The sequence below is a fragment of the Nipponia nippon genome, unplaced genomic scaffold (genome assembly GCF_047370975.1).
Source record: "Nipponia nippon isolate SJK-2023a ecotype South Korea unplaced genomic scaffold, ASM4737097v1 scaffold_5, whole genome shotgun sequence".
Lineage (NCBI taxonomy): Eukaryota > Metazoa > Chordata > Aves > Pelecaniformes > Threskiornithidae > Nipponia > Nipponia nippon.
This window is the reverse complement of record NW_028262369.1, coordinates 9,690,993-9,754,346: the sequence shown is the minus strand read 5'-3', so window position 1 is coordinate 9,754,346 and position 63,354 is coordinate 9,690,993. Positions and strand designations below refer to the sequence as shown.

At 44.8% G+C, this 63,354-nt stretch overlaps 1 protein-coding gene across 1 annotated transcript; it reads left to right on the top strand.

Moving 5' to 3' along the window:
- The first annotated feature begins 27,301 nt into the window (after positions 1 to 27,301).
- GPR139 (G protein-coupled receptor 139) lies at positions 27,302 to 45,705 on the top strand. The gene is made up of 2 exons (XM_087732734.1): positions 27,302 to 27,422; positions 41,440 to 45,705. The coding sequence occupies exons 1-2, from the start codon at positions 27,302 to 27,304 to the stop codon at positions 42,372 to 42,374; spliced, it is 1,056 nt and encodes a 351-aa protein (XP_087588860.1). The 3' UTR covers positions 42,375 to 45,705.
- The last annotated feature ends 17,649 nt before the right edge of the window (positions 45,706 to 63,354 follow it).

Below are 63,354 nucleotides of genomic sequence, written 5' to 3'. Positions count from 1 at the left end.
GATCATTATTATCACTTACCAAATGCTGGTTGTAAGCGTGAAGTACAAATTAGTGCAAATGTTATATCAGAGAAACTGAGGTGCGGGATCCTTCCCATCTGCAGGTCACGGCCACCCCAACGCTCTGAACTGACGATGGTTTGGGACCTGGGTAGCAGAGAGATGGCCCTTCCTCCAGAGCAGCTCAGCTGTGACCCAGCAAAGTCAGTAGAAGGATTCAGCTTTCGGGAGCCACCAGAGCACACCTCCATCGCTGCAGTCGAGATCCATACGGGAGTTGCTTTGATGTAACCGAGAATATTCAGTGATAAGGAATTACCAGTGAAAACACTTCATCTATGGAGAATGTTTTCCTCGTTTTTCTGCCAGATTTTCTTGGCACGCTGTAACTCCCGTCTTTTCTCTCAGGCATTTTGGAGAGTTGGTCATTTAAGGACAAGGAGGAAAAATCAGTAATGTGCTACTTTGGCAAGGCTCTGACGCTCACCTTCATTTAAAACCTGCCAATAGTCCAACCAAATACAAGAAAGTTTTCATTAAAATATTGCCAAAACACAATTCATTCTTTTAAAAGATCATATCCGTGTTAAAAAAAAAAAATCGATGCAGAATTGTTAGTGAAATCTCTACATCTCAAATGTAAAACTAACATGCCTTTTCAAATTTTCGAGAAATCTGGAGGAGGTTGAATTAAAATTCCTGGACCAAAATCCCTCTTTAAATCTGTTAGTCTGTGTGGCATTCAAACCACAGGCTCTCATGACCAGCTATGATTAGATGCAGCCCAGGCAACAAATATTATTTGCATAGTTGACATCAACAAAACCTAAACCGTTTTTTCCTTTAGCTCACAGTTAGTGCCATCGAAACCTAGTGCAGAGCATAAGGCTATGTCCTCTACACATCTGGTTTGTTTTGGTTAAGTTTCATCCTATTATTTCCTGCAGTCACATGGTATAATTTTCTGATCTATAATTTACGTTGTTATTCAGAGCAGTATAAATAGTTTACTTTATTGCTGCAGGAGCACAGCATGTCCAGATAATATCAATATGTTATTTATGTCTGTTTATGTATGCATTCGGTTATCTAGGTGCTTATTAAGTATGGAATTATTATAATAGCTGAGAATAAATAGTAAATGAAAAGAAGCAAAAATAAGACTGGAAACAAAATGTGTCTGAAATGGTGTCTGCTCTTTCTCTCCCTCTCCTGCCTGCTGAGTATCTTAAAAAGAGAGTTTTCAGGGCATTTCCAAAGAGCTAAACCCAGCCCCGTGGTATCAGAGAGCCGATGCGTTATTCTCATTAGTGGTGTCTCTCACATTTCCAGAAACTGTAACGACTTTGTCTTAACTGGCAGGTCTGAATTGAACCACTTGTATTTTCAGGGTTCTTAAAAGCAAATCAGATCCTTAAGGGTGTTGTTTTTAATCACCAATTTAAATCCCATCATCTTGACAGTGATAAAAAGTGACACCCAAAATTCAAGCAAGAAAGATGGTTGGACAGGTTTCCTTGAGTTAAAAGGAGCTCCATGCAAATAGACATGTTTACAAGAAACGAAACAGCTTCCTAATTTATTAAAAAGTGACTCGGGTAATTAAACAAAAATTGGAAAATTCTGTGTTGGCTCAATTTTATCTTAATACAGCAAGAACATTAACAACTCCAGTCTTCTGACACATTACATAGCGATGGTAGCTTCTGGAGCATTTAGCTTTTAATGTGGATTCCAAGTTAAGTGGGCTAAATTCATGCAAAAAGTAGCAGAAAATTTCAGAAAGTTTATGAGCCTGATCCTGCATTGCTTGTGCATCATGAGCTTGAGCAGATTCTATTCTGTGTGCAAATATATTATATGAATTGTTCAATCATATTTACTTTAGACCATACAGAAGTAAAAAGAAAGATTATTCTCTGATAGATGGGAGAAGGAAGACATAATCAGCACTGATAACTTGCGATTCAGTTGTTCAGTTGTTGTCTCATCAACATCAAAAAACTGAAATATGTGAATTATAATGCAGGTACGGAACATAAACATAATCATAAACATATGATTATGTTACAATCATATACCCTCACTCAAAAATCACGTAACTTTTCCCTTTTTTATATAGAAATAGGTTCTGAGACCTAATGATACTCATATAGAAATAACAATGGGCGATTTCAACAAAACTCTTTCCCTGCAGCTGCTCAAATTTTGTCAAGTTTTAAGAGAGAATCTACAGGGTTTTTTCACTTTTATAGCTAATGGAGAAGTAAGGGAGGAAAAGGTTGTAATGGCACATTGTAATGGCACATTGTACTGAACATTTTGGAGTTGCTTGCTCAGCTATAGAGTTGGTTGAAATTTTGAGTGGTCAACTTATTTTAAAAAAATCTAACTAGCCAGTAAAGAAATGCAAAAAATCCACTTCTTTTAAAATAATTTTTCCCTCGGTCTTCTCCCTTCCACACCATTTTCGTAAGCTTCCCAAAACCCAATTCACTTCCCTAGCTCTCCAGGTACTATAATACATTGTCACAGCTCTCCTGTAGCGGTACATCATCTTTCATGCCACTATACAACCACCATAAAGACAGCATCCCTTAGTGGGACTGCTGTCATGATGTGATATAAATAATTATAAGGATTGCTCGGAAAGGAAATTTCAACTCTCACAGCCCCTCATCTTCTCTTCAAGAAATAAAGGTGGTTCTGAAAAATGGAGTAATATGATTTATGTGCGATTTTATGCATTTGATTTTTTTTTTTTTTGCATTTCTCCCTAATTTTTCAAATATTAAATTGTGGTATTATTATAGCCTACGTAATATAAGGTGCTTAAAGAACAAATGAGTACCAAAGGGAGCAGTTTTCTGGGACATATATATAGGCTTGTGCAGGTAGCCCATCATTACTACAGTTAGCATTACACAGTTCCCATCCCACTAGAATATTCAAGTACAAAGTACTGTAGGCAGCAAAATAGCTGCCCTACCAGCAGGCCATTAGTTAGCTCATGCCAGACACTACATACATTATTTGTGGCAGGCTTCTACTTTAAGAATAATGATAAAAAAGCTTGTGATAAGAATAAGCCCCAAATGGTCCACCACTAGGAACTGCATGGCTTTTGCAAATACTCCAGTCAGCCATCCTGATGTGCTGGATTAAACCTGACACCAGCTGGACAAAACACTGAAGTCTCAGGCAAAATAATGTAATTTATTTAAAGAAAGATAATGTTCAACTTCTCTAATATCAGAAAGCTTCAGAGCAGAGGACCTCTTTGAACCCAAGGCTGAGACTTCACAACTATGGGCTACACCTTGGTCTGTGAGCGGATTAATTCAAATTGTTCTTACCTGTAGCCTGGGCACACTCAGGAGCCCCAGCCATGAATAAATCCTTCGTGCAGTAGGTCCTACAGAAATACACAGAGAGCAGATAGACCTGAATCCGTTCTGCCTGGATTCACCCCAAAACCAGAAATGCTAGTGCAAAACCATCCCAGTAGAAACTAATCATTTAGCTTGGGAAGTTGTCTGATTGCATCCATAACGTGCCTCGCACATACATGCACTGTGCACATAGATACACAAGCACGTGTTGAAAACCAAAATCTAAAATTGTCAATACTGAAGATGGGGCAGGGAAGCGAATGACAGGCTCTTAAAATGATTACGGGAACATGTTCTACTATAGAAAACTGAGAATGTGTAGAAAAGCAAAACCCAGGCCTCACACTTAAAGGATTTTTTCAGTTACCCAAGCAGAGCTCAGCCTCTGCACAAAACAATGGTGTTCAGACCGCAGCAACAACTGCCACACAATTGATGGGCTCAAGAATAACAAGCTGACGAGTGGATTTGGCATCCCCACAGCCAGAGCCCGAAGATTTATTGCGCTGGAGTGGTGCACATCAGTTTTCTTTATCACTGGAGTCCCACAGCAGATTTATACATGATGACGTTAATTGAAAAGGAATAAAGCTGCACATTCTCCTAACAACTGGGGCTCGCTCAGCATCTCGCCATCCAGCCCGGCCGGCAACCCAGCAGTCACTGCTCTCTCATTGGGGGCAGGCACCTGGCAATGAGAATAGCCCTACAGAGAAACGGGGTCACAGCTGAGGTCTTTGTTGAAGGATGCTCTAACCCAAATGCCAGCTATTTCCAAGGAATCCATTAATCTTCTACAGCTCTAATGCAGAGCCATTGAATGCATCCCTTTCCTTGCTTCTTGTGACCCAAATGGTTAATGATGTCTTCTTTATAAGCCTAAGAGAAGATGGGGTTCCTCCTTGTAATTCAGACTCATGTTTACTCTGCAGAGAAATAAGAGAGCCCTTCCCCTGCTTTACAGGAGTCCTTGTTTCTGTAACATAACCTGGCTCCAGTCTGGTTGTTTGAGCCTTCCCTCTGCCATTTCCATTACTACCAGAGAGAGACTCCATGTGTTTTGTTTTCTGGGTCACTGGTGAAGTTTGTGGTAGGTACTGACTGCTGGAAAGAAAACCCTAAAACCAAGCAGCGTAGAGTAAATAACCAGCAAACCGTTTCTTCTACTGCGGTTCAAAAGTAAGTGCGAATTGTACTTGATAATCTTTCCTGAAGGCCAGTGCTTCAGCAGGATCATAGAATCTGCTTGCATAAAATACAATTTCAGTCTTGGAAATGGGCTAAAACTTTGGTTTGCGCTCCGTCATTGGGTTAATCCCATCCTTAGCTAGGGACTCCAGCGAAGGTGACACTCGGAAGCATCTCTGCAGCGGTCACCCCACAGGAGGGGGTCTGGGTCCCTGCTCCCACCGCTCCCTCACTGCCTGGCCAGGGAAGCAGGTCCCCGGGGTGGGGACCCTCCGTTCCCTTTGAAGCTGCAGAGACTTATCTGGGAGCAGAGTCAAGGCAGCTCCGTCACTGCTGAAAATCCCACTGGAAAGCTCAGGTTCAGGACCTGTCTGGCTAAGAGGTGGGCTTATGTGCCCCTCTGGAAGAGGCTGCTTTCCCGAGCTCCTCTGCAAATTCCTGACTTCGAGGGCGAGCAGCTGTTCACGGCTTCTGGGAGGTTTTTCAGGGTTATTCTGTCCTGATGGATACCTGCGAGCCCTGCCACTGACTCAGCCTTGCTCCCCCCGGTGCCAGGGACTGGCCGGCTCCCTGCAGAGAGGAACAGAAAATGCCATCCCAGGCAAAGGTAGTTTTATTAAGGAGAGAAACCTTGTTATTTCTCCCCCAGATCTTATTGGCTTTTTGTTGTTTCCATTAACTTTTATGAGTTTAATAAACATGCCCAGTTTTAAAAAATAAAGTATTTTCCCGGCCTTGGAAATTGGATTTTCCATCTAGTCCAAATGCAACAGCCGTTTTAAACTGCTCACCAAGAGAAATCACTGAAACAACGCTTTGGAGTGTTTTGTATTATTTCACTGAGAGTAACACGTAGATGATCTGGAATATAGCCACTAAATTAATTGTGTTCGTTGTTGTACAAACCAGGTGAAAGAGCAAAAATAGCAGAGTAAAAACATCTTTACCTATGTGATGACTTTACTTAAAGTCTTTTCTGCCCAGCTGCTCATTGGCCAAATCTTAAGCATAGTGACTCCATATGTTAGTGCATTAAATCTCTTTTGTGATGGTAAAAGTCAGACTTAAAAATAGCAAGACTAATGCAGCGACTTGATAAGTCTTTACATAAAATCAGCTGGAAGCGTTAATGGTGCCCCTGTCTTAGATACATGTAAATGATGGCAAAGAAAAGATATCATGCCCAGATATAATCTAGTTTCCCTTCCAGTTTTCCTTCAGAGCTCACCAATCTCACAATTACTGGAGCACAGTGGTAGTTCAAAGTCACCTTTGTTAAACCAGCCAAGCTTCAATATACGTGTGTCCCTGCAGCCCCGGTTCTGCACCAACGTCTGGCTGAATTAAAATAGGTGTGAACCCTTCCAAAAACTTGAAAGGTCTTTGCAAGGACTAAAAGTGTTACTTGATTACAAGAAAGATGGCAGTTAGAAAAAAAATCAAGCTAATTTAAGGGCTGCAGGACCTGAAAGGCAGTCCAGTTGTCCAGAGGGCTCTAGAAAATGAGGTCAGATGCAGCACAGTGCATAATTGCGCACACTGGGCTAAATGCAGACACGAACGCTGGGTCGCTATTAAAAGGCAACTCCACTGACTTTTAATAGTTACAGAAGTGGAATAGGGAATTACTAAAAACCTGCATCCCTTTCTGAAAATGCAGTACATATTTAAATGCCCTTCCAGTAATCCCAGAATTATCATTTAGGAATACCTTGATTTTTATTTAGCCTCTCTGGAATCCTATTTTATCCAGCCTATTCCAAAACAAACCTAATCAGTTTACAGCTACTGCAAGCCTCAAGAAAAATAACACCCAGTCTTTGATAAAAATTGAGCTGCCTTTCCCAATGATTCCCATATTACTGCACTGGGGTAAGTTGTAATGAGATATGGGCAGTGAGATGAAGGCCTTCCCCTCTCCTCAGCTCATGTTCAAATTATTATTATAAAACCATTTTCCAGCAAAACCATATTTATTTGGCCCAGGCCCTAGGGCAAAAATTCTCTATCTGATGTTTAAATAATGACAACCAATTTGCAGGATACTGGTAGTCTTAGATCAATTGCCCACAAGCTGTTTAAAAATATATTAAAACCCTTCTCTGCACACTACTCAGCAGAATGTGAGCGGGCTGCAAAGCAGCGGGAAAACTGCAGAGCAGGGAGAAAATGGAGAATCAGACCAACAGGCTTTATGACATTGTGCAATCAGCAGCTGCAATCCAGAAGAAAAAGCTATTTCAAAGTCTGCTTCCAATGAACACATTTGTCTTTACACCTGTAAGTTATACACAGTAACTAGCTTTCTCCCCCTATATTCTTCCTTTGGTTTTTCTCTTCTGGCTGAAATGTTCAGGTTTCGGTTCAGCAGGATCATATCTCCCTTCAATCCACTTCTACCAAAGTAAAACAGGACAGTGTGGGAAAGGTGGCCCTGAAGTGGTCTCAGCCGAGCCTCCCTTTGAGGCAACGGGACCAGCAATAACCGTACCTGCAGTGAGTAGGTCAAGACAGCACCCGTCGGTCCATAAGGTCGGACGCTATTGATTGCATAGGAGACAATCCTTGCACAAGACAAAAAGCCCCAGGAGGTCAAGAGAGACTGCTCCACGTCTCAGCTGTGCCCACACAGCGTGGCCAGCCTCCACCTCCCCTCGGGGTGCTGCCTCCCGCGGGCAGGGCTCTCAGCTCTGCCCTATGCACGCACCGCCGCAGGCAGCACCAGCAGGACCCAGGTGTTTACATGAAGTTCTTGAAGAAATAACAATAATCTTTCCCCAGAACTGTAAAACCGTCCAACAGCGTTCCACCACAGAGACAAAATTCTCCATAAAAATCTATATGGCATCCGAGTCACCTCTACTGAGCCCTCTTCTCTTCAAGCTCGTTCCAGTTTAGAGGCTGGGTACTTATAGATAAAAAAAAAGAGCACAGCAATTTGGTTTTGCCTCATAAGCAAGAGTTAGTTACAAAAATACTTGGTATTTTTAGTACAATCTGGGATATTGTAACTGGGCTACACAAAATATCTCATTTTGTAACTTCCATTTCTCAGCATTAAGATTAACTCTGTCGCTCACTCTTGCGGTACATTTCTGTGACCAGTGAGCCATTTCTGAATCGACTGGAAACTGGACACTTTGGGGTTTTTTCTTTCTGATCACACCTGATCAACTTACAGTTCTGAATTTCAAAATACTCCGGTAACAAACATATCACTCCTTATTCTCAATAGGTGAAGATAGTGGCATTATACAACTACTACTGCTGTCATCTACCTACACACCTGGCTAACAAGAGCCTTCTATCATAAAACCACATTTAAGGGACTTGATTGGACCTCAGCTGCAAGGAAGAAAATTCAAAACAAACCTGCTGATTTCAGTGACATTTCAGTGACTGAGTGTAAACAAGACGCGAGCGTGGAGCTGTCTCCTTTTGATGGCCCACAGCTTTTTTCCATCACTAGCGCATAAGACATGGAGCTACATCAAGCAAGGTGGCCTCTGCAAAGGCTTTTTTCTTCTTGCCGCACGTCCCAGCCAAAGTCGGACCTTTTACTTGGGGAATATAAAAGCCCCAAGCACAGAGCTGTAGTGCCCCTCCAGCAATAATTCAGCGTCGCTGGAGACAGCCAACTTAATGCAATCTTAATGTGATAAACTGCTAACTTGATTGGATTCAATGAGATGTAAATTATTAGATTCAATAAGTACACAGAGACCATTTCACCTTATGCTCTGCTCAGGAGGGTTCTGCCTCCAGTCTCTTCATCATTCCTGTTAATTATATGCAATGCATCACAGAGATGAGAAAGGTTTGGGACTTAAGTTGTCCTCTGACTCCTCACAAGCCACCACAGCGTTCCCTTCTGTAGTAACATGTCTTTTATTGATAAAGAACTTTTTTCAGTAGAGCTGCAATCACTTATGGACACAGGTTGATCTTCAGCATGGTCAAAATTGAACTAAAAAAAAAATCTATTCATTCAGATATGTGCAAAATTCCCATGTGCTTAAGCCAGAGAATGTCTTCTCATGCGGATTCATTTTTAGTAGCTAAAAACTTTGTGGCAACAAGTAGACGCTTATAGCTTCTCATTCACTAAAAGATTCTTTAAAATCTGTTCTGCTGAGCACAGAAATCAGTGCTACCATTCCAAAAAAGGGGAAAAAAAACATGGGACACTATGAAAATATGTACAAGGATACTCACAAAAATATGAGTCAAAACCAGTGTCTCTGAGCTTGTAAAACTCAAGAGGGATTTACATTCCCCTGTGGTTTGTAAACATTTTGAAAAGATTTCTTCTTATAACCTTTTTCAGATTCTGACTCAGACGAGTGATGTTTCTTAATTTTATTTAGCTGGTGTATTTCTAATCAGAAAAAAGTGCCGGTTTACACTTTGTGCACTCTGCGATGCTCGCCTTTCTCTTCACCTTAAATTTTCCCTGTCTGCCATTTGGCAGGTTTTTTACCACCCACCCTCCTCACACAGTATTTTCAGACGTTTCCAATTTACCATGATGTAATGCATAACTACCACCCTTTTTGACAATTAATCTTTGCTGTGATGAAGGCACACTTTGACTTTACAGATGTTGCTTTTTTTATTGAACAAGTTCCACAGACTTTTCTTCTTTAATACATAGTCCTTCATTTTGAAAGCCTTTGAGAAAATAACTTTAAATATATAACACATAATCTCTTAGTCCTATCATGAACATCATACTGTCCCGCTTAGCAGAGGCTGTAGGTATTCCTCCACTTCAGGCATCTCTGAAAGGAATTCTTCAAACAAAACACTCCTACTTGAATTTGTTCAACAGTTTTACACTGACTAATGCTCTGTCAAAATCAAGGTTCTGATTGATGTTTTCAAAGGATTTGTTTAAGAGTTCAAAACCAAATCCGAATAGTTAATTTCAGACTCCACATCTCATGATGAATTTTTCATTTTGCCTGAGAGGAGTGTTTCAGTTCCTTGCGGGATCAGATCCCAAGTGATGTTAAGAAATGTTCCCCTATTATTCCCCAAACACAGCTACTCAGTATGACATTCTTCATGTCCTCTATGATGTTATTACATTACCATGAGAAATGGAAACCAAAGATTTACCTATGCAGAACAGATCTCTTGGGACAACATCTAGCAAACAGAGCAAGGGATTTCCAGTTCACCTATAAACAGCCCTCAGAGGAGCAGCACAAAGCCTAAGCAACCCCTCCTGCAGGCCTGCAGCAGCCAGCCCCCTTGCACTGACTTTCTAGCTCCTCATTTTCCTCGGTTATTTTTTTCCTGGCTTGGCATGGATCAGAGCTGGTCAGGGTCTGCCTTCATTGAATCCAGTTTTTCAGAGCCCCAGCTGACACCACACCAGGGACTACAACAGCATCACAGCTACCACGGACTAGCCCTGCAAATGTTTTCCAGCCTGATGAGAAGGTGGATTTGTTTCTTCCATCTGCTAAGAATCCAGTTTAGGTGTGAGAGGTGGCTGCTGGGTTGATCACCTGGCCCTAGATGACTGGAGTATCACACATGGTCCTTCTCCTGGGGTTTTCAAACTGATGCCTAAGGCACTGGTGCCTCCCACTTTGAAGTTACCATCTCTGTTTCTCCTCTTTCAACTTAACACTGAGTTTTTGGGCATTTTAATGTGCAGTTGCTAAGCAGTAGCATGGCTAAGACACCAGTAATATGAGCGGTACCTTTAAAGCAACACTTCTGGGCATGTAAGAGCTTCTCATACTGCTCTTTCTGCTCAAATAGAGCTGAGTTTCACACTCCCTGCAATTCTCAAAAATGCAACCTACTGGTTGGCTTCGTCCGCATTCTTCATCTCATTTATTTTCCTACACTTGCTCAGACAGGTGAGTTATTTTTAGCTTATTACCAGTAAATAATGAGCAATTGCATCCCAGATTAGAAAACCCCTTTGGGATCCAAAGCCACAAATGCTGCAGTATGGACATACATATAATTAGAGACTGGTTCAACACAAAATCCACTGAAATCAAGAGACAAGAGAGGAGGAGGTATAATGAGTAATTTCTGCCCAGGAATACAGGTGCAACTTCTGCAGGGAACTTGTTGAAGTGCCTCTAAAATATTTGTGGTATTGGATTTGGGAAAAGAAAGCACAAAACCAAGGAAGAGATTGGGAAATCTCTTCAGCCCTCAACCAGGACCTCTATAATCGTCATCTCATCTGATGGTGCAGGAAAATGGTGAACCTCTTGAAGACAACCTGTTTTGAGGAAGCAGTGCGGAGCATTTTGGGGTGTGAGGTAGCTTCAGAGAGAAGTAAAGCCCGAGCGGGCCTTTAGCAGGCAGTATCTTTACAGGCTTTGCATCCAGAAAATTAAATTCTCACCCAGAACTGTGTAATTCCTTCCTGACACCATACTGCCATGTGCTACTCTGAAAGGTCAGGTAGAAGCATTAGAGCATCGTTTTCCCACAAATTGTTAATAGTCAGTCTTAGAAACCCAAAAGGAAGGCATAAAGCTCATTCTGCTATATTAATACGAATAGGGACTTTTATTTCCCATTGACTTACGTGTACTTAGCCGTATTATCACCAGGTGTCAATGCGTAGCCCAAAGGATAAGATTTGAGTCTGACTTTAATTAGTTTACTGTAATGAGGTAAACCACATTTCACCTTTCCAAGGAAGTCATTATTTGCACTCTTCCTGCTTTTCAGTACTTGCACCACCTTGTTCATTTGCAATGGGGGTGAAGCTACTGCCTGGTTTATTCAGAAACGCAGCAGAACCAGTATATACAGTATATACAGAAACAACGAGGAAATGCTCCTGAAAATGACACAATGGACCAGAGGTAAGCAAAGGGTCAAATCCAGTGACAAGACAAACTGCTTTTAAGAGATGTCACCTCATTAGTGTCCAGCTTTGGCAGTGAAGAGGCCAGCCGGTTGCCCTCTGATCCTCCGGCCGTAGCCTCCTGTGTCCCTGATGCACTTTGCATACTGAACTTGACGTAACCATTTCCAGCACACGCCACGCAAGCCGGGGCAGAGCGAGCTCTGCACCACGCAGAGAGGCTGGTGGGAGATGTTCCTAGGGCAGAGCTCATCCAGCACCTCGATGCAAGGCTGCAGTGCTCCAGGGACAACTCGGGAGGACGGGACCTGCTTAACACCACAGCTTTGCCAGCCTGGGAGGAACGCAGCTGGGCTGGAAGGAAGAGTGAAATGGGTCTACAGTAGAGATGGTGAAAATTAAATTAACAAAAATGTGGACTTTGAAGTTGTTTCCACTTCACAGGGGAACGAAACAGGGCAGTTTCCCACACCTGGGAGTTCTTCACCAAGCTGTTTTTATACTAGGATCCAGAGTACAGAAATACGTTCCCTCTTCCCTCTTCTGAACGCAAGAACACGAAGGATCCTCAGGCTGGGGCTTCTCCCCATCACTTTCCCTTAACTCAGAAAGCTTACAGAGTTTAAAAACAAAATAAAATAATAAACTGAGACCTAAAAAAAAATCTGGGTATCAATTAATATAGGACATTCGAGGGAGTTAGGGATGAAGTCTGCTAAGGGGGAAGTTTTCAGTTTTTACAAAAGAATAGGTAAATAAAATATTTATTTTTAAAAAGGAAGCATTTCTCTTTCAAAGTGGTTTAGATCCTGCTTTCACACAATGCTAGTCCCTGCAGGTGCTAAGCTGGAGCAGCTCCTGCCCTCAGGGGAGCAAAGAGACCGTGGCTGCTTTATTAATAGGGATTTTTCTCTCCATATGAAATAAGGGCCCATTTTCAAAAAGTATTCAGGGGGGACTATTGCCTAAGTGATTCTGAAAATCCCACTTGTCAGTCTCCTCTATAGGCATCTAAATATCTTTTAAAATTTTGCTCTAAGTAAAAATTGAGTAAGACCCCCTCTGGCTCAGTATACTCTAAATAAGCTGTTCCTGGAGATTTGCATTTTTTTTTCAGAAAATGTATTGCTGCTTCAAAAATTTATCTCAGGTTTTAAAACCGCCTCAGCTATAAAAAAGGATAATATTAAGCAAGAGAGAGTAATGAAATAAGAATGATCAAAAACTTCCAAGCCTTATCATCAATAAACCTGTAAAGTTAGCCACACCAGTTCACTTCAGGGCATCTGCTCACATTTAATTGAATGATTGTTTTAATTTTTCATTGTTTAAAACCACTCAACCACTTATCAAAAGCCAGTGCTGCTCTTAGAGCCAAGGATAAAAAACTTCTCACTCGGCTCCACTGAAAAGTCCATAGTTTCTCAGGAATCCTGGACCCTGTGAGAGCTGCAGAAATACAACGGACCCTGAGGTTTCCCAGGCAGAATTCCTTAGTGGGATCAGATCCTCAGATGTCTCCTTGGGACCACTGCTTGCTTTTATCAGAGGAAAGCGGGCTGTTATTTCCTCCCCAAAACTTTAAGAGCTGTTTTCCTCTCCAGCATTTTGCTCCTTTAATGAATCTCAGAGGCTGAACTTCGCATGAAATAATGCAGATAAAGAATGGGTGTCTTTCTCCAAACAGGTTTAGTATAGGGATCATTTTCTCTGGGGTCAGATGTTTCCAGAAAGCCTGGGATAACAGTTAAAGCAACATGTACCAGTATTGGTACTGGAAACATTCCCATTATCTCGTTAATACAAATGATGCCACCACTCAACACCTACGAGGTCTGAACTCCTCAGCTCATACTGGGCACTGTACAAAAAGAAAAATTACCATCCCTGCCCCTTCCACTCTACAAAATTGTGGCAAAAAAAGAGAAGAAAAGCTTTTCTCATGCACACAGCAAATACCATAGATGTCCCCTCTTCTACCAGCTGGCCGGATTAGGCAAGGTGGATGCCATCACGGTGGTGCCGGCAGAGCCGCACAGTGCCATGCTCTCTTCCCTGCCACACACGGAGGAGCGCCGGCTGCGCTGCAGGAAGGGGGGGCACAGTCCTTGCTCCCTGCTCCAGTCCCCCCGCTCGACATATAACCCTGGGGAAAGCCTGCAGGGGCTGACAGCCCACGGGAAAGCACATGAGAGGCAGCAAGAAGCAGCAGTCGAAAGAGGAGCTGGATTCCAAGTCAGTGTCGCCGGGCTTGACAAAGTGCTTCAAGATAACCTCAATACTTCTTTTGAACCAAGGCTTAGATGTGTATTTTAACACCCTGCTGATTACGTCCAGGAATGTGAGGTGTTGAGGTGAACTCCGTTTGTGGCAAGATGAGAAAGCCAAAGGAAAGGAGGTCCATAATACTTGTACACATGCCAAAAAAGCTTCTGCTGTCTTTAGGAAAGAGGAGGCCAGATTCTGAGGAACACTGGATTTTTCTCCATTGGTACTAAGGGCACAAACCAGTGGAGCATGTATAAGGTCCAGTCTCAATTTATTTTTCCAGGGCAGCTTTCCCTGCAGCATTCATCCCCAGCAGACCAAAAGCTTGCCAGCCAGGTCTCCAAATTAAGAGTTGTGCATATAATGGGTGGATAATTTGTCAAATCAAAATGTCTGCACCTTCCAAATTTTTTGAATCATCCCCTATTGTTTCGTTTATCTTCTTTGTTTAATTTACATTTCTAATAACAGCTCAATTCCGGAATGTAAACACCATGTCAAAGCAAAAGCTAGAATGCTTGAGAAGAATAATTCCAAAGCAAATGTCTCCAGTTTCCCTCCCAAAGTATTTGCTGAATATCATCTGAATTCACAGAAAGCTTCAGATTTGCTGAGACTGCTGTTATTGGGTTTGGGGCTTTTTTAAAAAATAAAACTTAGCATTCACTGAAAGCAACTTCCCATTATGAGATTGGCTCTATTGTGAGAAGGATTCCAAAATCACACGAGATGTTAATGACAAGCGTTGGACTCTTCAGTGCCCTGGACCGTGAGCTATTCCTAGTTCCTCAGCTCATCCGTGCAAGCTAATCTTTGCTGCTGTGCAGTACAGAAACTTATTTTTTCTTTCAAATGAAACTGAGAATCTTATGTAATTGAATGACTCTAGCATCAAATATTGTGATACAATCTCAATTTGGAAGCCTTGCAATTGCAGATGTCTTAGGGCTAAAACCCATCATTTCCCTGAGTTTAGACTGAATGGGCAGAATTATGATGGGTTTTCCTCAGTACAGCAGACGGGGGAGGCTCCAGGGAATCAATTCCAGGTCCCTTATTCTCCTTCCTATCCATGCCCTGTACTACATTTAATAGCCCACTATTTTGTCACTGGCAAGGAAACTACCAAGGAAATATAGAGAGGAAACATTCATGCCATGTTCCTGTGCACGAAATTCACCTTATACTCAGTGAAGACATAGCAGGAATGCAAAGGCCACATTCTCATGCAGACGCTCACCACGGCCTTCCTTACATCGCGGAAACTTGCTGGGGTCAACCTGCAAACAAAAATTAGACGCTTGCCCTTCCCCATCCCTGTGTGGCGCAGACAGGTTGGAATTACAGGCAACAGCCCACCTGAGATGACAGCAGGGGCTGAGAGGCCCCCAGATTACACTAGACGGATGGCAAAATTGAGGCGAGCTGTAAATTCATAAAATTATGAAATCCCTAGGACCCAGTGCAAGGCTAATTGTCTACATTAAATCTCTGAGTGCAATTACCAGCGCTAATGGTCGCAGGGACAGATTCCAAAAGAACGCTATTTAAAACTTTCAGAACTGGAGGGTTTGGTATAATGCTAAGGCCAAGCAGATAATCTCTAGAAAAGAAAAAAAAAAAATTGTGATTACAACTGGGCCATGCTCACTTGGTATTTTAAATTAAGTGAATGTTATACCAGGACACACAACCTTGAGAAGGAACAATCTGGATTTTTTTTTTGCAAATGCTGTTGGTGGTTGATATCCAGACATTGGTCATTAGATCTAGTTTTATTACACCCATAAAAAGAAGTGAGTCAACAGCTTAGTCACATCAGGCAGGATATGGTTCAAGCACAGCCTGAATGAAAGAATGAAGTTAAACACTGAGAAATACAAGGTAATTAAAAAAAAAAAACCAACCTAATAGTTTCTTCCCTAAAACAGCAAGAGGTAACATACAGGATAGTCTTCGAGTAAGACTGCACGGCATACTGGGAGGGAGCAGGGTATGGATTCAAAGGAAAGAAGCTGGACATACCAGCATGTATATCAGGATGGGAGTTTGTAAGCTATCACTACCAACAAGCCTTCTGGGTTTCAAGAGTATCAGTTATCTTTGTCTTAAAGAAATGCAAAGAAAGATATGGAAGCTGGTTCTTGTCCTACATCAGCATAAAACCTGCTGCCTGTTGACTCCATTTGTGCAGATTATCTAATTACTAAAGGCAGCCACTGCCGGTGTAGGATAAATAAGACAAACAGGTCAGCAGGCTCTGGTAACTTCAACATGCCATGTGAGTATGGAGTGACCTTTCAAGAGTGGTTCAGAAGAGAGTCTGATGGATACCTTGGAGCATTATTTATTTATTTTAAATGAAACCAGTAGCCAAGCACTGTGCCCGCAGGAAGAGAAAAGAAAGATACAGTGAGCAGGATGGGAAGAGAGCAAGGAAGGAAATCTTTGCAGATAAGTCAAAAAGATTGTGTCACTGCAGGACTAGAAATAAGTCTCTCACAGAGAGCATGGCAGATTTATGCCACTCTAGGCTTGACTCCAGGAGGCTGGAAAGTTGGAGTGAGCTTTTTAGAATGTAATTTTATTTCAATGTGGGTACACAGCTAAAACTCAACACTGAAGGAGTTTAATGACACTACGTTCTCAAGGGAAACATTAAATATACAGACACAGTCACATATGCTCTCCTATCTGATGGCAAGAACTAGCATTTTCTGTTGCAACAGAAAATGTGAATGGGATTAGTGTTTTGTGAGTAACAGACTGAAGAGCACCTCTCACGGTAGGCGGGGTGGGAGACAGGGGTCTGCAGATCTGCTCCTGAATCCCTGGGGCCACCGAATGTCTGGATGTTGCGGATTATATATTTGTTATATTTGTTGCAGATTATATATTTGCACACGAGAAGGATTAATATGAGGAGAAGTGAATATGTCACCAGAGGGCAGTGAATGAAATGGTTGGGTTTTGTTTTTAAGAGACAAGTTGCAAGGATGAAACAAGAAAACCAGCTAAACTCTACACATGTGTGCTTACAGACACACCTCATGGCCTGATTCACTGATGGTTTCTACCAGTTTGGTGCTGGATTGGCTTGGTTAGAGTCAGTGGAGCTGCACCGATATAAAATCACTTTAAGGAAGTGCCTAGTCAGTGCCATTGGGTTGGGAACTGAACACGTGTGAGGCAGTGAAACAACGACCTAGGGAAGAAACCTTCATCTAAATACACACAAAGCCAAAAGCTTCCAGCAGAGGGAAAGCCCCCTCAGATACCCACCACACGTTATCTCAGTCCTGTAGCCAAGGACCCATGTGAAGCTGTCTTAATTCTCACAGATCCTTGGCCAAACTCAGAGGAAATGGTCTCCCCCCAGGGCCAGAGGCATTCCCCTGCCCTGCCCTGCCGGGACAGACCATTGCCAAGCTTGCCCTTGCAAGGGAGGAGCGGGCAGGGCCGTGGGACACACCACCGGTGACCCCAAGGGCTGTTCTGCATCTGGATTCTACTTGTGCCCGTGGACACGATGACTACAATCACTGCTCCACCTCTCCAGTCCTCCCTTGCTGTCAAAGCATCCTCCACCCAAGGGAATATCCTTCCTATGGACTGGGAGAAGGTGGGGGCTGCTGCTGCAGCTCTGCTGCGTTACTCTGCTGCGTTACTCTGCTTTGTCCTCAGAGTGCAATTACCCGAAACACAGAGTCATAAGACACAATTTACAATCCCTGCAGCTTTTTCACATCCCAGTGTATTGGCTTACAGACAGAATTTGTAGTAGGATGCAGCAGATAGACAGACCACTCTAATTACAGATTTACATTAAGAGGAAGGTTTAAAAGCTAACAGGACGTTATTAGAATAATGATCCCTAGATGTTCTTCCAGCTGAACATCTGCCATTACTAATTAAAAACAAGTTAAAGTCAACCTGTTTAAAAAGAAATCAATATTTACAGAAACTAGATACCACCCTAATGTTAGAAGTGGTGCCGACCTACAAGAACCTTCCCACATACCATACCAAATCAAGGATTTCAAAAAGCACATTGGTTATAAATCGGTGCCTGCACAAAACCTGGCTTTGTAAAACTGAGTCAGAAATTTGACTCATGTACAGCTTGTTTGTCTCTTTCATTAGTCAGCTGCCCAGCAGTTTTAAATGATTGCCACATAAAATGATACGTTACCCACTTTCTGAGATTAGGGTGTCATTTTTTCCAAAAGCAGGTTAGAAATTACATTTCGAGTGGCAGATGAAAATAATCTTCTTGCAGCCTCTGTCTCCTCTGTCTGCATCCCTGATTGCTATTGAACAGAGTGTCATTTTGTGGAAGTGCACAGAATCTGCATCAATCTAGCTACATGGGAATGTAAGAGTAAATCCTGGAAGTGAAGGCATACAGTTACAGAGAGAAAACAATTAGGCAAAAAATTACAATAGCAAATAGCTTTGAAATCCATTAGCTACCTCAAACGGAAAAACAAATGCTTATTTCATCAGTCATTGTACAACTGTCACAAAACAGAACAAACCCCTGAAAATGAGGAAACACTCGGCTGTCTGATCCAAGGCGTATTTTAATTTCTACCATCAGTATCGTGCAGGAGAAGTAAAGTTCAGAAATATGCAGGTTCATTCAAAGACTAAAAGGAGAGTATCCAACCCACAGCTGCAGGCAACTCGTTGCTAGCACAGTACTCCATCAATGCTTGCATGCATCCACAGGAACTTAACAAAATTAGCAGGGAGTCACCTGCATCATCTGGCCCAGGAGCACTGGCCAGTACAAAGAGAGGAAAAGGAAAGGGATGAAGTCCTCCTGGTGTCTTGCCTTTCCCCTCTCACATAAACCCAAATCTACTGAAAAAAATTAAAGCCAAGTCTGACTCTGGAATTTAATTCTGCCATTGATCCGACAAAGCCCTTGCATATCAACCATCAGGAGCAGGCGCACGGCTATTAACTTCAGGCCTCATACTGGAAATGTTGACCACTGACAGCTTCCCCTGACTCCAGGTGAAGATCAGTGGCCCCTTTGGAAAATACCGTTCTGTTCGTGATGTATCTGGAAGAAAAGCTCTGTAGTCTAGTAAGTGCTCTAGTGTTCCCAGGCCAACGGCAGTGGAAGAGAAGAGTCAATGGCCGAAGAGTCTCAGCTTTTATAGCAGTGCCCAAGTTGGACTTCAGGGGCCAATAGCAAGCACTGTGTGACCTTGCGTTCGTGATTTCCATAGACCGTATTATTAGAGTCTTCAGTTTGGTGTATGTTTTTGCAGTGTGGGAGCAATAAAGAGCAAAGGCAAGAAATAAAAAGCCTCCGGGTGCTGACATAAAATTAAATCCTAACTTCTCTTTCAAGTTCAAGGTAGGAAAATCACAGCCGTATGTCTTTGTCAAAAGTGTGCCCAAGCACTAATATCATCAAGGACAGCCACTTTTGCCATGTAATCTTACCACACTCTGTACATCATCCAGAGCCTTTGTGGACTTAGGTGTAAAATAAACTACTAACCCTCTTTAAAACATGCTGGCAAGTAGGATTTGGCCCCATGTAAGTAACTTTAGATTACCGCTGCCTGATCCACAGGGAGACCAAAGCTCCCTTCAGGGCAATATCTGATTAGAGGAGAAACAGTTGTCAGCCTCTAGGAAACTGCAAATAATTTTTTGTTTAAACCCACAGGGATTTTTGCAAGGCCTGCTGAGCCAATTTAAACAGGGGAAAAAAATCTGAGAACACTGCAATAATATTCTCTGCAGTTTTCTAAAAGCCAAATCCTGCTCGTCCTACTCCGTGAAGCAATCTTACTGAAGTTAACGGAACGGGTCCCCACCTAGAAGACAGGCTTACTGCAGCTCTGCCGCCGCACAGAGAATTGCTCGATTGTCTCTCCTGAGTTGAACTGCATCAGTCCGTTTGCAGTTACATCCCTCTCCCTGCTAATACTGACAAGTTCAATTTTCGGTTTGTTGTCTTTCTTCTTTGGTTTGTGTTTTTTTTTCCTTCCTTCAGTGACGTGTTCCAACATCTTTTCCTCCTGCCGTACACAGAGCCAGGTGAGCTGCGGAATAAACATAAGGATATCAGAGCGCTGCACCTGCCTGTAAAATGACATGAATTTAATCAAAACCATTTCTAGTCTCGGGGCTCAGACACACGACTGGTCTTGTTGCTCTTCCCCTGGCAACTGCTTGTTGTGCCTCTAGTGTAGGCTTGGACGTATGTTTGATATCACCAGCAAGCGACTTACCGAAGATGTAGGGAGACTGCATTATTTGATTTCTGATTATGTAGAGCTTCCTTCTTTTTGTGCTCTCGTTGGCCTTATGGATTACAGTAAAGCTGTGGCTAACCTGAGCCAGATCCTGCTTATGCCTCGCTTATGCCAAGGTAAATCAAGAGAAATTGTGGCACAGTCAGTGGAAATACATGAGAGTAAGACTGGGTACAAAGCTCATTAACATTTTTAATGGCACTACTTTTTGAATAAGTACTAACTCTTTTTATCTAGAACAATAAAAACAAAAAAGGCAAGCTCAAAGCAGGAAAATACGTGTCCACTGACAGACAAATTACTCTTACTGAAAATTCAAGGTAAGAATATTTACATCAAGGAAATACAGCCAGAGGGACAGTGGGTTTTATGGCACTTAAAACATCCACCTGCAGGAAGGTATTTTTGCTGTACCTGCTAAGTGTGGTACCTAAAAATACTCACAAAACTTAGAAAGTGAGAAAAAATTAGCCTTTTGCTTCTGATACGTTTTATAACGGTTACATCTAATTCAAAGCCTATCAGACAAGAAAAGAGGAGTTCAAGGAAGCCAGAACCTTTAATCTAGTTAATTAATAGGGGGGATAGCATGTGAAAGCCTTATGTAAAATAAGAAAGTAATCTTATTCTGCTCGGGCTGGCTGCTCATTTGGTAGAGAGGCAGAAGTTAACAAGGGGCCTTGCAACCTATTTAATTGGCCACAAGATCGAAGTCTGCATCAGCCTTTTGTCCATGGAGCCCCACTCTTTCATGCCTCCTGTCCCTCCTCACGGAAAATGAAGGTGATGCTGCAAGGCCTTCCTTCAGTTCTAGCAGGCTGTCACAAGTAAGCCGCATACAAGTCGGTGGAAAAGCTGCCTTCAGCGCTCAGGCTCGCGCAGGTGCAGGGATTGCGGCTGTGCATGCCCGTGACAACCACGCCAATGGCAGAGCCACGACTTCTGACAAGACGCTCTCTGTAGGCGCCTCGTTACCAGCCAGTGACGACTGCTCCATACAGAAACATCCCAGCTCCCATGAAGAGGCGCATTGATTTTGCTGGCACTCGTTACGTTCCAGTAACACAAAAGCATCAACAAGTAAGTATGGGGAAGGATTATATTTCTTAAAGTGAAGAAAACCTCCAAATCTAAATGAAAATCACATAGCTTTATCTGGAGATATGCAGGGAGAATTTAACCAAACCAGCTAAACATGGCTTTTGCATCAGAAACCCTAAACTACAGAACAAAATATGCAACTTTGTGACTTGATCCTCAGATGAGGTCTAACGAGGTTTAGCATGATGAATATGAATGTGTTGTTATGTTGCAATAATAATAATCTTTGCAATAATTAGTACAAATAATTGGTACAACGATTTTAAAATAAGAGATAATCTAACCTGTTTTCAACCTTTTTCTTGGCATTCATAGGCTGGACTTGATTTCTGCTCAATAATGGAGTAAGAAAGTTTCACCTCCATTTGTCAGCGTTCCACTGCGAGGTCTGTGCACACCCTACCTTTTCTACAGTTAAACCATGTGGAATTTCCAGCCCAAGTGAAGACTTAAATATTTAAGTAATTTATTATTCAACTTTTCAAAATCCCAGTAGAGGAAACACAGAGAATCTCTGTGACATGAATCTCGTGTGCTTTCTTTTCACCTTGGGGAGAGGATAAATTAGCCTCCGTCTTTAGAAGTATTTGTCAAGTAGTTACATTTTAATCCTAATCTATTTATGCCTGAATCCAGCAAAGCACTTAAGCATACGCTTGTGCTAAACATATGAATTAGCCCATTAACTCTACAGTTAAGCATCATACAAGTACATCATACAAGCTCTGATGGATTGTCTTCCACTTCCTTGTCTGGCAGAAAGAGTTTAATCTCTATCGTGAGTAGTGGATTAATTTTATCTGAAACACCACCTATACGCTGACTCTTGCAAAAATGGTACAAAATTGTCATAACTGCAAACTGGACAGGTCAAATGAGTTTATCTCAACGCACATTTCTGCCACATGTTTTCAATGCAACCTGAAAAGCGTGCTATGGAAAATCAGGTGTATCACCTACCAGTTAAACGCAAACAAAACACGGCTACCCTCCTTTGTTTTGTAACACTTCTTTAAAACAGCAGATGTTAGGTTAAATCTCATGTTCAGGCATTTATGACATCTGTTTTCTGTTCCCTTGGAAAGTATACTCACAATAGTGCTCAGATGAATTACAATGAGATATGTCAGTTGAAACATAAAAGGAATATGTTCAGGGAATAAACATTTAATTTTAGGAGGAAAAAAATAGGTGTTTAAAATCTTAAAACATGTTTTCAGATGGTTCAAATAGGCAAAGCTCCATTACAGCTACCGGTTGAGACCTATTGCAGCCTTCATGAGGTCCCCAAGGAGGTATGAGGCCAAAGGAAGAAGAGATGAAGAGAAGTCTACAGGGGGTGTGGAGCCTGAGGGTGAAGGCTATGGACCTGCAGCACACGCTGGAGGAGCCATGACGCATCAGCATCCTGGCCCTGCAGCCTTCCCCAGCAATCACCACCAGCACAAGAAAAACTTCTCACCCTAAAAATTAATAAATCTTCGCTGTTCTGTTGTAAAACTGGAGCCTGCCTATTCAGAGGCACTGAGGAGGCTCCAGTAAAGAACCTTCATAATCACATTTTTTTCCTAACAGCTTTTACGAGAATGAAGGAAAGTCTCCCTCCTCTTGCAAACCTGGAGAGACCTGCAAAATGGTATTGACAAAGACAATTCTTTAACTCCAAAGGAGTAAAATTTGTCTTAATTATTCTGCAGGCTAACAGTAGGGAAAGATAAAAATATTGCTTTGAAGAGATTGCAGCAAAATTATATACAAGCATCTAATAAAGTATAATCTAAGACTTGTCATTCTTACAGGTATCATTTTCTCTGCAGCAGCTCTGAGACGCATACCTCCAGCTCTGCTACACAGGTAAGACAACCTTGATCAGGTCATAAACCAGTTCTCTTGCCCATGTCCCTTACCTCTTAGAACTATTAATCCCCCTTTTTTGGCCAAACCATCTCTCTTCCTTTGAAAGACTTCTCCACCTTTCACGCTGCCTCTCCTAATCCCTCATACACACTCCACACGTTAGTCTTCCAGTTTCATTGCAGCTCAGACTGGGATCCACCTGGCTGGAGAGCAGCTCCATGGAAAGGGACCTGGGGGTCCTGGTGGGCGGGAAGCTCAACATGAGTGAACAGTGTGCTGCTGCGGCCAAGAAGGCCAATAGGATGCTGGGTTACATCAAAAAGGGCATCACCAGCAGAGATAAAGAAGCCATTATCCCACTCCACTCGGCGCTTGTCAGGCCACACCTGGAATACTGTGTACAGTTCTGGTCCCCATTATACAAAACAGATATGGACAGGCTGGAGGGGGTCCAGAGAAGGGCCACCAAGATGATCAAGGGTCTGGGAAGCCTGCTGTATGAGGACAGGCTGAGAGAGCTGGGTTTGTTCAGCCTTGAGAAAAGGAGGCTTAGAGGTGATCTCATCACCATGTCCCAGTACTCAAAGGGGAGCTACACAGAAGATGGAGACTCCCTTTTTACAAGGAGTCCCATGGTGAGGACAAGAGGTAACGGGTACAAGTTACTCCCAGGGAGATTCCAATTGGATACAAGAGGTAAATTTTTCACCATGAGAACAGTCAGTCATTGGAATAATCTCCCCAGGGAAGTGGTTGACTCTGCTACACTGAACATGTTTAAGACTCAGCTGGACATGGTGCTGGGCCATCTTGTCTAGATAGTGCTAGAAAGGTTGGACCAGATGATCCTTGGGGTCCCTTCCAACCTGGTATTCTATGACTCAATGATTCTAGCTAGCTTCTGATTGCTAGCTTCCAGGCATGTTACTCATGCCAGTGTCTTGCAACAAGACAACATCTAGTTCTTCCAGACTCCTTCAGTCAATAACTCTTTTCTCTTGAAGTCACCATTGCTTTGCTCCACAGTCTGAGTGGATGGGGGGTGTATGTGACTACCATGTCACTTGATCTTCTTTCCCCCAAGATCACTGCCTAACAGTTTATAGGAAGGCTTGGTTCCTCTGAAAAACAGAAAGCTAACCAATTTCAAGTAGCTCTGGAATTTTAAAAGCAAAGTACATCCACCTCTTATGCAGCACATCACACAAAGAATAAACTGCTTTTCAGAAAAGAATAAATGTCGCTCATTGTCTGAGCATGTGGCTCTTTATGAGATGAGATTCAGAAACCATCCTCCTCAACACTCCAGAGGCATTCTGCCTTCACTGTTAATTCAGGAGCAGACCAGTACTCTTCTCACTGCGGGCCTGATGTTACGCATAAATGTCATGCCTTTAGAAAATAGTGAGAAGTTTAAAAATAAACAGCTTTAAGCAGAAGCAAGCATTGTGGTTAGTTCTGAATTGGCTTTATTAAAATTTCTTTACGTCTAAAGTTCTGTTACTGCACGATTCAGAGAGCAGAATAACCCAATTCATTTCATTTAGGCCAAAAACTCGTTTGAAGTTGTTTGAAGGACAAAATTCCCTCAAAACATCTTTTACACACTGAATGCAAAAGCAACCTTCACATTTACTTTGAGCCTTTAATTCTGATATATTACCAAGTATTTCATTAATTTGACTTCAGCAAAGCAAAAGCAAATCAGACCTGGAAACCTGGTCCATTCTGCGTTAGAAGCTCTTGGCGCACCATGAAATGCATCTGTTTCTGTGCAGAGTTGCATCCAGCGAGGCAGAAAAGTTCCTCAACAAGCTTTAAACAAGCTAACTGAGGTAACCAGGAGCAGATTCGTTTTCTCTGGCCTCTCCATTTGCAGGGCAGGCCAGAGGAAGTGTTCGTGAACGTGGCCAAATTTTCCGTTTTTTCCCCTTGTACAAAGGGAACACGCCAGATGCAGCAGAGCCTCTCGAAGCTGTGAGGCTCTAGTGAGAGCTCCAGGTGGGAAGATGGGAAAAGATTCTTTCTCTTACGACCAAAAGCTCTTCTCAGCACACAAGCAGCTACCGAACTGCGCCCTGGAGACAACGCTAACTCCAAGGAAACGAATGCTACTATTACAGACACCTCTCCAGGGAAGTTCTATTGCTCAGGGTGTTTAAAACTAGGCCAGACAGAACAGTGGCAGCAGCACAACAGAAAATGGATGGCAGAGGCGCTTCCTTAGCCTCCAGCTTCTGCGGGATTTCGCTGTTGTTAATCGGGAAGTTGAGACGCCCACTGCGCTGCAAACTGGATGTGAGGCTTTTTAACCATCGCTTGCCAAGCCACTGCTCCGCTGCCGTCTCCTTCTTTTGTGTGTTGCTTTGCTGATAAACTTCACATCGCTTCAAAACAGCGAGCCATGCTTTCAGCCCCGCTGATGCATTCACTCCGCCCAAGAAAAGGTTCCAGGAATCACCGCTTCTCTTTTGGGAGGCAATAAAAGATCTCTTTCCTCATCAGCTCTGTTACAGGAACATGAGACGAAATGACACTTTTTAAAATAAGAAGAAAACCCTGTAGGTTAAATATTTGGAAAAAACCAGGCAGAGTCAAATTCACAGGGCTTTGTACTGTATAATTGCACACATGCCACTACTTTATGCCATTCTGTTGGTTCTTTGAATGAATGGTTTCAAAAGATTTCTTTTTAAAAGGAACACATCCACTTAAAGGTTGTACTAGCAGACTCTAACCATCTTTAACGCTACATTCACAAGGACATCAGCTGAAAAAGCAAAGGAAAAACTTATGTTTTTTCCAGCACGTTTAACCCGGGAAGCTTGACAGCATTTCAGTACGGTTCAAAAAGACCTCTTCTATTAAACGTTTAAGCGTGTGAATAACCTGAGTCTCCCAGCAAAGCAACCTAGTCAAGTCCTTGCAGGACCAGAGCCTTGCTTGCTCCTGGTTGTGTTTCCAAACAGAAGCTAAACTATTTTTCAAATAAGATCATGAAAACCCAAAGATATGGACGTCCTTGCTTAGTAACCTGATAGTCTGTTACAGCACTTACCCTAATAGTGCCTTCCCACCTGTAACGCACCTTTTTATGCTGTATTATTATCCATGCTAAATAGTTGGGTGTTTTCAGAGAGCGAGGACCACATCTTTATTTAGTTTTGTAACCCACCCGCTATATTCTTGTGCATATCCCAACAGACGCGTCTCATTGACCAACGTCACGCACATTGCATGCGTATTGCACGCGTACGTCCCCCTTGGCCTGCTCCGGCAGCCACAGAAACCCAGGGGATTCTTCCCACCAGGCTGTGGGCTCAACCCTACATGCTTCTGGTGAAACAAAGTCTTGTTTTCTGCTCAGTAGAAGTGCGCTGTAATCAATCACCTGTTTTACCACTAAACTGTGACCCTCCCGAACCTATCAATGCGCTGTCATCTCTCCAGCACAGAGCACAGGGCTCTACCACCTTAACGGAACAAGCGCGACTCCAAATCGGTTATTAGTTACACCTGAGGCTACGTACTGAAACACGCAGACGTTAAGGAACGGGTTGAGGAGGGGTCTGAAGCCGTGATTTCCCTGCCGCTTTGCCCCGCGGGAGCTGCCGGCGCCCCGTCCTTCGCGGGGAGCGCGGCGCCGCCGGCCGCCCGCGCCCTCCCCCGCGGCGCTGGGAGAAGAGCGGCGCTGCCGGTAACCCCGCGTTCGCGTTTCAGTTTCGTCCGTGCGGCCCCTCACTCCCCGATTTACTGCTTCCTTCCCAGCCCGTTTCAAAGCATAATCCAGGGCTGACAGGCAGGTACGCCGCTAATAAACCCTGCCTGCGCTCTTTTGTTATCCTGTCGACTTGTGTGCCAACTTGGAGAAAAATTCCCTTTCCCTTCCCGCTGGGGAGGCGGCGGTTCCCCCGCGGGGCTCACCCCGGCTCGGCCCGGCGACGGTGGGGGTAGGAGCCGGGCTCCGCCGCGCTGCCCCGGGGCCGGGCAGAGGGTCCTGACGGCGCCGCGGAGCAGCCCCGAGGCAGGGTCTCCTCAGGCGCTTCTCCGCCGGGCCTCCCCTCCTCCTCGGGGCCCGACCTCGCCTCGGCTGCCCCCGACCGGGGGTCCCAGGGCAGAGCGCCGTCGCGCCCACGGCGGCGGAGGGGCGGCCTGAGGCGGGGGCCGCCCCGCCCCGCCGGCGGGAGCCGGGCTGGTCCCGCCCCGCACCGCCGGGGGCCGCGCCGTGCGCCGCTGCCCGCCGCGGGGGCCGCGCCGCGCTCGCCGCCGCCGCTGAGCGTGCGAGGGGCGGGCGGGCGGCGCGGCCGGGGCGGCCCGTGCGGCGGAGGGAGCGCCGGCAGCGCGGCCGCGGGGAGAGCGGGTCCATGGAGCACAACCACCTCCACCTCCACAACGGCTCCCTCCTGGCGCACCACCGCTATGGCTGCGGCTTGGGATACGCACCTGTCGTCTACTACAGCCTGCTGCTCTGCCTCGGGCTGCCGGGTGAGTGCCGCGCCCCGGCCGGCGGGGAGCCGGCGGGGACGGGGCGCCGTGCCCGGGCCGCCCCGGGAGCTGCCGCGGCGGGGCGAGGCTGCGGGCTTCCCGCGGAGCTGCCGGCGGCGCCCGCCGGAGCGTCGGCTGCCCGGCTGCCGTGCGGGCTGGGCGCGCTGCGGCGTCGGCGGGCCGCTCAAGGCAGCGGGGACGCGGGCTTTGGGCGCTCGGCGGGGATGAACGCGGGCGTTTCTTAGACAGCATCTTCACACGCTGCTGCCCCTGCGTTCCCTCTCTCTCCGGGGCTTGCCCCTGCCTGCCCTCGCACTGCTGCGGTCCCTTTCCCACCCGGACTCGGGCGCTCTGACTTTGAACTTGACATACAAAGTCTCAGCCCGTCGTGAAGTTTCTGCCATAGTCAATTTGGCGATTTGAAGACAAAGCGGTGCTGAGGACAGGAGGGCACCGGGGCTGCACCCTATCGATCGCATGCCGGGCTGGCAGTAATCGAAAGTGTAGCTGTCGAGTTTTTCTGGTGCAAATCTCTGCCTGGCTCCCTGGGGCAGGGTTGGCTCTGGGAGCAACATCCTGCTGGTAAGGAACTTGGCTGGGAAAGGAGCACGCTATCACAAGGTTAGCAGGCAGTTGTCTTACTCGGGAGCCTGTCCCTGCAGCTGATGGACCAGGATAGTATCTAGAAAGTCCAGTCTTAGGGTCAGCGCCCTGCGAAGGTAAAGGCAATGCTGACATTGAGATCCCTGAGTGCAGGTACAGGGCTTGGAATAAAGTCCCAGCTCACAGGCACCAGCTTCCAGACCGTACAACCCTCAGCAAAATTGCCTACTTGAAAGGGGGACAAAGACAATATAGAGATGCTGGGGATGAGAAAAGCAAGAGAGACCCCAAATGGGGAAGGAAAGGATGTTTCAGGCTTGGGTGTGAACACCTGTGAGGCACCATTGCCAGCACGCAGGTATCCACAGCTCAAAAGGCACAGATGCCGCACGAGCATCACATCAGCATTACCGTCTCAGCCAAGACAGAGAACGGAGCAGGCTTCTCCTCCCGGAGGGGGCTGTCTGAGGCTGTCAGTGAGATGCCTTGGCACGAAGGACCACAGGGAGCTGCTCGTGCAGCACCACTTCTGCAGTTACAGACTGGGATTCAGCAGGCAGAGCTGCCATCCCAGCACAGCCTGGGTGGGCAAACCTCACGGCTTGCTCCCTGACTTAACACCTCCAGCCTCAGAGCATCTTACAGCGATCCCAAGGACAGGCAGAATGAGTCGGGGAAAAGTTAGAGCAATCTGATGCACCAAAGTGAATCGATATTTTAAGAGTGCAATACAAGAGAATTTGATTGTGTCTATGTACAGCTACACATTTAAAGTGACATGCAAAATAGCAAGTAGCAATGGTAGTTAATAGTCTACAATTTCTAGATGTTTTGTTCACCTTAAGTCCTTCTTCGAGCAATTAATTCATAGAAAAAATTTTAATCAGACATGAAGAGAAATCTGCCTCTGAACGGCACACATGCAATTACCACTCTGCATATGAATTGATGTTCTTTGTGGTGTGGGTTTGTTTTTTTTTTTTTTCTCCCTGGCTTATAATTAAAATTTGAAGATTGGCTAATAGTTCAGACTAATAGTTCAGAGAACTAGAAAGTTAAGTCCTGTATTTACCCACTGAGGATGCAGGGCATAGGCAAGTGTCTCTGCTCCACAGCATTGATGAGTCTCAGCCCTGACCTGAAGAGATCCAGCCAGCAGGGATGAGGAGGTAGTTTCCTCTTCATTAATCCCTTAGGGGCTGCTTACATCTCTACAGTAATGACAAGCTCTGATTTCAAGACCTGTCCCCTAGGAACTGACCAAGGCCCTCGCAAGATTATCAGGTGAAGAAGTTGTTATGAAGCAGTCTGTGGCTAAGCTTGCCTTTGTATGTCTCTGAAACAGGGGAAAGTCTTACATGCACAGACAAGAAAAATCACTTAATGAGTGTTCTGCACGTACTTGCGCCAGCTCCCCAAGGATACTGCATTGTAATTACAGACTTAACACCGTCATTCTAAGAACATGGTTAAAATCGGTGCATGATCCAAATTAGCAATGGTGACACGCATTTCTCAAGGGATCGACATCAGTTGATTAAGAGCAGTGGCACCAGTGATCGTGCTTAACAGAAGTAACCAAAGCATTTGGTGGTGCAACGCTGATTTCAGCGGACTTACCTTTGGTGTGAACGTGTCAGCTTGTTCGGTGCACATTATCTGAGGATAACATTGGCACCAACACCTGAAAACACTGTGCACGTACAGTATGCTGAGTAAATGCACAGTATGCTGAGCGCATGAGAAATTTATCATTCTCGCCCTGAGACTGCCCAGAGACGAGAACAAGCTGGATGTGTTTAGGGGAAGACTCACATGGGCAGGCTTTGTTGAGGATGCGGTACAGGGCAAGAGCAGTGCTAAAAAGAGCTTTTCATGTTTTAATTTGAAGCTGCTCTTCAGTTTTCTAACATTAGAAAATTGTAAAGGTAGCACAGTTATTACCTGTTAGAAAAAGAACCCTGAAGTCTGTGGGATCTGAGTAATTAGCTTTGCGTGGTGCCAAGAATTTAAGAGAAACATCATCTAGGATCTGTCCTCAACACAGCTGGCGCAGTGTTTTGCTGAAAAGGAAATGGTTAACTCCTTGCCACAAATCTTGAAGAAAGACTGATGAGAGGGGAAACCAGTTAACTGTTTCTGCCTTTCCTGGTCTAGCATCTGAAGGAAATTTCACTAACTCAACAACTCCACTTTGAGGCCAAGCGATGCCAGGCCTGACCGTGCATGCAGAGAAAGCATCCTTTCCCCTCCTTTGTATAAGCCAGGCATCTCAGCAGATCCTGTTCTCAGCAGTAGCTCTTTCTCCTCCCTGCCTCAACCAGGCACCAGAAAGTCTGAAAAAGGCAGAGGCAAGAGTGAGCAAAATGAACTCCTTTTACCCCTGCTACGGCAGTAGTGCACAGAGGCAAGTGCCAGGCTGTGCCCCGCAAAGAGGTGCAACCACAGCGGCGCCGTTGCATGCCGACCCTGGCGCAGCAGGTACTGCGCGCCAGGGTGGCTTCGCCTCCTCCAGAGGTGATTGCGCCTTCCGATCAGCTGGGATGGGAGGTTTCTCTTTTCCCTCTAAGCAGAGGCTGGCAAGACAGAGACTGTTTTCCAAAACTTGTTGTGAGTGCAGATGTGCAAAGGCGTCCCGCAAGCGTGCAGTCCCACTGCCAGGACCAGGGGTGTCACAGGAGCAGGCTGTGTAGGACAGGGGGAAACTGGTGGTGCAAGGGTGGGGAGCAGAGCGAGGCAGCAGCGCTGGAAGTGGGGTCATACTCCCATCTAGAGGGGGGTTATCATTTATGGAGCCGTTCTGCAGCTCCTGCTCTGCCATCCTTGCATTCCCCCCGTCTGTCAGTCGGAGAGGACCTCTGAAGCACCTCCAGTTAGCTGGGAGGCAAGAGAGGGGCTTCAGGAAGGCTTAATGGAAGCATTTTTTGCTTTAGTGAGAGAAAATGCCAGAGAAGAGGTGTTGTCTGATGTAGAGGAGGGAAGAAATTGCTCTGATTCAATCCAGGAGGGGGCTGGTAAAGTGAGGAAGCAAAGAGCAACAGGTACCAACTCTCGGTCTGTCCCTTTGCCAGTGAGCGCTGCACAAAGCAGATACCTGGCTTTGACCCTGATTGCTGCTTCATTAGAAGGTGCAGTGACAACTGAGTTGCTTTGCACGCGATCACCTTCCTCGTCAGGGGTATAGCCTACTGCTGCTGAAAGGACACAGTGGCAGCGTTTCCTAGACTGGGGCCTGGCATGATCCATGCTTCCAGGGGCCTTCTCCTCCTGACAGTGCGGAGAGGCAGAGTAAAATCTGGCTTTCTTACTGCGTGATCGCTGGCCCCACTTTGCTCCCTGGTCAGTCGCCTGCCTGGGGAGCGACTCAGCTTCAGGGGTCATCACATCCCAGTGACACAAAGTACAGGCACATACCCAGCACCCTTACAGCATCCCCAGCAGGTAACAGACTCGCACCCACGCCCCAGGGAAGTGCCGCTCCAAACTTTGAGAGCCTGGTCTACAAAACATTTCTTTTATTCATGCTTTAGGCTTCTGCTTAAAACCCATCACTCTGATTTAAACACAGATTCAGGACTTTGCAAGCTTGGGAAAGCAGCCTGGGCACACTTAGGTGCTCCAAGCTAGAGGGTGCAAACAGGTAGCTTTTGTGTCAGGCCTGCTGCTGAACAAGGTGTTGTGGAGATGGGGACAACCCAGGTCATTCAAAGCTCAGCCATGAACAGAACGCACTCGGCAGGCTCCACATAGAGGGAAAGAAGCTGTAGTCCTAACCTAGAGGAACGTGTAAGCTCAGCAGGGGTGCCTAATCTTTTTAGCACACTGTCAAGGGAGGGCTACATGTTATGGACCTTCCCCTAACAGATGACAGGCCGGCTGTCCTCGCAGAGCAAGTCAGCTCCTTCCTAGGGTGCTGGATTGACACGCAGGTGCGTAACATTTGCACTGCGCCTGTGCAAACTGTAGTACAGCCACAGGCAAACTGAAACGATGGAGAACTGGTCCTGCTGGAGCCGCCTTCCCACAGGCATCTTGGAATAAGGAGGCTATTCTGGAGGCGCGCAAGCCAGGGTCATCGTCCTGGCAAGGCAGGTACTGCCGGTGGGCTGTGGGCTGAGCATCCCTGATCTAAGAGACCACCACCATGCAATAGCCCAGCTGTGCTCCCTCCGCTCCCCAGGGGTGAAGGGGGAACGAGACCTCAAAAGCATCGCCATCTCTGTGCTTACAGCCGTGACCTGGTTTGTACCATGAGTAGGAAGGGGGACGGGTAGCAATGTTTGTTGATGGCTCACATGGCACGTAATATCCTGTACATACCAAAGCAGGCAGGAGGTAGGTGTACATACAGCACACAGCAGTACAGAAGTGTGTCTGACCTGTTTTGGATTCCTGCTGTCTACTGCCTAGTATATTCTTCTGCAATCACCGTACAGGCTTCTGATTAAAGAGAGTATTTCCAACACCTGAATAAATAGCCTCTCTCATAACAGCACATCTGAACAATAGAAGTGCTAAAGGAAGATCTGAAAATATGAGTTGGACAATTGTTATGTGCAGAGTTATGACCTTGAAAAAACAGCACTCTTCAGCTGTCGCTCATTAGATAGAGTTCACACAATGAATAAGAACTGAACCCTTGTGAGGCCTGACTCAACCCCCCTTTTATTCAAAGACCATACTTTCTCTGACTTAAAATCTGAACTGGATGCAAAACCAGTACATTGCATCCTGCTTAAAGAAGGACAAATAAATTGGCAGAACTTTAGCTCAGCTACCAGAGCAACCGAAGGGCACTGCAGCACATTACAGTAGCACTACTGGACAGAGGGGAACAAAACTGCTGCTAACATGCTTAAAATGAGTCACTTCCTATTGTAAAATGAATGCTTTTTCTTTAAGGAAAGAAGAATCATTACGAAAAAGAATAGATTCATACATTTCCTACACAGAAACAGTGACAGCAAGGCGTGCAGATGGGAGCAATTTAGTTTGGTCAGTATGTCTGGAGACTGTGGCCACTAAAGCCTCGCAGCCTGAAAGGCAGCGTGTGGCTGAATCCGTGCTGATGCAGAAGAGGACTTGACTATGCATTTGTGAACGCCACTACAGAGTACAACTGCTAACTTTGGTTTTCTTCTGCCACATCAGTAGGAAACAGCACTGTCAGGGCTGTAATGATAACGAGGTGCAATATTTGGGAGACTCAGTAGACTATGAAGTGCACAACCTTGCATGGCAGGCTGCTGAAATGGATTGGGAAGGAAAATGAAATGACGACGACACAAAAGAGAGAGCACAGCCAGTTTTCACGGTAGGTGGGTAATGCAGAGCCCCCAGTTGTTAAGAAGTCAAGCCATTCAGAAGCACTAGGCAGTCTAATATCCTGCTGTTCTTCATCCACCCCGTTACTTAGTTCTCTCCTCCTCCTCCTCTTTCTGCTCCCCTCCATAAAATGGGGGTGAATCAGCAGAAACAAGTCAGCAGGAGAAGGCCTTCATCCGCATACGTCAAAACAATTTGCTGTAGGCAAACAAACAACACGGAGATGTCCTGATGTGGTGCGCTCTCTGCTTTCACATGGCAAGTGCAAAGCAATCCCTGGCCATAAAAGCTTTCACCTTCTGTTTCAGGTGGTCCTTTTGAGCCTTTAACCTCTTTTCCCATTAACTTTGAGACACCAGAAAAGGAAACAAAGCCAAAATTAACCCCTTGAGCACAGGAGACCTTGCACACACTTCCGTTTTTATTCTGCAGAATAAAGATACATATATATGTAAGGATCCTAAACCCCAATGTCCGGAGTGCTGTTGGTGCCGTTCTGGGGGTGGCCTGATGGGAGAAGGTGGTGTTGGCTTGCCCCCCAGGACATCGGTATGGTTGTGCAGAAGGAATGAAGTTGAGGCAACCAAGTAGGACAAGAATTAGCGGTACAGAAGATGACCAAAAGGAGTTTTAGCCCTTTATCCATGGAGGAGGAGAGAAGCCTGCCTATTGAAACACCCAACACATCTTTTTCATTGAAATTGTTCTCTTCTACCCCCTGAAACAGAGAGTTCCTAGAATGTAGAGTCATTTAACTTCTCCATCTTTTCAATCATATGGTGCATTGATTGCGTGGATAGGTGCACTAGAGGTTGCTTTTCATTTCAAGATAAATTACCTGTCAGTCAGTTACATCAGAGTAGGATATTCCACAAACATTTGTTCATTCCAGGTGTGTTTTCTTCAATGTCCAGACTAGCACACAAAAGAGCGATATATCTAGTGTGGATGCAGTATATTCTCTGTGGGGGAAATAAAGCCAAACTGTGATGGTTTTACATAGTCTGTAATTTCCTGCATATTGTCTAAAATTGGCATAGTCTCTGAGAAAGCTTGGCCATCGGGTTTGCAAGCCTGAGCTCCTATTGCATTAGCTAATGCTTTAGGAAGACATAAAGACTTTGTTTTTTAGTAAAACCACAATCAAAGGTAAAATCCTCTTAATTATTCATGTTCAGTAAAGAATTCATGCCAGTGCCCTTATGAAATCACATCCTCCCTCCATCCTAGTCATCCCATCAAATAAATACCTTTGGCACTTGCCTCAGTGCTTTGGCATTCGATATCAAAAGGGTAGAATGGTTTTGTCATCCTTGAGCTCAAGTTACTCAGCTTGAGACTGCTTAAACTTTACTGACAGCCCACATTTAGAAGCCACAGACAGCTGCCAAATGAGACACCTGAATTGCCTTGAAAATCTCGGTCTGTCCAGATACGTTGCATGAATAACCAAATTCCTTTTATCATTTCTGCATTATTTTGCAGATTGCTTTTTCTCCTCCCAGCATCAATTTCCATTAGAAAGCTTTACTGCTCTGATAGCAAGATGCGAGGCTAGGTTTTGAGATACGAGTTTTAGACATTTTTACCCTTGTGTGGGTGCCTCTAAGAAAGGCTTCAGGGCTGGGGGGAATGTCCCAGAGTCATTACAGGCTTTCTGCACTGTAGGCCCAACTCAGGAAAGGTGGATGAGGAGGGTGAAGGCTGCAAGAGAAGAAACAGATCGTGTGTCACCAGTGAGCGCGTGCTGGGCCTCCCCGCGTCTTAGCCTAGTGTTTCTTCTGGGCCATTCTCATATTGCAGAAATAGCCTAAAGACTTGGGAAAAAAGCCTACTCCAACCGTCTAGGAAAGCCAAAAGCAATGCAATGTAATTACACATCTGCCAGACAAGTTACTGCACTTAAGCCTGAGTGGTTGGCAAGGCTCAAAATGAATGCTGGCCATTGGCGTCTCCATGCCGTTACCACATCTGTGCCCTCCAATGGCGAGGAAGTGCTTTTGGCTGGATTAAAATCCTTCTCTGGCCTCCATGACCCACCGACAGCTAGTGCCAGCCACAGAGCGGAGTGCCCCATTCACGGCATCCTTCCCCAGAGACACCTCAGCTAGTAAATGCTGTCAGGGAGGAAAAACAACCCCAGAGGCCAGATTTCACCATCAGAATCTGGCCTCTGCCACCAAGTCATTAATTCACCTATGACTTGCAAGCACAAGGCCATGCCGCGTTTCCTCTAGCAGTCACTAACCCCACCTCCCATGTACGGAGGGGAGTTGGGGCTGTCCTGGGCAGGAGCTTGATCATGCTCTACCTCCAGGTTCACTTTCACCCTCAGAGCTAGTGTGGTCTGTCCCTGCACAGGGGATTTCCAAGCACAAACCACACAAGAGTCTTCCTACAAGGTGTGAAACCTCCTCCAGTGGCAGTCCTGCATCCTTGCCTGCCATAACTTTTGTGATGCTCATTTTTTGGCTTAAATCCATCCCCTGGGAGATGATGCGGCACCAGCAGAAGGGGCTGATGGCTTTTCCCCCCAAGGGTGAGTGGATGCATGCTGTTTGGCGGTGCTCAGACAACCGAACAACAAATCAATCAATTTATTTTAAAAATCAGTCCTCACAGGAATTCTCAGGGAAGGAAAAACTTGTATTGCACTAATTATATTTTATAAAGTATCTCTTTACACTTCACAGAGGTTTAAGGAAGGATCTCAGGATAAAGGAGGAGAACAGATTACATTAGCCATGAGCAGGCACCGTTCACAGAGGCTGTCCCCATCTGCTGTAGTGTTGAGTTCAACTCACACCACCTGCAAGAGGAAAACATGGAACTGCCCTACCTTCTTTAAGGTCAGACAGCAGCCAGGGATCATTTTAAAAGACCACATAACCAGCTATAGCCAACATCGGTAATAAACACGTTTACTTTACCACAGCATTTTTTTTTTTTTTAATTAATTCCTGTTACGTGGCCTCCATCAGAAATCACCCATTGTCATAATCTTCTCCAGAGAGCTCCCACACAAAGTGAGGGCTGAACACCATCCTCATCTCCAATCTGGTAACTATTGGCAAACAGCTGTCAGTGATCGCGGTCAGATCTGGCTGCTGGACATGGTACCTGTTTACATTTTAATATTGCCTCCTAGCTTAAAGGAAATAATCTATTCCCATTAAGCCAAAACACCGCTATTTTTCACCATATATTTTTAGCATGCTGTATTTACAGAGTTTCTAAATCTAAGAAGGAGGTGTTACTAACATATTTTTTAAAGCAATTTAAGATTTAAAAAGTTTGTAAACCATCTCTCTCTGTGCCTGTCAGGTGACTAATGCAAGGCCTGCAGAGTAGTTTCGTACATTGCACAATAATTTGTAGGGATCCTAGCAACAACTGTATTCGGTAAAAGGTGTCCATTATATTCAGTGACCTAACGTTTATCACGCTCGGTAAGCGACGCTCACGGCTACTTCATTTAGGTAGTTTATGATGCTGAACTACTGAACCACACAGCAGGCCTTATTCCCAACACAGCAGCGCTGCCGCTTGTGTTGTAAAGGCTATTTCACTGCACAGATTGCTGTATACATGCAAAATGCTCTCAATAAAAAAAAAAAAAAACAAAAAACCAAACACAAACCGACAAAACCAAAGCCCAGAAACATACCTATTTCTTCTTTAGACAGGCACAATTGCTCCTGCTTAAGCTCACACGCAGTGATAACAGTCAGTGGAAGGAGCTCTGCAAATCCCCCGCAAAGACTGTCGTTAGACACTATTTGAGCTACGACTGTAATCCACAAAACAAGAAGCTGGGGAAAAAACTGTGCCTTTAGGTCACAGGCACTGCTTTGAGGAGGCACAGAAGACTGCCCGGGCTCTGCAGGCAAGGCAGCATGGCTTTGGTATGGGAAGCAAACCCAAGTACCCATGAGAACCAAGGTTGGTCCCCAAAGGATGGTGTCTCTCGGATACGTATGACCTCCAATGGCATGAATTTCAGTGCTACAATCTGTGCTCAGAAGCTGATAAATTCAGAAGAAATGTCGAAGAAGAGGTGTAAGCGTCCCATGACGCGGCCTGGCTGAGTTAGAAGGTTGCTGTATTTTGAGCAGTGTGGACCAATGGTGTTTGGGTATCAGAGACCTTCAGATGCTGTGTCCCAAAGGCATCCTCATAACTGAAGGGAAAGAATTGAGACTGCCGTTTCTTAGAGTTGCCTCTCATCATCTGCTAGTGGCATCTCAAGGCTTCAGCCAGCTAGTCCCTAATCAAGCCCTGGTTCTCAACCAGATACTTATAAATTCAGAATACTGCACTGCAGCAAGCGACGCTGGCATAAATTCCCGTCTGTCATCCCCTAATCAACTCCCAGCACAGCGATCAATCTCTTTCAAATTCAGACGATCTTAACTACTTAGTATCTAAAAAAAACACTGCAAGAAATAGGCAGTACACCATCCAGGACAATTTAGGGCACTGACCTATCCAGCAGCTGTAGCTCCATGTACATTACAGTTGAGACAGATATTTTTGTATCTCCATCATCATCTCTGCCATAGTCCTCATCACTGACTACAATATTAGTGCAAGAATTGGGGTAAACAAGGTTAAAATGTGGTCACAAATGCTCTTCCATCACCTTTCACATGCAACAGGTAATTTTTGCCCACAGGAGAGCTCGCGGGCACAGAGTAGGCACCCAGGAGTCACCAAGATGCTGGCACAAAGATACAGTTGTTCACACAGAGTGGTGTTCCCACCCATTTCCTATTTTACTGAGCTTTAGATAGTGTTTAAGGACATACCAAGGACCGACTTAACACTGGCTAGGAAATGGATGAAGGACTGAGATTTATCCATAGCTCATCTTCACTTTCCCTGTACAGCATGCAGCGGGAAAAACATTCCCGAACGCTGTGCTAAGACACTGTCATACTGGCAACTTTCTGTTGCACCCCAGTATATATCTGTTTTCACAAAGTAAATGATATTGCTATATTTCATACCATCCAGCCAGAAAAAGCCCTAATGTGATCCCAGGGAAAGCATTTCCAATACAAGATACCATAACCCTTGCAGAAAAATTGGACAGAGCTTGCATGTACTTTGTCAGATCAATTTTCTAATCCAGCTCACCAAGCAAAGCTCGCTGGCGTTAGACAAATAACTTGCATTTCAGTACATGCTGTTACTGCCGTTGCTGGGAACCCTGAGAAAGGCGGGGGGAGAGGGTACAGAGGAAAGGACTGCTCATACTTCACCGAAAGGGTAGTCAGGCATTGGAACAGGCTGCCCAGGGAAGTGGTTGAGTCCCCATCCCTGGAGGTATTTAAAAGACAGGTAGATGTGGTCCTTGAGGACATGGTTTAGTGGTAGACTTGGCAGTGCTCGGTTAACGGTTGGACTTGATGATCTTAAAGGTCTTTTCCAACCTAAACAATTCTATAAATGATCCTGTAGGAAAATGGGAGGGGGGTTAGGACCAAAGAGCAGGACCCCCACAATGGGCAGAAGGGGTGGGAAGCAGGGCTGCTGTGCCTGGGCATGGCATGGCTTCAGCATCCCTGCAGGAGCTTCTCTGGCAGTCAGGCCAGAGTTACCAGCAGGGACCAACATCCTCAAGCATCCTCCTTGCTGCACGCTGGCTCCAGCTGCTGCCACTGGAATGAGTCAAATCCAGAGGATTTAAAGAGAAGATGAACCCCATGGGTCACATCCAGTATCTGCAAAGCTGAGCCACTCAGCTTGGCTGGCTAAAACCAACAGTGGCTGCAGAGTCATGATAAACACTCCAGCTCAAGGATTTCCTTGACAGTACATCACTCACTGTACCTCTAGGGCTCATCAGCAGGCACCACGGAGGCATTTCACAAGCAAGTAAGTGAAAAATGACACAGCAGTTCTGACTGTGTCACCCCCCATCCCCCACGTCTGCTCTGAGCTGAGATCAATGCAGTTGTACCCACGTTAACAGGGGGCAGAATTGGGAAAATTCCCCTGAAGACAATTTGAGACAGTACTGGTGAAAAGATCATGCTTTTTTTTATTTAGGGAAGGAGTCAGTTGATTGTCATGTTTGGTTTAGTTTTGTTCCAAGATACAAAATTAAATATATTAAGTTAATAAAAAAATAGGTGACGCTTATGAGGGCTATTACTGAAGATCATTCACTCTGCTGCAGTTCATTTCCCTAGTGGCAGGAATCTGCTCCCAGACAGCAGGCTTTTAAGGCATTTACGAAGGAGGAAGTTTTCTCCAGTGCCAAGTAAAACAGTTTAAAAAAAAAAAAAAAGAGCATTTTCAGTTGTAGGACATATGTCCTAGGTCATCATTACCTTAACGTCAGCAGCTTCCTTTCTCTCTGATTTAAAGGAATCCTTACAATTATTGTTGATTTGTTTTGGGAAATCCATCAAAGTTGGCAGGAATGTTTGCAGCACTGAATGCACAGAAGAGGTGATTTATAGAACACTTATGAAAATGTCAAATACAAACATTTGGCAGTCTCTTATACAGTAAACCAGATCTCTGATTTTTAAGTACTACTTCAGGTATTCTAGCCAAGTGATATAAACTTCTGATGGGAACAATCTTGCCTGTCTCATTCTAGCTATACTGCTAGTAGGAATAATAGGATTTTTTCTTTTTGCCCAATTGAAGACTACACAGTAAGTTATAGTAAACACAAGCAAGTAGTTAAAAAGTTTGACTACACCTTAGTGCTCCAGGAAAGGTCTCAAGGGCTGTTTGTATCCACGGTGGGGAGCTCTGCCTGGCCAAGGGCTGTAGGACTGAGCCCTTCCTATAGCATCCATTATAGCACTGGTTCAAGCAGCTACTAAAGTGTAATCTTTAAACTGAATCACAGCTTTAGAAGATTGAAGCAAACCAGAGTGAAAGAGCAGAGACAAGACACATGAGCACTTCACCACAATATTGTCATGCAGTACATCTAAGCATGGTTTAGGTGATGGGTCTGTATTGTGGCCAAAGAATTGCAAGCAGATGCTTTTTCAGGAATCTCAAGGATGTTTATACTTGGGCTGAATCAGAACATCCATCACATCTGATGTGACCAGCAGGGTTTCCTTAAAAGCTTAACTGTATCACTCCAGAGGAAAAATGCCTTCTAGTTGGAGAGAAGGACTTGTAAAGAGCAGCTCTCGATGAGCAAGCAGGTCTTTGCAGAGCAGACCATTTCAGTGCTGGGAAGGGAGGCACTTCCCCAGAGCCCACCTGTAGGAGATCAGGTCAGACAGGCAGGACTGAATTACAGAAGACTCATCCTGGGCAGAGCTGAAAACTTCAGGAGTGCTGTGAAGCACCTCCAGCTCTCAGGAAGAGCTGAGGACACATTTCCCTGGAAGTCCTTCTCTCAACTGGGGTCCCACTCAGGCAAGAAAAAAAGTTACCTAATCCAGGTGGCTTTGATTTCAGCTCGTTTTAGCTGGAGTTCAAAACTAAAAACAGGCAGGCACCACAAGCTGGGACAAGGAACAAAATATCTCTCTCCAATGCCCACCCCACCCTTCTCATTCATCACTTGTGAAAAAAATGTGACAAAAGCAAGGGGGGAAACAAAAGTACACGCATGAGATACTGATTTTTTCTACTGCTGCTCCCTACTGCTACCCCTGCCTCCCTGCACATGGGCAGGGGTCCCAGTACCCCCTGGCCAGGATGCTCCTGCTGTGCCCGCAGTAGCAGCAGGGCTGACTAGGGAGCAGCAACAACAGGGCTGGGGCCATAACTCTACACCTGCTCCGAGGAGATGGCAAAGAGCTGCCAGACACCCCCTAATCCTATGTCTGGAGTAAAGGTCTGGACTTTCTCTCTGTCCCTCGTCCTGGTCCCCCAGGACACCGAGTGACAGCATATCCCACAGCTGGGAGCAGGGCCACGTGCTCCTCTCATTGCAACAGCTTTTCTGAGGGACCCAACTGTAGCGTTTTGCTTTTGGTTTCTTGGTCTTTAACAAAGGCGGTCATGTTGCTAAGTGCTTGAACAGAGCTGCTGCTCCAAGCAAGCACTCAGAAAAGCTAGTGTTACACCTTAATAGCCTAACTCTGTGTTTCTGTCTCCACAGCAAACATCTTGACAGTCATCATCCTTTCGCAGCTTGTGGCTCGCAGGCAGAAGTCGTCCTACAACTATCTTCTAGCTCTAGCTGCTGCTGACATCCTGGTTCTCTTCTTCATTGTCTTTGTTGACTTCCTCATGGAAGACTTCATCTTAAATAAACAAATGCCTCAGGTACTGGACAAAATAATTGAGGTCTTGGAATTTTCTTCCATCCACACCTCCATTTGGATTACGGTTCCACTAACAATTGATAGGTACATAGCTGTGTGCCATCCGCTGAAGTATCACACAGTCTCCTACCCTGCTCGTACTCGAAAAGTCATTGTAAGTGTCTATATCACCTGCTTTTTGACCAGCATCCCCTACTACTGGTGGCCCAACATTTGGATTGAAGACTACATAAGCACATCAATGCATCACGTCCTCATCTGGATCCACTGCTTTACTGTTTACTTAGTGCCCTGCTCCATCTTCTTCATTCTGAATTCCATCATTGTGTACAAGCTGCGACGAAAGAGCAATTTCCGACTGCGAGGGTACTCCACAGGGAAAACAACAGCCATTTTGTTTACTATAACTTCTATTTTTGCCATACTTTGGGCACCAAGAATAATCATGATATTGTATCACCTCTACGTATCGCCTATAAACAACAGCTGGGTGGTACATATTGTGTCGGACATCGCCAATATGCTAGCACTGCTGAACACTGCAATTAATTTCTTCCTCTACTGTTTTATTAGCAAAAGATTTCGCACAATGGCAGCTGCCACGCTGAAAGCCTTCTTCAAGTGTCAGAAGCAACCTGTGCAATTCTATACAAACCATAACTTTTCCATAACAAGTAGCCCTTGGATTTCTCCAGCCAACTCTCACTGCATCAAAATGCTTGTTTACCAGTATGATAAGAATGGAAAGCCTATAAAAATATCACCATGAAAAGGGCAATAGTTGGAGTTTCTGGGTGCAAGTTCTTTTCAAGTGGTTACATCTTCAGGATGTAATTTGCTGAAATGGCTGTTTTGAAGAGTGGTCATTTGATTTCATTTCCCTGGGAGACCAAGGGCAGATCAGACTGTTCAGAGGGAAACAGGAGCACTCGATTTTAGGAGCAAAAGTGAAAAGGCAGATGCCACCATCTCTTAAATAGCATTTTGAATATGCTTCGGAGTTCAAGTCTTAGTGTTCAGTCGCAGTCAAATGTTTTGCATCCCAGCACCAGTGAAGTCCAAAGTCATTGGAGGGGGGGAAGCCACAACAGTGTTTAATTACAACCTTTTAAAACACAACAAAACCTTACTTGACCGTGCAGTTCACTACTGACAGAGCAAGCTGATGCTTTTATGTACTGTGGAAGGTGCCATGTCTGGTGTGTGCACTTGCCAAAAATGATGTGTTGTTTCTGACATGAAATACCACCACACACAGTCTGGCTGTCAAGACCTTGTGCAGGAGGCAGCCTGTGAGACACAAACTGTAACAAGCCTTTTTCGGCTCATTTGAACAAGGCTCAAGGACTGATATAGTACCTGTTGCAGCCTCGGCATGGAAAGCAATCCTGCAAGCTGCCAATATTCATACGTTTTAAGTTGTTATTTAAGAATGTGACCGAGACAGGGGAGCTGGAGGGAGGCTTCTTGAGCCAAGAACAAAAGCAGCATCTTTTCCCAGCTATTTCAGTTATGGTGTCTAAAGACTGTCAAGTGCGAGGCCAAGTCCTGCCTGATGCAGAGCTCCCACTGAAGCTATTCTGCAAGGTTTGGAGTGATTACAGCCTTCAGATTCCTTCTTAATCAATAAAGATTCTCAGTTATCCCCCGTGTTCAGGCCTTTAGGGATTAACATATAAAGCCTCAACCTAAGATTTTCTCCTGACAGATTATGCCATCCTATTGCAGATTTGCCATTTAATTGTTAAAAAACTATTTGTGAAAGAAATCCATTAAATCCCCAACAGCAGTAAAAACATAGATCAGCTTGGACTAAGGCTTTTAAATATTTACCTTATTTAAAGTAGCTTAACTTCTCTTCCTTGACACTCAAAAACCAGCATCCCAGCAATGCTGAGAGTAGAAAATCAGAGAAGAGATGTACAGGAAGGCTGAAAATGCATTTCTTTTAATTTCTCTCCTTTTCAGATGTTGGCATGTGCTCTGAGCCACGTACCACAACCTTTTTACTTCTATATTAGGCACCTAATGCAGCCTTACTGAACGTGAGAGCAGACTTCCTTGCATGGTGAACATGAACACAAGCACAATGTGGTCAGTGGACACAGCAGCTTCTCAGTAACTGCAAATAAAAAGCAGCCCGGTGCTAGTACTGCGTTTGTGCCTGTGCCCATCTCCATTGCCAGTAGGGAGCTTGTGGCAACCACACATAGCGAGGTCTCCTGAGAAGGGATCCAGTCAGTCCCACTTTGGTGGGATCTGAGGGCTGAAAACATCTCTCAAACCCATAGATGGCTCAGCTTTGGTGCATTCTCCCTAAGAAACACCAAGTCTGCACAAGTCCTGCTGAGGACAACAGCCTGGTTCCCTTCTGCCACAAAGGTTGCATTTGCACACTGACGTATGCTGGTGTCCTGCAAGAGCAAAACCCACGCCAAATCTGAGCACGCCTTCCCCAGGAGGGAACAGCAGCAGAAGGCACAAGCCATGAAGACCAGGACCCCAGGCAAAGGCGGGTCACATGTGGAGGGGCTTTCTCAGGAGAGATTGAGGCTACTCAGGTCAGTCGGGAGCGGCGGAGGCAGGACGCCCAGTGAGCTTGCACCACCTGGTCCTCTCCCACCAGCAGAGCCGTCGGGCTGCGCGATCTAGCCGGCAGCAAGAGCTGCTGGGCACTTCTCTGTGAGGTGCTGAAGCACCCCATGGACCATGCTGGTTAGAGCAAGGAGAGGGGCACATCTGGGGAGGGGGGAAGCGGAGAGCAAAAGCTGACTCTTCCCACCCTCACCTGCTGAGGGGATGCTACCCACCTAAATCTCCCCAGGTTCAAAGGGAAATGAGGAGCCCCCTCATGCTGCAGGCTGTTTGTCCCTGTGATCTCAACAAAACTTCACACTTGCAATAATAAAGTGTAAAAGGGATGCTCAGCCTTGCTGTATTTGTCACAGCAAGGTTAAAAATTATTGCTCCCTTTACCAGTGTTTTACAGAAATTAAGGTTTGCGGCCATGCCTTCTACCCTCCTCTCAGAAACCTCTCTCTGGTCTTTGTCAGTTGATAGTAACCAAAGTTACCTTATGAAAAAGGTACTGTATGTTTCATTTTGGGAAAACACTGTATTTATAACTTATTTTTATTCTAAATTTGTTATGAGGAATGCTTGTCTGAGTTATATGTGAATGAGTCTGAAGTGCAATATCTATATAGGTAAGTGGTTCATTTTTGAGAATGTATCTACTGAAAAAATATTTATACAAGAAATTCACTATTCTACTTAATATAATAGTAAACTTACAGAAAATAGTGAATGTTTAGGGCTTTTATTTATTAAAAAAATTCAATTAAGTGCATGGCATATGCTGCCATTCACATGGTGTGATTTATTAGTTTTTGTAACAATGTTTATCCTGCAAACTAGCAGTGTCATCTGAATTTTTTCCTGTCCTGATGATGTATTTTTGTAAATTACCATATTTAAAAAACAAAATCTTTCTGCATGAATATTTTATTTCCCACTAAAAATAATGCATTAAATTGTTGTAACTTCATTTGAAAAAAGCTCACAACCCTTTTCCGTATCATTTTAGAAATGATGAGGTGCAATTTTCATGTATAGTGAATGGGTCATTTCATTTCTGATAATTTAGGGCTTTAAGAGCTTACTTCCAAAGCCCCTTGAAGTCAAAGGGAAAGCTGCTTGTGGGTTTTGTGGTTGGTTTTTCCAATCCCCATCAATTTTGGAGGGCTTTGCATCAAGCCGTATCTTGTTGACAGACATTTGAAGCCTTCTTAGAGTCCCGTTTGGATAATAAAGCCTTGACTTTTTGGTCTGCCATATGGGAGCTGCTGTTGATAATACTTGCCTTATTTTTGGTTGTGTGAAGCATCTTGCAATGACTGTTGCTAACTAGCCAGTGTCTTGCTGTATTATTCGTACCTCCTAATTTTCCAATAGTAAAAACTAAACCAAGCACATATAGTATCATTATTTAGGGAAAAAGAGAATTCTGGAGACAAAACCATCTTTGTTGCGGAGATGGTCTTTTGTACTCTATTTAATTTATATTTCAAATATCTACAATTAGAAAAAATAAGCTGTGAATGGACGGTTTTACAATTACTTATAGGTATATGTCCTTGAAGACCACAGCTAGGAACAAAATACTTTTTAGATGAGTTGCTGGTATATAAAATTATGGGACCTATCACCTATTTAAATTGTGAATATTGATATTTTCATAAGTAGACAATATATTGTGTTTGACAAACTTGTTTGTATTATAATAAATCACGAGATGGTGCATAACTTACTGCTGTGTTTGGAGCTATCATTTGATTTATAGATTCTTATGATACACTTTTGATTTATAGGTATTTATGATATACCACAAACAAGACCAGTCCTTGGCAACCATTACTCAGTAAAACATGGCCTTGGATTATGGATGTTCATTCATTTGTTGAAAAAAAAAAAATCTGAAATAAGATGTTTAAATTATTACTGGCCCAATTCTTCATTTTGAACCAACATCCCAGCTGTTGTAAGTTTAGCTGTTGAAGTCAATGCATCTCTATCCCAAATACCAGTGGGAAGTTGGACCTGAGACAATTGACACCTGTGGAAAGCAGGCATGGTGCCAGGCAATCAGGCTGCTGCCCCCAGTCATTGCAAGTGATGAGATACCCAGTCAGGCCCAGGAGAGCAAAACATGTAACCCTAATTCCCACCATTGATCAATGACAGAATTGATGGCATAAGCTTCCCTGCAGATAGGCTCTACTCAGTCACGGGAAGCAGGGCAAATGGGATAAATGGCAGTCTGATTCAAATTTGAGAACAACATGGGGCATTAAAAAGGAAATCCTCCCAGTCCACTCTCCCTGTGGATGCACGGGGTCCATATATTTTACAGGCTGCTCCTCTTCCGTCTTTGCAAGTCCTCACATTTTGCAAAGACAGAAGGGGACCAGAATTTCAACAGAATGGTCATCTGGAGATGAGCATCCAGAGCCCCTGCTCCATCATCAGCTGGTCCCAAACATTTTGGATTTCATACATTCCTGTAGGGTATTTCAGTCTGTTGAAGAGAGAAGGATCCCTCATGAAACACTGCACTTACAGATCTATATATTGTTAAATAGCTGAACATGACAAATACATTATACCTGTTGCCAGAAATAGAAAGTGCAAAAAAAAAAAGAACTATGAGAAAATACAAAATACTAGAGATAGAAAGTGGGTTCAGGACCTCAGGGGACTGCACATGGAAGAAGCCCAACATTTCTTCAAATGAAAAATACTAGCGCTACGCAGAATTCATACCCCAGTCAAATGTAAAACTTCGTGGGATCAAGCTCCTAGCTTCTCTGGAGAAGTAATACGACATTAAAAGAATATTAAACAATTATTTAAAGCAAGCAGAGTGTGGAGTAGAGAAGGAACTGATCAGAAAAGTCCACTGTCTCAGAGATCAAGAAATGTAGGGTTAAATGCAGGAGAGGAGAGGGTGACCCAGGTAGTGCCAGACCTGCTCCTCAGATCTCCCTGGTGTGAAAGGCTTGGGAACAGATTTTAAAGGACAACATCAGAGACAAACAAGGGGGAAAGGGACGCTGCTGAAAAGGGCAGTGTCAGATTTGATGGAGCTTATCAGAGTTGTTCCTTATGGAGGGAGCCTGGGATCTGCCTGTCTCAGTACTTTCATTAATGGCTGCGGCATGAGAAGTACTGATGAAGTGTACAGATTATTAAAAAAGGCATTGTACTGCTGGTGGAGGACTGAAGGAAAGGTATTTCATGTAAGAACCAGATGACCTTGAAGATTCAAGTGATAAAAATGGGATGAATTCAATAGTAATAAACACAAGGCTTTCCACTTGTCTGCCTGTAATAATACATTTGCTATAAAACCTCAGTAGTCAGACACAACTGAGAACCCAGTTGTGCCAGCTGGGCTTGAATGATGATGAGTCACCAACAGAAAGCAGCTGAGAAAAATCTCAGAATTCAATCACAGACATTTCTAAAGATACAGCATAATATTAATTGCATTTTGCAAGACTTCACGTGCATATGCACATATATATATATCTCAAGGGATAAATAGCAGTAGTTAGAGAAGAACTTGATAAAGAAACAGAGCTGGAACAAGAATAAGTGGTTATGAACTTCCCTTGGGTAAATTTACCATGGAAGTTAGAAGACAGTCTCTCACTACCAAAGCAGGGAGGCTCTGCGAAAGCCCTTCCAGCAGCCCAGATCTCCCCACTGGTTTTAAATGGAGCTCAGTGTGCTCATGGACAGGATTATGAGACAAGGCAGGCAGCAGGGTGGACTGGGACCGTGCATCCTCGGAGCTGGCAGTCCCACAACCTTAATCTGCACCAGCCCCATGCACTCTCCAGGCAGCTTGGCAGGTCCCTAACTCAGCTCGAAAGACAGCAGATGTGACCCTCGAGTCTGTTCACCCTACTGGGGCTGCTTCAAGGGAGAAGGCCAGCATGAGAGCCACCAGCTGCTCAAGGCAATTCCTGCATGCAGCCACGATTAACTCAGCAGCACTCGCTGAGGATGCTACAGACAGGACCACTGCTAATGCAGTCCCCATTGAACTCACACTGACTTCTGCCTCAGCTGTTCAGTTCTTTAAAAACCTTTTCAAACCCACCAAGCAGAGTAGACTAAAAAGCAACCTCACAGTCTTGAACTGTTAAATAATAATCCCATTATTAGCAGGCTGGGGCTGGATTTGTGAGATCTGCCTTTCTGACAGCATGCAATTAATTCCCAGGAGTTGCCAGACACAACAAGGGGGTTGAAAGGCTCCAGCCTTTTGTAATAAATAGGCATCACAAATGAATTTACTATTAGCTTGCTACAGTGGACCAAAGACGCATAAATATTTATTACAATTACAAAATTGTGTAAAAAAATTAAAGATTCATGTTTTCCTGCCTTACCAACAGGCTAGAAACCCTGTTCCACCTATTTCTCACTCAGCACCTTCTTTTAGTAGACTAAATGGACAAGATGAACCACAGGCAAAAATATGATATTGAATATTACAGTCAGAAGATTAATTTGCTGTAACACAGCAGTACCAAAGCCCTTCAGCTGAGCATGGCACCTCATGTTGGCTGGTGCTGTACAGCAGCATAATTAAACAGCCACTGGCCTGAGGACTTTGCAGGGACATACAGCGTCCAGGCAAACGGTTTAGTGCTCCAGCAGGTCGATCAGGTGCAGGTTAGCCTTGGAAACAGGTCATGGGAAAAGCAATAAAGTAACATGGAACAGAGAGGCACCCTATGAGGCTGTCCTCACCATGGCAAGGAGAGAGACCCCAGGATGGGTCCTGCCACCAGAGCCCGACTCCTAACAGGGCAGTGACCCCCAGGTATGGGCACAGCACTGCAGATGGATGATTCGATGAATGATGGCCTTCACATCCCCCAGCAAAAAGCAGCAAAGGGTTAGTGTCACAGGATGGATCAGCTTCTGGTGGTTTAAAGTATCAGTGGCTCCCACCCTCAGTGTCACAGCACAGCGAGGCAGCCCAGCCATCGGACAAGTGCCCAGTCCCCTCGCCATCCCCACAGATCTGCCTCACAGGTGGCGTTCACCTTGTGAGATGGAGATACCTGTTATGTAGACAGCTCCCCGTCAGCCATTCATCCTGACCAGCAGAGAGAAATTCGTCTCAGCTGCTGGAAAGTGCTCAAAGCACAGCAGAGGAGTGCCACGTGCCACGGCCCCGAGTCACTGCCTTCGCTGCACAAGTGAGGGCAAACAAGCCCTGCCTCCACTAGCCATGCTGCCCACTTGGAAAAGGGCTTAGAAAAAGGGTGCAGAATTTAAATGAGTTGAGACTTTTCCCTGCTGGGCTTTATAACTGAGTTTGCAGCCCAGCCTCAGGACAGCCAAGCTTTCCAGCAACAGGATTAGAGACATTCAACCTTGTGAATTAAATATCGCTATGAACCTGGCGATGGGCCGTGGTTTCCAGCAGTACCTTCTATTCGTTTGTCACAGTCATCTTTGTAAATGTAACTGATTCTGCTGGACTGGGGGCTCTCAGGTTTCTGTCCTGCAGGTACAGACCTTCAGCATTGCTATGTTTCTGGGATAAAAAAAAAAAAAAGTAAAATAAGCGTCTAAATCTGAGATGCTGTGTTCACTAGGAAATCCATCAGAGCCTCTGGCTGACTACCATACACCTCAGGTATTGGGGTAACTTGGGACTACACGACACTAAAATCACATAGGGATACAACCAAACTAAATCATGCATTTTAGCAAATGTTGCTTAAAATGGCCCTTAGCAGAGATGCCTTTCTTTGATTTTCTTCTATATGTTTTTAAGGGACACCCTTCCCCCCCACCCCCAAATCCTTTAACGAAGAAAAAGAGCACACACTGTGGAGTTTTTCCTCCTTTTTCTTTTATCTACTTAGGAGTTCCACAAAAAGCTACCTAATTGAACTGCAGACAGTTTCAAGGAAGGGATAATTATGCCCGATAACATGGGAGCAGTAGCAGAGGGATCGTTCATATTACCTCATCTTTTATCTCTGTCGCTGGGGGGTTCAATTTAAACAGAAACAACCCAACCTCCCATGTCATGCTATGAATCCTAAACAGGCCCTACTGAACGGGGTTGACTGATGTTAGATAAATGCTTTGCTTGTGTTTGAGACACAAAGTCCACATTGGTGATGTTGAACCGTAACATGCAAAATGCTCCGGCTCCCCCAGCAGCTCCTGCTCCCTGAGCTACCAGCCCTGCTTCTGCTCCAGGCTGGCCCTTGGGCTCATCCACAGCCGCCTGCTCTCCAGTCCTCCCCCTCCTCCCCTCGCCTGCACAGCCCCAGCACCCCCCACTCACACTCCCCTTCCCTTCTCACCCCGTCCCCCAGCTCAGAGCCAGGCAGAGCTGCTGGGCTCATACACACCATGTCCTCCCGTCCGGCCACCGCCTGACTTTGCTACATGACATGTTTTCATGTCGTGGGAAAATGGAGACGTTTGGGGAGGTGCTGCTACGAGCAACCCCTTGTCTCTAAACCAGAAAGCACAGAGCACTATACAGAGCCCTGGTGTGCAGAAACCAAGACCAGAAGATGTTACTATTTTTATTTTAAATTGTAGATGTCAGATGAATCACATCTACATCTTCCTGATCAAATAGTCCCTTTAAAATAGCATCTGTTGTTATTTATCACAATAATAGAGGTTATATGGCAAAAAATTAGCCGAAAGCTGCTTTATAGATTACACCTCACTCAAGTTAGAAAAGTACAGACTAAGTAAAGAAACACAAGGTACTTCTCATAGTTTTTGCTCCTGATAAATCCAGATAGAAAAAAAACCAAACATTTGAAATGGGAGTCCCCTTCAGTGTCCAGCACAGGCCATGCACCCCAGCACTCAGGCAAGTGAACCAGAGGTGGCTCTTCCCCTTCTGATGCTCCGCGCACCAGCGGTGTGAATGACAAGCAGCCCTGCGCACGCTGGCAAGAAGCACTGTGCCTGACTGCAGTAAGTATCCCAAGTCCAACTGAGCCAAATAGTTCAACTACAAGTCATCCAAACAGTCTTTTAAAGCTGCATGCATCCCAGAGGATCTCCAGCAGACACCTGGCCACAGCTGGTTGCTTAATCAGCTGCCTGCAGGAAGAGCCACATGCACAGTAAACCAATTTTCATTTAAGCCAATATTGCACTGGTGTGACCTTTTCCAGGAGTGCATATGTGTAAACTCCAGCAATCAACAGCACTAAAGCGCAGCAGCTGCGTGCGGGAAAGCTCATGCCTGACAATTCACCACTCAGCCAAACCCAGCGTACCCAGCGTACACCAAAGAGGAGAACAGCACTTTGTGTTCACGTCTGCAAGCGCTGAGAGGGTAGCAGTGCTCGCAGGGTGAAGATAAGGATACACACCTGCAGATTAGCTGAAGAAGAGACCTGCTTAACATGCAAACCCATCACACTCTGTGTGAGCAACTGCACCAGTGATTCAGAGAGGAGAATGAATAGGGAAGGGATGAAATTTGCAGTTTAATTCAACTACTAGGAATTATCAAAGTGGGGAAAAACAAAAAACAGCACAGGGAAATCCATGGGCAGAAGGTAGTGGCTATTTTGCTAAGCTGCCATCTAATACAGGAGTACATTAGTATAAATAAATTAAACCTCAAAAGCATCAGAGAAATCCAGGAGATTTCTGGCAAGAATTAGGCCACCATGGTCCACAGGAGCAGAAAGGCCAATGTTCCTCTGGATCACCAACTCAGAGGGGTCCTACCAGATCCCCACAGAGACCAAGGGCGATGCAGCCTGCACAGAAGGCGCTCTTCTTCAGGGGCTGCCTCAACCTGCCTCAGAGCCAGAGAGGGGCTTGGAGAGTCTTTCCTTAACCAGGGCCAGAGCAGGTAGAAAAGCACCACGAAGGAAAGTGCTGCCTCCATATGTATCCATGCAGCACCTGGAGGCATCTCAGCAGCTTCCCTCCCTCCGCAAGCTGCACCCTGCAAGCCACTGGGATGCTACAGCGCTCAGCAGGGCCCTGCCTCTGCACCGAGGCAGTTACCTGCGCTATTGCAGGTTGGTAGCTATAGCAATGAATGAGTTGAAGAATCAATAGGTGTAATTATAATGAATAAAACTGCTGGAGTTAACCAGTCCTAAGATTGGAGTGTGGTATTTGCTGCTGCTGTTCCTTTTGCTGCTTAGCAAAGCAGGTGTCCTGTTCATTTACTTATTTATTCATCTTTATTCTGACTTTAGCATCATTTACTTCCCTTCTGTCTGAACCAGCCCATGCTCCCCAGACTCTGGGTATACACAAGCATAGCCAGTCTCTGGTTTAGACAACACTGGAAATAGTCACATCACTGGTTATCACAAATATCCTTGTACAACTCAAGATTTCAAGCTCTCGCTTTATAGGCCTCCCAGGACTACCATGGGATTTCTGTTCCATGTTCACCACTATGCTCCTTCCACTTTGCCAGTTCACATCTGCCAGCTCTGCCCCTGTGAAGGGGCACCAACGCTTGCTCAGCTCCCTGCATCCCACCTGGGACAAAGTCCTCCGGTCCATCCTGGGCTGGCAGGGGGTCAGCCCATTAAATGCCCAACACAAACGTGTCAGAAAACAGACATCCTAGAGAAGAGCAGGTATGTTAAAACACCTCACCTGGAGCTCTGGAAAGCGAGCGATACAATCCATATTCAACTCACACAACTATGGTCCTTCACTGCCTGTCCAGCCCCTTCTCAGCATACTCTACACAGGAGCCTTGTCTGGACTGAGAGTGTTGGCAGCTTTCTCTTGGGAACAGCTTCTGGCACCTGCCATGCGACCTGTCCTGTCCAGGAAAGGCCGCTCAACAGGCATCGGCCAAGGCCATCAGTCAGGCATGCGTTTGGGTGCAGTCCCTGCTGGAACAATCACTGAGCAACCCCAGCACCCAGCCAAAAAGGAGGCAATCAATGTGAAACTCTTCTCAGCTCTGTTGTCCTGGCCTAGGACCTCCACAGCAATGCCATGTGCCACAGCTCAGCCAGCACAGGCAGCAGGAGCTTAGGGAAGCCATTGAGAGGCATATCTACTTCTGTCCAGCAAAACCTGCCCCATTGTGGAGTAACCTGCAGCCAACAGCTCAAAGGAGCCCTTTCTTCCCCTGTATTTTCAGCGTTTCACTATTCGTTTTATTAACTATAACAAGAAAAATAATCTGAACTGAAACATGTGCCAAAAGGAAAATGTTGGGCAACACCCGTAAGTCTCCCTGAAGCAACAGCCAGCAGTAGATGTGCCAGAAGAGGCTTTGCTCTTCTCCAGGCCAGAAGAAACCTCGGGAAGGGACAGCAGTTTTGGAGACTAGCATAGCCAAAAGGGGCACGTGAGGGTGCCTTGATTCCCTGTCTCTGCACATTGCTGCTAACAGACTCCATGCCCACAAAACCAGCCCTGAGCAAAGGCACCCCAAGCCTGCACAGCAGCAGCCCTACCCATGTCCGCAGGGGAGCGAGAGAGGAGGTACAAGCACGTCTCCTCCCTCTGCGCCCACCGAGGCCCACAGCCACCCAGCAGCACAGCCTCCCGTGGCCGTGGCCGCCCTCCCCTGCTCCTCTCCCAAAGCAGAGGGAACTGCCCATGTGGCACACCGTCTCCCGCAAGAAAAGCTCATCATCACATTAATGTTAAGGCTCTGTGTATACTCACAGACATTAACTACATCACTTAATAAAGAGAGAGAAACTAGTGCTCATTCAGTAACCACCCCGTGTCTGCCAAATGGTACCATTACTGCATTGCACCAAGCTGACACACTGCAAGGTACCCCCTGAGCACAGATTCAGCCACTATCTAGCATGTAAAGGCAATGGCAGAGATGACAACTAATCAGTGCTGCTAATGTACATTAAACAAAACAAAAAAAAACCCAACACATTCTCCACTCAGGCCTCTCTGCACTAGTTACCCTCTTGAACTCCATAAAGCAGCAAAGGAGAAATGTCAAATAGACTCCCCCACACCTTTTTTCTTTTTTTTTTACAGCTAAGTTTGTCATCAGCTTTACCTGTCTGTTAAAGTCTTGGGGAGATATATGAGGACAAGTTATTTTGCAGCAAGTCATCCCTAGTCTTGTCCACTTAGAGAGTTTTGATTTATATCAAGGAGAGAAAGCCCCAGATGGTGGAAGATGCTACCCACCAACACCCCCACTGTGTGTCCCCCCCTTCAGCAATGCAGGACCTGCCTGCAGAGACCCAGGATGAGGCTTCTGAACACCAAGAAATTGGTTTCTGCTCCCATCGGAGCCTGTGGGTAAACTCCAGCAGAGGTAAGTGTGGCTACGGCTGTAGCAGCAGTTTGTTGCCCTGTGCAGGTGAGCACCAGCAGGCACCAAAGCACTGCACTAACACTCACCATAAAAGCAAGCCCAGCACAAGATGTGTTTGCTTTCCGATCCAACTGCAAATTGAAAACTCTTGGCATTTTCCCCTCAAGCAAGTCTTTGACTCAGGAACATCAGTGGAAGGTTTGATCTGTACCACGTGTCCAGGGCTTGTCAAGAAAAAAAAACCCAAACTGGATGAGATTCCCTCCTCTCGGGTTCAGATAGGGTGGAAACGCTGCTGACTCAGCAAAGATTTGCTCCTGTGTCTGGGTGCGATGGTGCTCCCACTCCCAAACGTTCATAAACCTAACTGTGAAGGGAAATTGCTTTCCCAGCCCCACTCACAGTCAGGTGCCCGTAGAAGTCAGTCACATATAATGGCTAGACTGAGGGGCAGCTGGAGAATTTTAATGCTTCTTTCATGCCAAAAAGTATATAAAAACTTCATATAATGGATTGTCTTCCCCTATCTGCCCTTTATAGGCTGCTCACCTCATCTTTATAAGCTTCTAAAATCCATGCCCCTGTCCTAACACACCAGCACTTTTTGTTTGTGCAGCAGACTGCCAAAAGCCCTCCTCTTTTCAGAATCAGCACATGCACCTGCATCACCTTCAAACTGGTGTGGGTCCAGACCTGCTTTGAGTCTCTGTGTCTTCCTTTGATGGGACCCTCAAGCACGAGGTGCAGGGCCCACCCAGGCGCTGCCGCAGGGCATCAGCACAGTGAGGAGGTGATCACAGCCTTGATTTTGTAGCTGCCACTGAACAACAGAAAACAATACAAGACCTCACAGGAAAAAAAAAAAAAACGAAATTTAGACAAACCATCCTTTACTGTATATGTTGCCTGTGAAAGGGCTCAGTGTTTACACAAATTATTTTAATGTCTGCTAACATCTGGGCTTCTATGCTTACAAGGGAACCACCAGGACTGTATTGAATTATCACTAAGATCTTTCTCCTTTTCTGCATTGAATACATTCAGGTGAATAACTCCTTTCCAAAGATGAAATTGCAAGTTGGGCTTGAACATAAAGAAGTTTTCCTGCTTCTGTCCCAGTATTTACAATGTCTGATACCGGGTTCTAAAGCTTTAAATGTTCCAGGAGATGAAAGTATTAACTACTAAATGGATTCAACAAAACTCATCTTCACATGCTCAGAAGAGACTGAGCATTTAAAATTTACATTTTCTAGTAATTTTCTGGAAAGCAAACTAATAAATTCTAAGTGAAGACATTGCTATTCCTTCCTTTGTCTAACAGGCAAAGCTCAGCATACAGCTAGTTTCCACCATATATTCCTCCCGCGTCTGCAGCCATCGTTCCTCCTCCCCAGGCCATTGGACATCCTTCTTGGTTGATGAGCCACACACCTACCCACAGCACATTCCCTCCCCGTCCATTTCTCTGATGCATCAGTGGTTCACAAAGAAGAACACAAACCCCTTTCTGGTTAATCAATCACTTATGGCAGTAAGTATCATAAGGAAAATCCAGCTTTTACATTCTTACAGAAGATATTCTGACCTTGTCCTTAAGAGCCGATTTCTACATCAGCACCTCCATGAGCAGCTACCACCCTCAGCTGGAGCCACACCAGCCTTTTGCAGCAAACTTCCACAGAATCAACACAAACCTCGCAGGCCATGAGAATTTGGCAGTCTCAAACACAGCTCTCACATTATGGGGAAAGCAGGTGGAGAAATGAATGCTGCCATGGGTTGTCAAACCAGCATACCAGCCTCTTGCCGGTTATAAGTGCCACCACCCTGACCTCGCCTCCCGGCAAAGCCAATTCCTGCACCTGCAAAGCCCCATCTCCTCAGTCAGCACGAGCCCGTTCCCACCGGCCACGCGATGCTCATTGATGAAGTTTGTGACACAGCTCAAACACGCAGGGGCTCAGAAATCTGAGCTGCTAATGTCCAGTGAGCTCCCAGCTAAGCAATGGATGATCAGAATAACTATCCATCCAAATGATGTTTCAGAAGCAGCTCATCCCAATCAGCCTTTTAAATCACATTGTCCTCACCAAGGCATCTCAATTTTACAGTTCCTAAAACAAACCTTTCCTTCCCATAAATAAACAAGCAGGAGCTGAAGGCAGAGTTTGTACAGAGTTAGACGAAGGACACACCGATATCTGCAGGCACGCTAACGCTTTCTGAATACAGTTTATAATGAGCTGTGCACACTATTAAGGTTTTGCTGGCCAGGCTGGCCACTCAGCAGGTATAGAGATTTGCTTCAAGACCTGGGGTTAGGACAGACAGCTGCTTTCCAGGACTGTCGGGATACTCCCCAGGAGCACCGCCTTGATTTTTTTTTGTAAATACTTTGAACTGCACTGATGCAGAATCATAGAATCGTTAAGGTTGGAAAAGACCCTTAAGATCATCGAGTCCAACTGTTAACCTATCGCTACCAAGTCCACCACTATACCATGCCCTCAAAATGCAGAAACCTGCTGTAAGGATTACTGCAAATAGATGATCTAACATTAAAAAGCCACTTTAAATCCCCTGTATGATTTCCAGAAGAACCCTGCCCTCTATCCGGAAACCATGATGTATGCCCTGGATGCAGGGACAGCTGCAGTGTTATCTGACAAAGCTGTACCAAGTTGAATGTGGCTCCATCAATACCAAATGTTGTTAGCACCACGTCTGATCACATGGGACAAGTTTCTGTGGCAAACACACTTGACTTCATAGCTTAACTGTAGAGAAAAAGCTGCGGTTTTTTTAATGGTTTAAAGATTTAGGAACAAGCAGTCTACATATTTCCAGGGAACGTGTACCAACATCCAGGTCAGCAATTTAGGTCACGTTGGCCTTGTTACGTTGCCATCTTCTGCTCTGTAACAAGCAGCAAGCTCCAGAGGACAGGGCCTTAATATGCATCAAACCAGGTCATTAACAGGGGGAGGCCAAGAACTTCATGCTACGCTTTTTGCACTGAATGCATGTGAAAGATGACGATGAAACACTAAGAGAAGTTACAAATGGACAGGAGGCTACCAACTGTGAAAACGGAGCCAGGGCTGTAAAATCCAGGAGACCAGGACACGGTGTACTTTTCCAAGATGGCTATTAACACATTTTAGCAATTTCCACCATCTTGAAATCCCTGAGGGGACAGTGGGGTAGAACAACCTTGCACGTCCTGAACAAAATTAACATTCAAGCACAAAAATAAGGTCTACAATTGCTTGCCATCTTAAAACATCACTATGCTTATAAGGAAAGCCAAAGAAACCAACTGCGGTTTTAAATGTTAATAGGGTAATTATAAATTCTCACATGTTAAAAAGGAGTGCTTGAGCTTTATTTCATATCAAATAAGAGCTGTAGCCCCCCCTCTACTGCTGCACCTCACCAGAGGCAACAATGGTAAAAATGGCAGGTGAACAAGGAAGACCAGTTGCCCTTAGAGGACCATCTACCATCAAAAGCAGGTGACTGCATATTCAATTCCCACTTTTACTCTTGAGGAAAAAAAAAAACAAAACAAAACAAAACAACAAAACCACACTTGTTTCTGGGCACAACATAAGTTTGTTCAATTCCAAGAACCAATGCTTCATCTTAGTGTAATTACACTGTGAACAACTCACATGGAGAAAAGCTGCTTGCTGCATTGAGTTTGGCAGGTGTCAGTAACTGGACCAAATTCCCTGTAGCATTGCTACATGTAAAATGATGAAAGAATATGAGCTTAAAGGTGCCAATGAGGATTTAAGTCTCCAGTCACAGTTCTCAGCTCTGCCACTGACTTCTCAGATAACCTTGAACATGTCCCTTAAGCTCTTTCCCGCCACAGAATCCTTTCAGGTCACAATCTTTTTAGAACACTACAGTTTTTTGCACACACTCAAGTATTTCACTTTTGAGAGATAAGTACCCTAGACATGAAAGAGAGGCAGGAAATTATGCTGAATTAAGTCTCTCAATCATCAGTGACTTCGCTTCCTGGCTTCTCAGGACCTTTAAGGCACTCCAGTGTTGTTACTTATCACTGACATCCCTGGATGTGTTTTCTCAGCAGATTTCCCCATAAGTTATATTTTGATAACCTGCCTATGGAACAGAGTCTGCTTCCCAACATAGGAACTCATTCACATACTGCTGATGAGATACATACAAATATTCAAAGATTGCTTCTACAGGTGTTTCAACAAACACGTTAGAAATCCTCTTCTGGACAAAATACCAGTCTTATTTTTCATTACGTTTCTGTTGCCAGTCTGAAACCACTACCAGGCTATTTAGAAATAACTTTAACACCTGCTGAAGTGAACCTGATCATTCCCAAAAAATAAATGGCCTAAAAACAAAGTGATGGACTTGCTGTTTAAGTACTCAGGAGTTACGGCAATAGGAGAAGCGAAAACATGAGAAGCTCAGACCAGCTGAGAAACAAGAGGACAGCATGGTGGTTCCCACCAGCATCTGGGACCAGCACTGGATGCCTTTTGTGCTCCTGCTGACCTTTAAAGTGTCAGCTGGGATTTCTAAACCTCCACCAAGACCTCTGCATGTCCCACCACACTGCACATACATTTTACCAAAAAACAATTTTCAATCCCAAGAAGAGACTGTGCTGGCCTGTCTTGCTGCCCAGCACAAGGAGGGAGATCCACAAGCAAGCGTGGGACATCTCAGCCACCCAGCAGCAGAGCGGTGACACTGATGGCAGCTCTCAGCCTGGACTGTGTCCCAGACCTGGCACCTCACCCAGCTCTTGGGACACAGGCAGTCAGGTAATCTTGTAATCACACATCACCAGAAGTTATAACTCCACTGTCCTGGAAATAGCCACAGCTAGAGCAGATATTCCCCCACACCTGCATTGCATTTGCTAGCTACCTGCCTGCAGCATGTTGCACATGCAGAAGCTTACCGCTATGCTTTATGTATGTATATGTGCATATATATGTATATGCTTGTGTGTGTACATACACATTTGGAAAGGACATGTTGCCAAGTGCACTGTCAGTGACTGCTACAGTAATGAAGTCCAATGAGACGGTCACATTGCAGATCTGATCCTCCACATGGCTGTTGGAGCCGGGTGCTCCTGAGAGCCTCCAGATGGTACTTCTGGCACTGCTTTCTTTTACTTGCCAGGGCCACCCCAGAAAACAGTATGCAGGCATTGAGTTAATAAAAACTAGCTGCTAGGCATGAAGGGTTAACAGTTCATCTAGAAAGATTAATTTATGCTCAAAACCCATTCTGTTGTCACTTACCAAGAGAAAAAAGTTAAGCACTGTACAATGGGCAGCAATAATTGCATTTCCTTAAGGACGTGCCTGGCAGGAGGTCGCTATCTGTTCCATGAAGTACGTGACCATGATACTGTCATTTTGACAGCATCAATGTATGTAGCCATTAATCTTACAAGTTAAAAACCCATAAATCTCTGTTAAACCCACTGTCATTGATTAGGAATTACATTACCACAATACACAGAAGCCTTTTAATTTTGTTTTTCCTCCAAAATGAATAAACAGGTCTGTTTGGTTTATCTTCTCCTATGCTGGAGTGATAAAGGGCAAAGCCATTTCATGGCTATGCATTATTGTTTTGGAACAAAATCATACCTAAGCAGCTTGGGAGAGGGGGAAATAAGAAGAAAAATAGGTTTCCAGGGATTTAATTTAGCCCAACTACTTACTATCACTTTTCAAGAGTATCAAACACTGAGGCAGAATTTGTCAAACCTTGAATCTTGTAAATTTGGTTGATATAAACCCAGTGAATAATCCAGCAGGTGTCCTCGTGAGAAAGATAAGCACATTTGTTGTGTTGGATCTTTATCCGCTTGCCTATTTTTTTTAATGCTCCTAGCTATTGGAAATATTCCAGATTGATCAGTTGTCCAGTGAATCAGCCTTCCAAGGCAACGTAGATAATTACTCCTCATTACAGTAATGACTCAATAATTCACAGAAATTACTAGGAAATCCACTGCTTTCTACTGAATTTTGACATCTGGGTGCTGCTCTAAAATGCAAAAGTGGATGTGAACTTCAGCATAGAGATAATTCCATTAGGGTCAGGGATTGATGTGCTGAGAGTTCAACACACAAATGCTCTACTAGACCGGCCTGACTCCATCTTCACTACAAAACCCCTGCAGTTTTGGTGTGATCAGGTCACCACTTCATCTTGTTCAGGTATTTGATGAGTGTGGGGGAAGGGAGGGAGGGAAGCAAAGCAAGGTCTTTTTGATAATGAACTATAAAATTGGGAACTACTGTTCAGATTTAATCATCTGTCAGTTTTATTGTTGAGAGGGTACATATAAAAAGAAACTTCTGAGACTAAGGACTTATTGACAAGAGCTTTCCGGATGATGTTTTTGTGACCAGCCAGTGGGTACAAGAATGGGAGAGCAAGCACCCGTGGGTACACTCCCACAGCAAAACCCAACATCCCAGCTGCATTCTAGTAGTTCCAGCAGGAAATAAGAAGGGCTAAAGGACTGAAACGTGTTCAACTTTTCTACCTTCTTCACTCATCTTTTCTCGCAATGCCCATCTCCTGTAACTATCCATTGCTTCAAACAAGGGGAAAAGAAACTCAACCAGCTTGTCAGAGTTTGGATACAAGCACCTCAATGGAGGTTAATTAAATATAGCGTATGTTCTCTTTTAGTAGTTGTTTACAGCTGGAAGATCAAATGGTTTTCTCAGACTTTGATCTTGATGCTTCTCCTTGAAAAAAAACACACAGACAAGTTCAATGGACCCTAGTTGCAACTTCTTAGGGATGATGTTGATTGGATGCAGTTCCCCGTAACAGAGCTGCACGTCTTCAGGATGGGGAAACAAAGTCAGTTTTTCCAGTCTGTAAGGGGAACATACTACCAGTTAAGCTACAAGGGAGTGGAAGTTCAGGGTGCAAACCCCAAAATGGCAGCTTAGGAGCAGAAGTTAAAGCAACAGCCATTCCACATCTCATCCAAACCTCAGGGCTGTTCTCACTGGCGTGCCAAGAACTGCTTCTGCCAGTTCCTGCTCTGAAGTGCTGGCTGATCTGGGAAAGGACCAACCACACCATCATCACTACAACGGCCACTAAGTGCAGTAGCACTTTTTTTTTTTTTCTTTTTAATAGAAAAGGACAGATATTTTGTGTAACCCTTTATTGGCACAAATGGGCTTTATGTAAGAATTTTGTAATGTTTTTATATAGTTACCATCAGGAAGGTTTTCCTGATTTTCTGGCTAGGTTCTTGCTCTAAGGACACAAGGCAGGTTGTGTTACTTAAATAGTCCCCAGGACCCAGCCTGGCCAAAGGAAACTATGGGAGACTGACAAGAGTCAACAATTTAATTTGCCTGAGGGCTAGAAAGTCAGAGAGTAGTACAAGATCCTCTGAACACCAAGTGGCCTTAATAAATAGCCCCCTTCAGAATCATTACAGCTGAATCTTGCTTTTCACTGTATTACCCAGACACCAGGAGTCACTTAGGAGCTTGCCAGCTCTCAAATTGGCCAGCAAACCAAAGTCAATCCAATTGGAATTGGAATAGAAACATTTGCCAGAGTGAAGCAGACCACACGAGATCAATACTATAGATCATGGGACAAGGGAAAATTACTGTGTCTGAAGAAGGAAACAAATGAGAAAAGTCCCAAATCAATTATTGCCAGGATCTGGGGAAAAATGCAATAGAACATGGAATAGCAAAATGGTAGCTGTGTGTGTATGCGTGAAATGAGTAGACATGGGGAAGAATGCATATTTACTATTTACACGCAGAAGACTAACTCCCACTCCACATTCACACAGCTTCTTCCATGGCTGTACATGTGTAGAGAGAACACATGCATTGGATTCAAAGGGAAAACAGTAAAAACCATGATAAAAGATGGGAAAGTTCATTCCTGCAAATACACCTTTCCAAAGAGCACAGAATGAGTAACGCCTGAGCAATCACCACAGGGCTTTGAAGAGAGAAAGTGCATCTATTTGCTGAGTCTACTTCAAATGCTAAATACAGGATTTGATAACCCATTCCTTGCAAAAATATACAGGTGACGGGTAACAAAAGCAGCAGCTGACTCTTAACCACCTACTAGCTAGTGACAGAAACAGGTTGCCCAAAGATGGACTTTTGGTGTGGTTCGATACAGCAGCCCCTACAAAAATGGGATATGATATGATATGCAACTCCATGATGAGGCCAGGTAGATTTTCAGGGATACACACACATTCAGGATAACACCTTAATCACCCAGCTATGATTTATAGCGCTTAAGGTGGTGTCCCCTGCCACGGATTCGAGTCTACAGGATCAAATTTCAATAGTTTGCCTTTCTAAACACCTAATGATGACACATCTCAGATGCCAGAGGAGAAGAGGGGATGGAAATTCCATTTTGAACACTGTTGAGTTTAGATCACAAAATAGTTATGCATTTTATGCCTTATTGCAATGTGTGCAGCAATTTTTCTATAGGTATCATCTCAGAGAGACCTGCCCTTCCAGTCATAGCAACAAGTAAAAGGTTTCATTTTCTCTCTCCATGCGCCTGAGTTAAACTTACTGAAGTGATGGGGTATCTTACCAAAGATTGCAATACAGTTTAGAATGGACCCTGGCAAATTAATGTTTTGCCAGTGACTAAAGCCAGGGTTTCTTTCTGTTTGTGGATTAGTCAGCTGCTAAAGATAATTCCTCTATGAAGTTTAGATTGCCAAGGACCCCATCATTTGCAAGTCACCAGACCAATCTGCTATCTTTCTATAGCCAGATTTCTAATGATTGCAACTTCAAGAAATCCTGTGAACAATCCCTTCCTATTCAGACAATTCCCAGAT

Excerpts from the sequence above, each read along its gene's own strand:
- GPR139 (XM_087732734.1), top strand. The coding sequence starts at position 27,302 with ATGGAGCACAACCACCTCCACCTCCACAACGGCTCCCTCCTGGCGCAC. Across the intron at positions 27,423-41,439 it reads GCTCTGCCTCGGGCTGCCGG|CAAACATCTTGACAGTCATC; the intron begins GTGAGTGCCGCG and ends CTGTCTCCACAG.